The 72,089-nt window shown below is 37.9% G+C and overlaps 1 protein-coding gene across 3 annotated transcripts; it reads left to right on the top strand.

Annotated features, from left to right (window-relative positions):
* The first annotated feature begins 24,007 nt into the window (after window positions 1-24,007).
* On the top strand, window positions 24,008-59,975 carry LOC117295358 (zinc finger protein 608-like). Of its 3 annotated transcripts, none has more exons than XM_033777962.1 (7): window positions 24,008-24,526; window positions 44,025-45,120; window positions 51,413-51,542; window positions 51,982-52,069; window positions 52,809-56,788; window positions 57,172-57,241; window positions 57,757-59,975. In XM_033777962.1, exons 2-7 carry the CDS (start codon window positions 44,239-44,241, stop codon window positions 57,761-57,763), a joined length of 5,157 nt encoding a protein of 1,718 aa, XP_033633853.1. In that variant the 5' UTR covers window positions 24,008-24,526; window positions 44,025-44,238; the 3' UTR covers window positions 57,764-59,975. The 3 variants fall into 3 exon arrangements, with proteins under 3 accessions (XP_033633853.1, XP_033633855.1, XP_033633854.1); XM_033777963.1 differs by lacking the exon at window positions 24,008-24,526 and adding an exon at window positions 39,709-40,009; XM_033777964.1 differs by lacking the exon at window positions 57,757-59,975 and having other exon boundaries at window positions 57,172-57,245.
* The last annotated feature ends 12,114 nt before the right edge of the window (window positions 59,976-72,089 follow it).

Consider the following 72,089-nt stretch of genomic DNA (forward strand, 5'->3'; position numbering starts at 1 on the left):
GCAAGAATATGACAAGAGTATAAGTGCCATGTCTATCAAACCATATGCATATGGTCAAAATTCCAGTTGAACCTAGTTAACTGGGGTCAACTGGTTCAACTGGATAGTGATCAAACTCGTCCATTTTCCATATTAACCAACTGGTTTGGACTAAGTTTAACTGTGTTCAACTAGGTTGAAATTATAAACCAGTTGGTCTCTGTCCATTTTCCATATTAAACCAACTGGTTTTAACTGTGTTTAAAGCCATTGGACCCTTTCGGTAAATAGTATTGTCCAAGGTCCACACTTCGTGTATCACAACTTCTATATCAAATAACAAACCTGTGAAAATTTAAGCTCAATCGGTCATTGGAGTCGGGAGAAAATAACGGGAAAATCCACCCTTGTATTCGCGCCTTTGGCCGTGTCATGAAATGTGTTTAAAATAAATCCGTAATTCTCGCTATCGAGAATTTATATTGTTTTACTGTTTTCTCAAAAAGTGAAGCATTTCATGGAATAATATTTCAAGAGAAGTCTTTCACCACTACCTTCTGTAAACCTTCTGTAAGTTATTTGTAAATCTGTGAACTGGTTTCAACTAGTTCCAGTTAAACCCAGTTTAACTAGGTTCAACTGGAATTTCGACCTGGGTGACCATGATTAAATATTTAGAATACTTATTGCCAGCCAACCTTACTAGTTATTCTCACTGACGTGTTAGGGGGGGGGGGGGTGGCTGGAAGAGACATGAGATAATCCAGACTCCTGGTGGTTATGGAAGGTCAATTGTAACTTTGATTATAAGAAGGTTGGTTTTGAGTTCTTTTCTCTTTTGTTGAATCCAAACTTTCAGGAAGGAAGGAAGGCATGGGTCTTATTTCATAAAACCTGTAAGCATTACTGCTAAGCACAGAAAAATAATGCTTTAATAACTTTATGAATTGGGACGCTGGTGAATACTTGATCATAGGAAGTTTATGGAAGTGAAGAAATTACTGCATAATAATTTTACTTGTTGCTGATCTTTCTCTTCACCAGTATTGTATTTGCGTTGACTTTCGGGTTGAGTTCAAACTTACTAGGTCTTGTCTTCCATTGACCCCACCCATCTGTTTGTTATTACTCGTTGAGTATACAGATATGATATGGTTTGAATGTATTCATATTTTTGTTGCAAATTATCATAATTCAGGGCCCAGATTGATCACCATGGATGATATATTGCAGTTGTCCTAGTTTTTCTTGTTGAGATAATACACTGATATTCTGTTCCATGTGTTTCAGACATGATATGTATATTGGTTGAGTGGTGTAATCATATACAATGCATGCATCTAGCAGCTGGTCAAAGAGCATTGTTATTTCCATTCTTTTATGTTGCATAGGAAGGGAGGGTTCACACAAGGTGTGCAATGTTGTCCTTTCAGGAAGCAAGGTTGCTGTAAAGCATTCTTATTGCTGTGCTGCTGTGCTAACTTGTTTAATATGTCTGTCCGTTTGTGGTCGTTGTTTTGATTGTCATTTCCATTCTTTGATGTTGCATAGGAAAGGAGGGTTCATACTCAAGAGAGTTTCCTGTGACTGTGAGCATTCAGAGAAAACTCAACATCTCTGTAACATTTTACTAAAGCTGCATTTTGAATGCGTTCCGGTCCTACTATTTTGTTGTGCTTGTCATCGAAAAAGTCTCAACATGACGCACATTTATTTGTATGTTAACATCAGAAAGTCTTTTGGGGTCACAATGTTCTCATCTCTTAGTCTTTTTGCACAGGGCTGCATGTATGATTTCGCTTTTCCCCTTACACACGTGTTTTGTTGTCCTTTGTGGAAGCTAAGAAAGGTTTGCTTTAAAGCATTCTTATTGCTGTGCGCTAGTGCTATGCTAACTTGTTTCATGTTTGTCAGTCTGTAGTCGTTGTTTTGATTGTGAGAAAGAGTTTCAATAGGGGATTTTAAAAACAGCTTCAGGTAAATGTCACTAGGGTCGCTATTATTCCACTAACTACGTCGATATTTTGGCTTTGTGAACAACTGGGTCATATCCTGTTGAAATCCTTGCCGTAACTTGATCTCCAAAACACTTTTGGACATTTCTTGTAGACTGTCTGTACCAAGCTGGTTTGTTTGTCGCTGAATCAATCAAATCCAGACAAAATGAGAAGAGAATTCTTGTTTAGCCATGGAGAAAGACTTTGCTAGGGTCAATACATCAGGGCATTAAGTTTTTTTTTTATACTCTTCAAAAACAATTTCATAATGATGATGAGGAAGATTTCTTGTCTCCTCTTCTGCTTCCTTGTTATGAGCCAGTAATCATCACATATATCCTCCTCCTTTCACTTCGCAAATAAATAAATTAAGAGAGTGATGAAGCACTTAAGTAATTAAAGTCTACGGGATGTGAAACCCTGCACTCATGATAGCACAAGACACCGTCCGTGATGACTGTCAGAGGATGAAAGAGTTATCACAAGTAACTCACCCTAATTCAATTCTCTTTAAGAGCCGATCTCCATCATTACCAACGGACCCAAAATAAAAACTCTTTTTATCGGAAAGCCTATATCCTGATGAATTAGTCCGACTGACATGTTGTTATTTTTTTTTCAAGACTTATTATCGAGACTTGGTTATCAACTTCCAATCAGTGTTGTTCCTCATTTTCATGAGATTTAAAGTACAGTGTACTAACTGAAATTAGCCAATAGTTTTTTTTGTTATCTTTGTTAAAGTTGATACACAGACATAAACAGTTTTTAAAAAGTATTCCTGAATTGCGCGACTCTGTATGTAAGTTGTCATTGCTTGACTTCTCTGTAGGAATGTTGTCTTAAGCCCGGTTCATACTTCTTGCGAATGCGAATGCGAAGCGAATCTTGACGTCACAAATTCGCAACGAACAATTCGCAGCAGTTCAGCTCTGCTCTACTCCCTTGCGAATAATTGCTGCGAAAGGAGGGTGTGACGTCAAATTCACGTCAAATTCGCTTCGCGTTCGCATGAAGTATGAACTGGGCTTTATGCTTTCATTTCTTATTTATTTATTTATTTATTTATTTGTTTGTTGTCCTCTCCCCCTTTCAGGATTAGTGGAGGAAAAGATTTTTGTTTGTTTATGAAATAGAACAGTCAATTATCATATAAAAGAGGCAACTTTGATGACCAACTTAGCTCAAATTTTCACAGCCTTGTTATTTTATGCTTATGTTGGGCTACACCAAGTGAGAAGACTGGTCTTTGACAATTACCAAACGTGTACCTTCCCTTTAAAAGTATAAACGGGTACCCTTCCTTTAAGAAAGATTGATGAAATTTCATGACCAGGGGATAGGACTTACAAATTGAAGCAGCACAGAGAACGAATCTTGGGTAAATATTCATAAGCATGCCCCTTGGAGTCATAAGCATGTACTCCAAGTCAGCTTTTGAATACTAATCTGATAATTTGGAATTCTCGTCATTTCTTGGTTATTTTGTGTTCTCTTTAACTTTAAAGAGAGTAAAAGACGAATGGAAAAAGTGTTCCTAACTTCTTTTTTTCCACTTTGTAGAGGTGGTGCAGTCACCTTTAAGGGAGGGTATACAATATGTAATCACTCTTAAAATTAATGACAAAATGTAAACCTTTTGATTGAAGTACACAACAGTTTTTGATAGTATAAATAAGGCCTCTTGAGAAACTAATTACTTCACTTCAAAGTAATGATGTTATGCAAAAAGATGACAGTTTTTATGCCCTAAAATCTTGAATCTGAGAATCGTACTTAAACGCTTCTCAGATTGTGTTTTCCAATTGCAAATTATTTTTCCTGCAAAGCCGAACCGCTCCAGATTTTCGGCAACACGACCACCTTATGAAAGAAATTTTCACAGGTTAGTTTTATTGTATCTATCTATATTTATAAAAGATTAAAACAATCAGACAGTTCCCAAAACGTGTACTTTCCCTTTAACGACTACCCAGAAACAATAATGAGACATCTCAGTGACACAGGATGACAATGTTATCCAGAATGACTTGTGATAATTCAATTGTGTTTTTTGTCTCTTCTTTCCCACCACGCGTTGGCCATCCGGTGCAGGATATACACTCACCAGAGTCCTCTTATTTGTTAGCCATTGTTAACACTTACCTGGAGAGGATTCTAAACACCAGGTGTCTTTCAATAAGTCCAAATAAATTGTAAAACATGTTTAGCGTCCCCGCAAGCTTCCTTTTTAGAGGCTGCCTTCTCTTCTTTTTTTCTTTTTATTTTTTTAATGAAAAAAATGTGATATATTTTAACAATCTCAGATTTAAGAAAAATTGCTAAGTAGCCCAGCTGGTTGTCTTTATGAATTGTGGGACGACCATTTTTAAGAAAGAGAAAAAGAGGTCCTCTTTGCTTTTTCGTCTTCAACAAGGCAGGATGCTAAACATGTTTTTATTTTTTATTTGGCCTAATGTGTAGATCATCCCAGCTAAGCTTGATGTCTGCTTGTTTCACAATTTTCTCACCGGAAACTGGATAACAATCCTGGTGTTTCTTACGATACTACGGAGTTTGTTCCTCACTTTTAACTCACATTGTTGCATTTTTTGGTTAAATTTAATTTTTTTTTTTTCTAAGCTGTGCAGATTGTCACATAGGAATATCTAAGGTAAATTGTAGGGTAGCAATACAACCTGGAATATACCACAAAATTGAATACATTAATGCCATATTTGCATTTTTTTTTTTATTTACTTAAAGAGGTTGTTAATTGCTAACCAATTTTTAATCACCATATTGAGCCATGATTGTCCCTTGGGCTTGTTGAACAATCGACAAACACAAACAGTGAAGATTTTGTTTCTGTTGTCTGCTCTTTGAAGAGCTCTGCGGAGAGCTCTCTGATCACCATATGGGCAATAATGGTTACAGACTCTACAGACTGGAGAGCACCTTTTGCATTCATAATCACTTGATTATTTAGGTACTAGCTTTTGTTGATTAGCATCGCACCCGGCCCTTCATGGCTGAATAGATTATGCAGAATCTAATGCAGGTTCTGACCACCAGCTCTTCATTTTGCTCCTCAAACAAAAATACCCGATGGTTGCATAAATACCCAGATCATTGTTGATTTTTTTATTTAACAGAAAAAATAGTTCACCTCATATAATTTATTTATTTATTTATTTATTTCAACAAAACCTCAAAATTGGAGAAGATGTACATACATTATATTTACAATAAAAGGTACAAATGGTATTAACATTGTGACAAAAGTGATATTTTGATTGCATTTGTAACAGAGAAAAGCTCAAATTTGCTTTGAATAACTAAATTGTTGGTTAAGTCATCATTATCAGCAGAGATATTTACTATTAGAGAGTTTTTTTTAGGTAATTTGTTGGGAGATTGGATGGGCAATTGAGGGAAGCTTTTGAAAAGCATAATCAAAAGACAGAAATTATTGTATTGAAATATAAATTTATATATAATTCTCAAAAGAACTTAATCTACCCAGCAAGTAGATATGATATATACACACTTATGACTGCAAACGAAACATTGATACCTCACCATGCAACGCCTTAAGTCCGAGAAGGTTTTCAAATCAGTTTCATTCAGAGTGGATTTATTTTATATATAAAAAAAATAATAATCAAATCATGATGTGGTGATGTGGTTAAACTTCTAGTGTATTCCAAGTCCAATTCCAATCCCATGATTTATTCCGATTCAACCTCAATCTGACAGACCCCCTTTATAAGCCATTCCTGTATCAAAATTGTAAATCACCGAATACAGTCCGGAAGCAAAGTCAAAACAGAATTGATGGGGAAAAAATCAAGCCTGATCACTTCGGATCCAAAGCATAAGCCCTAGTCTCGCAAATATCATTAGAGCAGCATGCAGTCCTGAAGCAAAGGTTAGTTATTAGGAGAGAGAGAGAGAGAGCAAGACAAAAAAAAATGCCAGCCCGTTTTAGCTGCAGTGGATAGAGTAGATGCTATTGATAAGGCGATTGTGCACGCATGATGGTCAGCTGAAGAGATCATTATCCACCTAGCATAGGATCTTATTATCTACTTATAAAGCGGCAGTTTTTTTATTTTTGATGTACACGTTTCTAATGACACGTACGGAGCGTGATTCACTCACTAGATACCGGGCTAACTGAACAATTGAAGTCTTCAGTCTTCACCACGTCAATGTTTAGCATAGCGCAGGGGTGTCCTTGCCTCTAGATGTCTGTGGTCACACTGCAAGCTGTTCATATTTTTTTAAAGAAGTAATCGGTAATTGTATGTGTTGAAGAAAACTTAAATTTGTTTTTGCCAGTCAATTTGAGTCAAAATATCTCCCCCACGTTAATCTGTGTATTTTGTTCCTTTAAAAGGCAAGATACATACACCTTATATTTCCTCCTTTGTTTATCTGTGATGTGATGATTTATTTGCCATTATCTTCAGTGAGTAAAGTTCTTTGTAAACAACCTTTTGGTTATATTCATAATAACTATTATTAAAAGATACACAAGCAATAGCTACTTCTCAATATATATTTTTTTTCTTAAATCTTAAATCTCATATAGTCCTGGTTAAACAAATATTTTGAAAATTATTTTAAAAAAATAGTCTGTATGAATTGAGTCACTGCTTTGACTACACATCACTGTTGGTTTCAGATAGAAATATTCATATTTTTTAATGAACCAGTTGGTTATTATTACATGTTGGTTATTATTGAGACTTAAAATAAACAAAATTTCAAATCAATTTCAGATTATACTTTTCCGATTGTCGCCAGATATTAACATTACGTGTAATACCCTCTAAAGGTCCAATATTTTGTAATAATGAGCACGGTTTCCATGCAGATGGCGAGCATTGTTCCGTGACAAACGGCTCGTTCCAAACCAAATAAAGGTTTACAATATGAACAGCCTTAACGCTTATTGTGCCGAGGTCGAGCGCTCCATTGTGTGGTTAAAAAAAAAACAGCTGAAGACTGCCGGCACAAAACTCTCACAAGAGTAACCCTTTTTCCCACTTTAAGTGGCTTCCGCTTGCATTTATATCACATTATATATATTTTTGTGTTTATCTGTGGTGTTTGCTGGCAGTGGGCGTGTAGCAAGTGCACAAGGGGGGAAATTATTGGTTTACAGTTATATGCCAGAGTGCGTCACAAGTATTGACGTTGTGTTGTTACAAAAGCAACCTTTTAAAGTCCTCGCTGTGTTCATCCGATGACCTTCTCAAGCATGTTTTTGTAAAACATTTATTTGCGTCTGGATTATTTAGTGCAAATCCTGTACCAAAATATATCAAGTTTTCACTTTAAAATGTGGCTTTTGAAAAAATGAAGGCACTTTAAAGGCAGTGGACAGTATTGGTAATTGTCAAAGACCTGTCTTCTCACTTGGTGTATCTCAACATATGCATAAAATAACAAACCTGTGAAAGTTTGAGCTCAATCGGTCATCGAACTTGCGAGATAATAATGAAAGAAAAAACCACCCTTGTCACCTGAAGTTGTGTGCGTTTAGATGGTTGATTTTGAGACCTCAAGTTCTAACTCTGAGGTCTCAAAATCAAATTCGTGGAAAATTACTTCTCTCTCAAAAACTATGGCACTTCAGAGGGAGCCATTTCTCACAATGCTTTATACCATCAACCTCTACCCATTACTCATATTCAAGAAAGGTTTTATGCTAATAATTATTTCGAGTAATTACCGATAGTGTCCACTGCCTTTAATACATGTGGTCTATCAGCAGTGTTGTGTTTTTGTTTACAGGACATTTAACACAGTAACTGGGATTGTTTAATGATTGATAGATTATCGAAGTAAATTGGTCAACTAAATACATCTGACCTTAAAGTCTGTTTATTTCGCTGTAGTGGAACACTGACCTTAAAATGTGTTTATTATGGTGTAGTGGAAGACTGGTAGGCTTTTGAAGATTTAACTCATTATATTTTATTAAAAGCCTGGTATCATTTAGGTTGAAGGTGAACTGTGACTAATAAGAATATCTGATTCTACGAATTTTAATGAATTTGGGTACTTTTTCAAAATGTCCATAGATTTACATTAAACTTACAGGGTTTGAAGATAATGATAGTGGAAAGCTTCCCTTCAAATATTACTTACTGAGGTGCTGTAGTTTGAGAGAAATGAGTAAAACAATGTCACGAAAATACGTTTGTAAATGCTTAAAATAATTTTGGTCTCATGAGACCAAAATTATTTTCATTACATTGTTTTACTCATTTCCCAAAAACTACAGCACCTCAGCACGTAATATTTTCAGGGAAGCTTTCTACTATCATTATCTTCAAACTGTGTAAGTTTAGTGTAAATCTGTGGACATTGTGTTTTTTGTCCTACAAAAAGTACATACACCCTTTAAAGCAACTGTTTCCAACATTTTGTAAATCAATGATTGCCATCAAACTTTAATTTGACAGTTTTAGTTAAAAGGGTTTTTGACTTGTCAATAACATGGTGCTTAATGGTTTGATTAGCTTTCCATTTTGTAATCATTGCCCTTATTTTAATATTTACAGCAATTACTGTTGCACTACCAACCCACACAATTTACCAACAGAGTACAATGACTTTAAAGACACTGGACACTATTGGTAATTGTCAAAGACCCGTCTTCTCATTAGGTGTATATCAACATATGCGTAAAATAACAAACCTGTGAAAATTTGAGCTCAATTGGTCGTCGAAGTTGCGAGATAATAATGAAAGAAAAAACACCCTTGTCACACGAAGTTGTGTGAGTTTAGATGGTTGATTTCGAGACCTCAAATTCTAAATCTGAGGTCTCGAAATCAAATTCGTGAAAAATTACTTCTTTTTCGAAAACTTGGTCACTTCAGAGGGAGCCGTTTCTCACAATGTTTTATACTACCAACCTCTCCTCATTACTCGTCACCAAGTAAGGTTTTATGCCAATAATTATTTTGAGTAATTACCAATAGTGTCCACTGCCTTTAAGTGTTGTAATAAAAAGGTGCCTTTTGTGAATGAGTGAAAATTAACATAAAAGGGCAACACTTTTTTTCTAAATAGAGTATTACACGATTCATGTGACAGGCCATGTGACAGCTGCTCCCCTGTGACACTCTACTCCAGTCAGAAGATATTAGCTCGATTTCCCCCCAACTGAATTTCCAGCGAGTGAATTCATTACGTGAAATGTTGATCAGCGTTTGACGACAGTGTGTGGCATGGTCTCCATCTCCGCATGATAGGAAGGGAAAGAAATGCGTGTTGAGATCGTATATATGCAGTCAGATAGACAGCGCTTGATCCCGAGTCTGTGAGAAAATATCTCCCAATTATTAAAGATGCTGTTTTAAAGATGCACACTTCAGAAAACCTGCCAGTTTTTCAAGATGTATACATATATTTTTTAATAAAAAGAACACTTTTGAATTATTGAAGATGGTTGTTGAGGCAGATTTATCAAACAAACTACCCTTGTTATTAAAGGTGCATTTTCACATTATTCCTTTTTTCTTTCTTACTTTATAACACCTCATCTATAATGATTCAAATTTAGCATGTTCACAGATTATTTGTTCACATGCTGAGTAACACTTACCTGAGCAAATACTACCAATAATTATCAGAGATTTATGTTTAGCATTGTTGCTTGTGGAGGTGTGTTTTGTGATGTCAGTGTTTAAGAAGTTGTTACAAATATTCCAACTGCTTTGATCTATATTACTGATCATTTGAAAGTATGGTGCATTCGCCTCCCAGAAACTATAGTTGCACTTTTTTCCTTTTGGATGACCATCTCTTCTGAGCTTTAGGCACTTGTCAACTGTTTTTGAATTCACAACCTTCATCCTTTATGTCCATGCCCTTGGGGACTTTATGGCTAAAAGTCTTCGGATGCAATTGGAAAACAGCCAAAGTGTGATATTTTCTCAATTTGGGACTCACTCCGTTCTAATAATTGCTGAGCAATTTCATTTGTGAAGCAGAAATTTATACAACAAATCAAGCACTTCTTTTTAGTCACTGTTTTGCATCTTTTGGGAATTGTCAACTCTCAGCCTGCCCAATATTATGATAGAACTTTCAACTTGCGATCTTCATTGTCAATTTATCAATATCTGGATTACACACAAAATGTAATCTTGGAAGATTAATCTTTAAGACGGATCCATCATTTATAGAATGTTAGGAATGTTGAAGTAGGAGTGGATTCCTGTCTAGCCATAGATTGATATGTGGCAGTGATGGGCTCTCTCGTGGTCAAGACATGGCTGGGGTTGTTCGGCTCGACTGGCTCCTTAGTCAGGATTTTCAGCTCCAATTTCCTTTTGAAATGTCTACAATGTTGGGTGATTGCAAAACGTGTATTTTCATATAAAATGAATACCTGTCTGATTCTCATGAGACAAATTAAGTCTGCTCTTTTTTCTTTACATGTATTTGAATTTGTCAAGAAAGGTACTTAACAATATTTGGTGCAAAGTTTTTCTCACTGTTTGTCAATAATTTTATTTATTTCCCTCCTTTATTTAAAACGCCCCTTATATGATGTGGATGAATTACATGTAGTTTGCTGTATTTAACTATTTTTGACCTGCTCGTGTTAAATGCTATGTTGCACTTTTCTGCAAAAAGAAACACTTTTAAGCATCGAAAAATTGAATATTATCCTTTTTTCCCTGCAAAAGAATTGTTATGGCTACTTAGCAAAATATGATCAACCTACTAGATGAGTTTAATGATAAAAGAGGCACATTTTTGTTTGGAAATAATTTTGTACATTGCATATTTTTCAATAAAACTGAGAATGTTACTGTTAGAGAGAACTCCTGTACACTCCACTCAGCTCATTGGGCACATCACGGCCATTAAATCCCCGACCTCAAGCCAATTAAACCCACCACGGTTAAATTGATTGAAGCGTTAAATTGACTTTTTTTTTGTCAAAGGAAAGTGATATTTTTCATTATGCGCTGATCAGAGATAAAAACTCATAATATTTAATGAAAAATTGATGAGTAGAAATTCCTTTCAATATCATAAATTTTGCAGGTAATGACAAACTTAAAGAGGCTCAACTCCATTTAGTAATTACAGATTCATAAATGCATACATGTAAAAGCGCTGTCATTAACAAAACAGCGTCAGATGCTCTTTAGCACATGTAATTGTCAGCGCTCTTTAATTAAAAATGTATGGTCTGTCAATCACCTTATTAGAAAAGCAATTATCTATACATCCTAAAAAAGTATAAAGCGTTATTCTTTAATGACTGTATTTTAAAAACATGGGTAAAGAGCGATGTAATCCTCTGCTCAGTGGAAGTGGATTTCAGTTTAAAAGCTTTATGATGCAAATTGTGGAGCAAAATAATTGTTTTCATTTAAATTTTAGCAGAGCAAATATGTTTCTAAATGTCAAGAATCTAGAATATGTCGACCTGGGTGATTTTCAGCAGCACTAATTCCCACAAAACATATTTTAGTCACATGGTTGTTACCTGTCAATCTCTTCAGTTAAACTTCTGGGAACTTTTCAGGGCTGAAAGTTAACACTGAACCTGAGGCAAGTGATTTTAGCGTCTGGGCAGTAAGCTTACGACCGGTACTGGGGCGGATTGCAATAAACGGTCTTAGTCAGCAGTATAAGACCAGTCAGTTATAGCAGGCTATCTGCCTTAGACGGTCTTAGCTTAGTCAGTCATTATGCCTGTTGCAATAAGCCGGTCTTAAATAAGTCGGTGAAAAGTAATGAAATACGAACAAATGTCCCATAATACTTAGCACTCTGCAGGCACTGGCGGTATGGCTTTGTTCTTATTGCTTTGGTTTAAATCATCGGATATCAAATCTGTGAGTTGTATCATTTTTACTTTTGGGAACACACATTTACGATACAGTCAACTTGATCATCATCATAATGCCTCCCATGGGTGTAATCTATTTAAAAATAAAATACAATCTCATCCTAGAGCTCTTTTTATCAAATCATCTACAACTAACAAATGCAGCGCCATCTTTAAAAACCAAAACAAAGACAGATTATAGCCAGCTCAGAGCAGGCTTAAGATTTAAGACTGGCTATAATTATAGACCGCGTTATTGCAATCGGTCTATAATTAAAGACTGTCTAAGCGCGTCTCAAGTTAGCCGGCTATAGCGCATAGACTGGTTTAAGACCGCTTGGTGCAATCCGCCCCCGGTCTTGTGTTTTTTAATAATAACACCTTACTGCATTTTTAATTTTAACTGATAAATACAAATAATATCTTTCAACTCTGAAATAGTATTGAAGTGTTAACCACAAGAAATTATAGATAAATATTCTCTAACTGCTTGTTCCAAAAACATCTCAAATATGAAACTGTATAAACCGCGTTCTTCTCATTTTGATTGGGTCTTGCAACAAATTCTCTGGTCCAGTAAAAGGTTTGAGCTAACCCCGACAGTCTTGTGGAATCTTCCCACAGATTCGAGCCCTGCTTTTGTATACTGTTGTATATATCGGAAGGACTTAATAAATAGTAGAAATATTAAGAAAAACAGTAACGACTTGAAGAATGGAGAAAGTTTTACTGCAATCAAGGAAAATAAAAGCTGTGTCTAATCTGTCTTGATAAAACCCAATGTCCTGTTGGAATTTGTCGGCGGTAAATATATTACCAATGTAAAAACCTGACAACCACATCCTTATTATCATGAGGATTATTTTCCTCTAAAGGTTGTTTTTTTAACGGGTTGAGTTTAAAAACAGATTTTTTATTTATTTTAGTGGTCTGTGGGATCTGTATTTTAGTTTCCTTTTCTTCTCACTTGAAATGTCTTTGCGAAAGTCATCGTTGTCAATACATGTACTTCGGTAAATAAATTCCGTTGATTATTTGCTGTATTCCTAAACAAATGATTAACTACCCATTGCTCATCCTTCATAACATGACATTTTAAACCTAGTTTATTTTTCACAATAATCCTTGGTTTAGTTTCCTTTTCTTCTCACTCAAACTATTTTCGTATAAATCATCACCAGCAGTCAAAATACATAACGCAAACCTGTTTGCTGTCTTTAAACAAACCAAACATTGTTACATGAAACCTTCACAACATTCCATTTAAAACCCATTTTACTTTTTTTCGCAAGAATCCTTGGTTTAGTTAGGAATACTTAACTTCCCAGCCAGACCTATCCACCTATTCACCCCAAGAAAAAAAAGCTTACAGAAACTACACCTATAAATAACACTTTCTTGTCTGACCCTGTCAGTTATGGATTGACCCCTGGGGGTCAGCAGGGGATGTTACCATTCCTTCAATTGCTTGGTATTGAATACAATGTCAGTCAATGCAGACACTTTTGTTATGTGAGCCAGTAAGTGTAGTGAGTCAAAACACCTTTCAGACACCCCCCCCCCCCCTTGCAACCACCAAACAGCATGCTGTGCTCGCAGCTGTAGAACAGGCGTGAAAGTCTCCTGTACCTCTTTTGGGGATATTTCCTCTATTGAAACGGAGTATTGACTGCTCCAATCTGTTTACCAACTATCGGAACCAGCAGCGTAAATACTGAAATGGTAGGTGGCCTCATGCATCAACTCCACAGGGTCCTTTTCCCCAAAATCTGTGCCAGAATTAAATTCTCACCAGAGTTCTGAATATGACGCCAAATCCAAAACTTTGTCAAGTTTCTCTGATTCGGTTTCCTACATGCAATGAGATGTTGTTCGAGGCCATTTGTTTTTATGGATGTGGTTTTTGAAAACGCTCAATTCCACACACCCACTTCTTTTTATTGGTTTCTGAGGTGATCATTTATATCCAAGGATGAAGTTTTCTTCTCATAAGACCACAATGATTAAAGGCAGTGGACACTATTGGTAATTACTCAAAATAATTGTTAGCATAAAACCTTTCTTGGTAACGAGCAATGGGGAGAGGTTGATGGTATAAAACACTGTGAGAAACGGCTCCCTCTGAAGTGCCATAGTTTTCGAGAAAGAAGTAACTTTCCACGAATTTGATTTCGAGACCTCAAGTTTAGAACTTGAGGTCTCGAAATCAACCATCTAAGCGCACACAACTTCGTGTGACTAGGGTGTTTTCTTCTTTCATTATTATCTCGCAACTTTGATGACCGATTGAGCTCAAATTTTCACAGGTTTGTTATTTTATGAATATGTTGAGATACACCAACTATGAAGGCTAGTCTTTGACAATGACCAATAGTGTACACTGCCTTTAAATACCAAGCATCAATGAATAACAGATATTCATATTACTGAAAGAAAAAGTAAAAAATGTTTATCTTTCTTTCTTGTGGTCGAACTCTTTGATGTGGTAAAAAGGATTAAATTTGGCTCTGAAAAGACACCAGCTCTTTCCAGAGCGGACACTCAAAAGAGATTTACACAATGGTTGTTCCCACAATATTACTTGTTAGTTACTTCTTATTTTCCATACCATGCAAAGCTTCAAGCATCACTGTTTTTTATAGATCATATCCCTTTATTAGTTGTTGTATTCTATGTACAATTATTGGAACAATTAGGAAACCAACATTCTGTAACAATAACTTGCTTTTAAATCCTTCAGAATGGCTTAACTTTCACTCACTCCCACCCGCTGCTTTCTTCTCTTATTTAATTTTTTGTCCAACTCAACTCCATTCATCTTGTTATCCATGTTTTGATATCCACACACAAACCTGTGTCTGTTTATTCAAAAAACATTTGTCATGTGAAGGATAAGATTTATTTTGTTCACAAGAGGCACAAGGTCAGTAGAGATTACTGAGGTCTACGCCCCATTCCACTCCCCCAAATCCTGGAGGTCCTGACTGGTGGCAGAGTGCATAATCCAGAAGGAAAAGGCTGTTGTGTGGTAAGGTATGACACACAACCTGTCCTGGTATGAGTCTCGCTGATTGAATTTGACGTGTTGGGTTCCTTGGGTGTAGACTACCACCCCATGCACTGGTTTTCCCAGATCACTGTCATGATTAAATTGAAAGCGTTTTTAATTTTGGCTTGCATTATGGATACGCTAAATTCTTCATTTTAAGAGATGGATTAATTGATTTGATACATTCCAACTGATTGATTTTAGGAAATGTCTTAACCATAAAGACAGAAAAAGAAAGTAATTTCATCTTCTGACAAAACACCTTCTAATATTGGTTGAGCCTAAACTCAAGATAGCTACATCATGAAATGGGTCAACGAGAAACTTGAAGACCTAGAGTTGCCAATTATAAAGAAATAACTCCACAAATAGCTTTAAAGATGTTTTAGGGGATCAGTAATGAACACCATTGACGTCAAACAACCATACATCATTTTGTAGTAATTCAGTGTGGTTTCTGTTCACACAAAAGCATAGCTGATGATATTTCCTACAGCAGAGTCAGTGATGGTGCAATATACAATTTTGGCCAGTATCTGTCTAAGCCGAGTACACTTTGGCTAAATTCTGTGCTTAGGAACTTTGTGTCCTTTTTTTTGACTGAACTGAAACGCTAACCATAAATATTTCATGATCAGCATAAGTTAAGTGGATACAAGTTTCCTATAATTTATGTTACAATTAGTCCAGTGACCAGTTTCTGCATCACGGAACATTGAACTGCCCATATTTGTGGTTGGTGGTATATTTCCTTTAAAGCCTTGTGGATGTACCAGTACGGCAGACATACCTTTGGCCACACTCAATCACCATACATGCCTGCTCTCTGACCTTGCGCTCATTGCAATACCATATTTATTTAATAGGTGCTACACTTTCCTATGTCAGCATGAATCAAGCTGGTTAGATAGATTATTATCTCGCTTAAAGGGGAAAAACATTGGTGCCAATATTAGAATCACAAAATCTATGTGTACTACTTCCTCCATTCTACCATAGAGCTAGGACCCAGCTCTACGGTCCTAGCTCGATGATTCTACCAAGTCATCTAACTGCAGTTGAATAGTTGTGAAAAAGCATGGGAAACTTAAAGACAGTGGACACTTTTGGTAATTCCTCAAAATAATTATTGCATTAAATCTATTCTTGGTGACGAGTAATGGGGAGAGGTTGATGGTATAAAACATTGCGAGAAACGGCTCCCTCTGAAGTGCCATAGTTTTTTTTTTTTTTAGAAAGAAGTAATTTTCCACGAATTTGATTTCGAGACCTCAGATTTAGAACTTGAGGTCTCAAAATCAACCATCTAAACGTACACAACTTCGTGTGACAAGGGTGTTTTTTTTCTCCATTAATATCTCGCAACTTCGACAACCGATTCGCAACTTCGACGACCAGGTTTGTTATGTTATGCTTATGTTGAGATACACCAACTGTGAAGGCTAGTCTTTGACAATTAACAAAAGTGTCCACTGCCTTTAATAAGAACAACACGAAAACTGATTGAAATGCTTTGTTGCTGAATAAATTATGGTATCCCAGGTCAAAATTCCAGTTGAACCTAGTTAACTGGGGTCAACTGGTTCAACTGGATAGTGATCAAACTCGTCCATTTTCCATATTAACAAACTGGTTTGGACTAGGTTTAACTGTGTTCAACTAGGTTTAAATTATAAACCAGTTGGTCTCTGTCCATTTTCCATATTAAACCAACTGGTTTTAACTGTGTTTAACTAGTTTATCAACTGGTTTCAACTAGTTCCAGTTAAACCCAGTTTAACTAGGTTCAACTGGAATTTCGACCTGGGATGTTTACCAAAATAGTATATGACTGGTGTCAAAAAGTGTGGTGTCGACAAACCAAAAGGTTGAATAATTTTGATACAACTTGTGCTCCAGTCTTGAATTTAATTGTATGCCACACCGACAGCAATGTTGGTATGCCCTTTAAAGTCAGTCTACATATTTTCTGCTTGAAATCTATATTGGCCCTTATCACAAAGGAATTTGTTGGGTCAAAAATGATATGGAAAGTCTGTGAGGTTCCCAGAGTATCTAAGAAAGAGACTGAGAGATACTCCGAAGTGCAGGGCTGGAATTTCAAGGGGCGAGGACATTTATTGGAAATAGTACATCCATCAGAAACTGATTATAGTAAATGGGGCATAAGAAGGGTGAATAGGGTCATTCTCAGAGTACATCAAGATCTAGGAAGGAAGTCAACCACGATCGCTGTCAATCATCAGCTCCTTCATGTTGTTCTAATTCTTTCTTTATCACAAATGAGAGATGTTTAGAGTTGGAATTAAAATGGTCAACATTTATTAAGTTTATTGTTTTAGAAAAAAATAAAATATATATATTGATTTAGTTTTCATTGACCTAATAAATTTACTAGACAGCAAGTTACAAATTTAATCTTGTAATATTTGCCTCATTTCATTGGGCATACCATGGAACTCCATGCTCATACATTTATATTAGGTAATAAGCATAAAAAAAGCTAGTTTATATTTAAAGCCATTATACACTTTCGGAACAGAAAAAAAATAAAAGTTCACAGATTTACAAATTACTTACAGGGTTTAAAGAAGGTAATGGTAAAAGACTTCTCTTTAAACATTATTCCATGAAATGCTTTACTTTTTGAGAAAGCATTGAAACAATTATCAATTGTCGACATTGAGAATTACGCATTTATAGTAAACACATGTCATGACATGGCGAAACGTGTGAAAACAAGAGTGGGTTTTCCCGCTATTTTCTCCCGACTCCGATGACCGATTGAGCCTAAATTTTCACAGGTTTGTTGTTTTATATATAAGTTGTGATACACGAAGTGTGGGCCTTTGGACAATATTGTTTACCGAAAGTGACCAATGGCTTTAAAGCGGATGGGAGTCAAAGTAAATTTACAAGTTGACATTGTTTTCCAATTGTGGCGCAAAAATAAATTGCTTCACTTTCGCAATTTGCATGATGTTGAACCAAGCTCTAGAAGAATAAAAAGGACGTCTTCTTCAAATTAATTTTCTTTTGGTTTTTACAAACATAATACTCTTTACTGAAGGAAGGAAACTACAGTTCCCCTTCTTTAATGGCTATACCATACAAAACTCTTTTATCTGGTTAGAGGTTATTTCAACAAATTAACTCACCATAAATATTTCCCAATCGATCTTTGTCCTGTGAAACATGATGTGGTTGTTTGTTTAATGATGATGGAAAATGTAATAGCAACCATTCTTGATAAGGAACCAGAAATAACTTTAAAGTTCATGTAGAAATTCAGCTTATTGCATTCGCTTAATATTATTACATACATCTGGGCCCAATTTCATAGAGCTGCTTAAGAGCAAAATTTTGCTTAAGCAAAAAAATACTTGCTTAGTAAAATCAGATTACCTGCCAAGACTCCACTCAATTGTTATGTTTAGTAAACAACAGCTAAATACCAGTCACAAGCAATGTATATGGCATGGAATTTGGGCTAGTAACAATAACATGTGTAAAATAAGCGAGCTATTTTCGTGCTTAGGCAATTTGTTTGCTTAAGCAGCTCTATGAAATTGGCCCCTGGTAATGAAACCCACATGATGGTAGAAATCTATTTCAATACCTCCATGATGAAACCAAATGCCTTGTAAGTGAACTTGATCACTGTAGTAACCTGTAAACAAGGGTGCTTGCTATGTAAACCAGAATCACAGGGGTTGACCCCTACACTCTTCAAGGATTATGTGTTCTGGGTTGTTCCTAAGGCCACATACAAAAATTAAAAATTGTTGATTGTCCCCGCCCGACCGTGCAAACCCCCCCCCCCCCCCCCCCCGAACCCATTTTATTTATTTTATTTTATTTATTTATTTTTTTTTTTTTTTGCCCCCATCAAAATGCACAGGTTTGAAAAGATGTTTAAAGAAGGTTTTTATTCATGTTGGCAAAGCAAGAACAATTCTTCAAATATTTACTTGGGCTACACTGTGCTTAGTTGTTTGAAAAAGTTTACAGAAAATGTCATCTAGGAGTTAAATTTGTTTGACAAAACTATTGAAAAAAATCAAAAACACAAAAACCCTCTGTTTTAAAGTGATTGTGATGATTTCTTTATTCTTGATTTCATATTTGGCATGTCAACAAAAACAAACCTCCCTCCCTTCCCCATCCGCAAAAAAAGAACGATCACCATTTTTATTTATTTATGTGGCCTAATGCAAACTACTAATCCTAGTTCGAGGGGACCTATGGCTTAAAGGAACACGTTGCCTTGGATCGGTCTTTGAAATGCGTTTGTAACCGTTTTTTATAAAATGCATATGTGTAGAAAGATGTTGTAAAAGTAGAATAAAATGATCCAGACAAACATGCCTCGAAATTGCACAGTTTGCCTTTTACCTCGACGACTAACACGGTCGGCCATTTATGGACTCCCATAAATGGCCGACCGTGTTAGTTCGCACAGTAAAAGGAAAACCACGTAATTTCGAGGCAAACTTGTGTGGATCATTGTATTCTACTTTTAAAACATCTTTCCAACTATATGCAATTTATAAAAAAGCGGTTACAAACACTTTTTATAGACCAACTCGTCCGATGCAAGGCAACGTTTTCCTTTAATGTCCCTTCAAAGGACAAAACAGCTACGGTAAAGTATATTGCTGAAGGACACAAGTGCCATGACCAGGGCTTGAACCAGAACCCTGCTGATCGGAAACACCCGAACTTGTGTTCAAAAGCAACTTCTTAACCAATTCAGTCACAGTTTAAAAATCAACACATGTTAGTCATTACCCAATATCTGACATGTTTTGGTGGGTTTTTTTTTCCTTTTTTTTTTTTTCCTTATAACCAAAAACGTTTTGTGCAAATTAAACTTTTGCACAATATTCTTAACCCCACAAATCTATCACAAAGTGCTGAAAGTCATAAACATCAGCGGACTTTGAACAGGAAATTAATTTTTCTCATTTCTATCAACATGGGATTCAATATGCCATCACATGAGGTTTAGTCTCTCGATAAGTGTTTGAATCACGCAGGAATTCAAGGAATATATCGTTTTCAATGACTACTGGCTATTGGCCAATGCTTTAAAGGAACGTTACAGAATTGGTAAGAAACAAAAATCGTGAAGATCACAGATTTACATAAAACTTACACAGTCTAATGATGATGATAGTTGAAAACATCCCTTGCAATATTTTTGTCTGAAATGTCATATTTGATGAGAGATAAATAATCTAACTTTGCGTTTGGAGGTTATCGCTCAGTGAGCGTTTTATTTATTTTTATTTTGGCATCGATGCAATGCAAAATTTGTAATCGGTTTTTCACTATTCTCTCGTGACCCAGACGGCCGATCGATCTTAAACTTCTACAGGTTTGTCAGTTTATGTATGTATGGTGGATTACATAAAGTGCTTACACTGCAAGCAACTGTTTTGTTAGCAAAAACCAATTCAGTAATGTTCCTTTAAAGAAAATCATTTGATGTTGGAGGGAATGACCAGATCGTTCAGTAGATATCCTTTTTAAATAACGACTCATTTATTTTTACCCCCATCAATAGATTATTCACAAAAGTACAAATGTAAAAAATCATAGTGGATTATTAAATGATATTAATGACAAAAGGTGTTTTAACAAATCAAGTAATTAAGAAAGTCTCTGTTCATGTCAAAGTGATCAATCATGTCACTATTAACAGGACGAATCAACTGTTTACAATTACGATCTTGTACTTAAATTTTTAATGACAATTGTTCTAAGCTTTCCTTTACCAGCCATACACTGAGTCTAGATCCACTTTATTACATTTCAAACGAGCTTCCCGTTAAATGAATTTAAAGGAAGTAACATTGTGTGAAAGACGGAAATACAATCAAACATCTGGATTTAATGTTGTGGTACTGACCCTAACCGCATACCAATCTCTCTCAACAAAAATCTCCCGACAGATATTGAAGAGGAAAGATGTCAGAAGAGATTTAAGTTGTTCAGGAGGAAGATAGTTCGGGTGTTTAGTGCTTGATCAGGGTTTAACTTAAAGGGCAAGATATTCCTGCTTCTTTCGTCTGATTTCAGATTTTTTTCATTTTTTGCCCTTGGGAAAATCAGAAAAACTGTGATCAAAATGGTCTGAAAAGTTAATTAAAGCGTATACCACATGTACTTGTAGGTCAGCCGGTGTACAAAATGCAATGTTTCTACTTTTCTCCGAGGATCTCATGCCTGTTTAAATGTTTAAAGGCAGTGGACACTATTGGTAATTACTCAAAATAATTATTAGCATAAAACCGTGACGAGTAATGGGGAGAGGTTGTTAGTATAAAACATTGTGAGAAACGGCTCCCTCTGAAATGCCATAGTTTTCGAGAAAGAAGTAATTTTCCACGGATTTTGATTTCGAGACCTCAGATTGAGAACTTGAGGTCCCGAAATCAACCATCTGAACGCACACAACTTCGTATGACAAGGGTTTTTTTTTTTTCTTTCATTGTTATCTCACAACTTCGATGACCGATTGAGCTCAAACTTTCACAGGTTTGTTATTTTATGCATATGTTGAGATACACCAACTGCGAAGGCTAGTCTTTGACAATTACATTACCAGTAGTGTCCACTGCCTTTAAATGATTTAAAGTAGGAAGTTGGTATTGAGTGGAATGCTACATTTCAATTTGTTGCCAATTTTACAGACAATAGATTTGTTTTAAGGCTGGTAGAAGGATCTGAATTTCTTTTTAAACTTCTACAATTATTGGAGTGGTTATATATTTCCTGTTTGCAACAAGAAATATTTGTTATTCCAAGAGTAATACTAATAGTTTAAGATTTATATTGCCCCCTCCCCTCCATACAATTGAAAGTGACTGGTCAGTTACAAATTCTCTTATGTGGAAGAGATCAGATTTAAGAAAGCAATGCAAACAACTTACAATTGACGTATAAATAATAATATATATGTGTCAATTGTAATGAACTCTGCTTGTAACTAGAGAGAGTCTAAACTAGTTCAAATATAGAAATATTTCCCTGGTGTATTCTTCAATACACCAGATTTCAGATTATAAACTAATATTTTATAACCTTGGCAAAATTTACTTAAAATGTGAAGCGGAACATTCGTGGTTGCCAGTTATGATTACTACTAATTGGGCACTGGTTACAAGGGGGGGCTTTTTGACATTAGCTCCGATCTTTGCCTTCAGCAAATTTGTAACATTTGGCCGAAGTTGTTAACTCTGCTTCCTGAAATCTGAACTGTGTTACGTAAGAGAATTTTTTATTGACTGGATGTTACTTTAATTTAAGAATCCAACTTGTAGCCTATAATATTACCATTCAATTTAATTGTGATAATTACCCTATTTCCTTGTCCATAAAGAATTCCATCAATCTTTCAATATCTCAGCTGGGAGTGATTCACTTCCTGGATAAATAAAAAAAAAATCAGCTGTTTTTGTTGATGTTATCTTTTTTTTTCCTGGATAAAGTTGTTGAGAGGTTGCAGAAACCTCTAATTCAATTATGATGATGGGTTCTTCTGGTCGAGATTGAGGGGGACTTTTTTTGCGAAGGAAGCATTTTAAAATATTTATGTTTTTGTTATCCCCTGATGTCATTTAGAAGTTATTTTATCAAATCATGTGAGGTTCATGTATGTTATTGTTTAGATATTGTTTCTGTGATTAACTTATCTGTGATGTGATACTATATTTTAAAGGTGAGGTCATACTTTGGTAATGACCCCAGAAAAAAAAAACCAGTGGAGTTATTTTTTCAGTAGTATGCATCTTGCCAAATTATTCTGTCTGATGTGTCCTCATTGCTTAGAAATTAATAAAAGCATGTCGTCAAATTTAAATCTCAAAAGATTGATGCAGTTGACTTGGGGAAATTTCAATGGTGTCCATTTAAATGCTGCCCTCAATACAGCCAGAGATGCGGTTGATACCCATTGTCACTTTACTTCACTCCGATGGAATTGACATTTTTATTTTTTTATATTTTTTGGGGGCAGTTTTCTCAATTAATAGTCAGCACTGTTTTTATTAAACTTTAACTTTCACATGTGACTATATTTTATGGTATCTTTCTAGATCATTTTGCCTGTAAATCAGAATTACATTGAACAAAAAAAACGATGACTACCTTTAAACAAATTTATGCTAGGATAGGAAATATTCTAGATAAATAAATGGAACACTTAGTGGGACAATTTATTTTCACGCTCGGATGCCGTACAAGGAAATGAAATAGTTTATTTCAAATTGACATTAGGATTGATGTCAAATGAACAGTTACATTTTCCTTTGTTAGCTTTTTGTTTCGTGGAGGGCAGCAGCTGTTTTAATTTTGTAAATAAACAAAGGAAATTAACTTCACTGCAGCGGAGCGAGTTCTTAATTGGTCTTAATGTTTCAACTAGCTTGCTCTAGTCATCGTCAGGTAGAATACTATAGTGAGACAAGTTCTCAAAAGAACATAATATACGGCATGGTGTTTATACCGCAAACCGAAGATAAATTGATACCTCACCATGCAACGCCTCAAATCCCATAAACAAAGGAAATGGTGTAAAATTTGTTCATTGTGTGATAATAAACCTGTGAAATTATTGTAATTACAAAGTGACAAACAGTGCTTTTAATTGCACAAAGATAGGCAGTAGTTTTAATCATCAAGGTTTTTAACACAACTGAATTGCAACAGCAGTAGTCAGTGTAGCATGGCTTGTTATTACAAGCTGAAGCACTTTGCACTGCTGTCTTGCAGCACAGAAATGACCTGGGTTGGGTCCAGCGTGTAACAATCATTGTTGATCAGGCAAGACTTAGGGTGTCACATACCCTACTTTGTGTTGGTGTGAATGGCCATTATGTGGACAATAGTGTAAGAAGCTCCTTTGCATGGGGCCCTACCCTGTCTACTTTGCATTCACACACACTGTATGCTTTAGTAGTGCAACACAACCCCATATCGAGAGCTCTAAGCCGAGGTTGTGATTGGCCAGCTAGCCATGCAAAGCTGGGTTGTGATTGGTGGATACAGGGCCTGGGATGTAGGCAGTGTATAGCCACACAGTGCAGAGTGCCTCTCTCTAGAGTGATTATGTGCAGTGCATGTGTTTGCTATGCCCATTGTGAGAAAGGCTTCTCTACTCTGTACACATGGTACACTGTGAAGCACATCAGCCAGTGAGGGATTATACAGTAACCTGCGTAGTGTGTTGCATCGCATATGGACTGAATTCGATTCACATTGTGTGATACCGTAGAGATCTTTGTATTATGCACAGGTAGCGAATGACTAAGGGAGCTAGTAGCTAGGCCGGGCTGCGGAGTGAGTTGAAGCAGAGAGTTATCACCCAGTCTCTAGTTAACAATGCCAACGTACTGATCATGTGGATAAGCTTTACAATCAGATCGCCAGTTGAAGAGGAATGACTTTCTAAATTCTCTTGTTGAAGTCTTTCTCGGCACATCTGAATCTCATGGAATATTACAACCGTGGATTTTATAGTTGCGTGGCGCACTGCCTGGCAGTGAGTTGGCCCTTTATTTCAAGGGGAGTGGAACATAACCCAGACAGGACTAACAGCGTGTAGGCCAGTGTTTTTTGTCATGAACCACTGACCCCCTGCATGTAAGTATTATTGTTTTGATGGACAGGAGCCAGTGGCTGGCAGTGCAGTCACTGTGCCTTGAACTCCGAGAGACTTCTGGCTCTGGGGGAGCTGTGTACAGTACACTAAACAAAGGGTCTCTCTGTACATGATCTTGTGTGACTGGCAGCAGGGCACGGTATGAACACACGGGGCAAAGATTTGCTGTTTTCTTTAGCTCCTGGAGTGTGCTAGCACCATATAATCTTTGTCTTCATTCATATAAATAGTCTTCTCTTTTTCTTTTTTCTTTAGAGCAGGAGGTGTACGTGGAGTGGTGTCCTTTGTTGAAAGAGATGATGCAAATCATTTAAACTTAATAGTGTGAATTTTCTTGAGACTTTGTTTATCACCTCATGAAATTTTTTGTCACAGCTTGATTTGTTGAGTGACGAATCGTCACTGATTCGGGCATGTGATTTTTTTTTGGTTTTTTTTTTATAGAAACTGCTATGCTGCCGGTTACCTTTGTTCTGTATTTTGTCATTTTAACTCCCAGTAATTTTGTATTTTGAATCTGACTCTGTAATATAATTTGTTTTATATTTTTCATTTTAGTTGATTTCGAATGAAGAAATGTTTCCCAAATGTTGACAATATAAAACATTGTACTTATCCGCTTCCTACTGTACAGACAAACACACTTCACTGCTTATTATAAACGCCAATCAAGCGCGCACTTCCCTCTCCAATTTATTAACAAAACCGACACGGTCTACATGACAACATTTTTAACACTCTTTTTAATTTCCCTTTTAATAAAAATGAAGCCAGTCACATATTTCATGTTATTCATGCTTCGGTACAGGCGAGAGAGAATCCTCTATCTAAAAAAAATCATTGTCGATAGCCTTGACGGGCAATAGGGAATTGAAATTGTCCGGTAACTTGATCACCTATTGATATTTATTTTTCCTTCAGTTTACTTTCTTTGTTTTCATTCCTAAAAAATCTTGTTTTAAAAACAAAACATTTGGTATACTGTCAATGAAAAAATGTAACAACTCGGATTTTATGAGATAAAAAAAATTAGCTGTTGCAAACGATTACCAACCAAAAGAACTGATAGTATAAATGCAAAAGCAAAACAGATTTTATGTTAACTTCTAACAGTATCAAACGTCTTTTGTTGATTCGGAGGTTCGTTTGTTACCCAATAAACCACACTGCGCCTGAAATCAATCACATTTTACTAACAGGTTTTAGACCACTGAGGTAGAATGGTAAAACCCTGCGCTAATACTGTAAATCAATCATGCTTTCAGCAAGAGCACAAGGACTACCAGTTAGGCTTAGATCATTGTGAAACTGGATTAAGTGTCCTACATTTATTAGATTCTAAAAGATAAAAACATTAGTTAAAACATATAGGAGAAGGTTTTAAGGGTCAAAGGTTAAGATACCATCCCTCTTTATCATCTTAATCTGCATTCCCAAATCCATCCAAACACATTTTTTACACCAACCATAAAAAAAACCTGTTTCTTTTTAGGTGTCAGTCAAAGCATTCAAAATTGTTCAGACCAAACAAAGCTTACTGCTTTGTGAGAACTCCCCCACAACAAAATGGTACTTATCCAAAAGTCTTGTTCAAATTAGTAACAGTAACAATGTACTGTACATGACTATTAAAAAAGGAAAGGGGAAAAACAGCATTAATTCATGTGTATTTTTCCCACCAATAGTTTGTTTTCTCGGTTGAATCTAGTAAATCTAACTTCAGAAACATCAACATTTTTACAGTTTTTAATTTTTAAGAGTGGGCAGGAAAAATCAGAAATTGACCTGACCTATATTTGTTCTAATCTCATCATTATTGCTTGATATCCCCTGTCACTATAAATTACCTGAGCTGTGTTTAAACAAGATGTAACCATGGCTTGTTTCCCCACAGTGAAAGGGGGGAGGAACAACCCACCCCCCTTCCCCCAAATGTGGACTTGACCTTAAGCTATGCTAAAGTTTGAATCTTCATAATTAAATTAGCACCACTATTTGGATTTTTACAAATTGGAACTCCTTCTCTGGGTCTTAGAAGTGAAGTCGTTGCGGGAGATCATTTTGTTGTTTTGTTACTGTGTAGCAGCTTGCAGTAAAAGGTCATTTTCTTTATTACCCTTGGGGCTGTTGGGTACGGTCACTTCCTGCTTAAGAATCCAGGCGCTCTGCCGTACTTTGCGCAAAGAGACGTCCCCCAATTTAATCTGACCACTCAGGCATGGTTCACAAATCATTTGTCATAATTTCTGTCAGTTGTAAAAAAAAATACCCTCTCTTTGTGAATGGAGTCGTACTTAATATGTGTTTCTTGTGAGGGTTGTGGGTTGAACCGTAACTGAACAATTGATTGTAGAGAGGGAATACATTAAGGATTTACTGGTGCTTTTTATTGTTTTGTTAGGAAGGAATTCAATTGTTGATTTGGAATAACTGGATTGCCTGTGAATAAAGTCAATCTCTTAAATTTGTTTCGGCGGTTGAAGCTTTCATGGAATGAGTTCAGTGGAAATAGTTTGTTTTTCAGTCTGTTTTGTTAACCTCCGTGAGGGAAGGTTAACTGACTGACAAGGAAGTTAAGGTGAAATGATTACGATCAGAATCCGCTTGAGCATTTCAGAATATATAATGTGGTTGACACCCATGTTGTACTTTAACTTAAAAGGGTTTTAAATCATGTGGCTGATCTACAAAGTTCAAAGAAACCTTCAGATATACCGTTACATGTTGCTGCACCTAATTTGACTGCATTAGCGCTGGTGCCGTGGTTGGGCAGGCGTAGAACGGTCTGGCAGATCTCTTCAGCATATCTCTGTCGTTCAGATCGGTAGACACAAATTATTGCAATTGATTAGCTCATTTACTGAGCTGTCTGGCGGGAAAAGTACATGTAATACTGGAGTTCCACACTGGAGTAATTGGCCCTCCTGCAATACATTGTGTCTGCATGTTTACTTATCATTGAATAGACCATGCCCCATTTATGTCCAATCCTCTTACCCAAGCGAAAATGTGTAACTTTGGCCAGATGGAAAAAAGGTTATGTCTCCCATTTTTCAAAAGTGTACTTGATCAACTTTTTTTTTTTTTTCAGTGCATAATTGAGGAGGTGGAATATTATAAATGTGGGCCAGATTTATTAAAGGTTACGTGTGGGTTCAAATCCCCAGCCGTGACACTTTTGTCCTTAAGCAAGACACTTTACCATTGCTTCGTCCTTCGGATGGGACGTAAAGACGTTGGTCCCATGTGTTGTGTTACGCATGTAAAAGAACCCAGTGCACTTATCGAAAAGAGAAGGGGTTCGCCCCGGTGTTCCTGGTTGTGGCTGCTTCATGCGCCATAGCACCTTGTAAACCCTTATAAGTGCTACATAGTTGGGTCTCAGAATCCATCACTGCAATAACCTATCTTTCTGAAAGTTTGTATATACTCAGCACCTTGAGTACCTTGTTTGGTAAATACGTGCGCTGCATAAGACTTCGATATTGTTATTATTACGTTTCTCATGTGTTGTTGATGGGGTTGCCAACTTTGTATTTGATTGAGTGAGAAAATGCAGTTCTTCAGCATTTCGCATGAAGTATGATTATGAACCAGGCTTAGCATACTTAACTTTGTTCATTTCAATTTTTCAACCTATGGTTGAAATAGCCTTGCTACATGTATATGAGTGAAAATTCACTAAACTGCACTAATTAGCTAGAATGCCCTTTTAGCATTGTAGCACATAAACTAAACATCATGTCAAGATAACTAAAGCATCCATTTGAAGTACCCACCTAGAGGTACCTACAGTAGCAACAACTTTGTCATAGTTGCTTTGCAAGATTTTCAGAATGTTGGTAAAAGGCCGATTTGTGGACGGAAACTCGTTCAATAAAAAAACTACATTTTTGTTTCAGTTGCCAATTAAAGACATTAGTTAGCAAAGCCATCACTGCATGTTACATGATGATAGAATGGAGAAATGCCCTGCTGATAACAACAATAGCTTCAATGATTTATGTCTGGTAAAAGCACACCAGGGTCATTAGTGAGCCATTTCGGACATAACTATTTTCCCTCCAATTTTAAGGTATTTTCTTGATACTAGTTTCTATCAACTAGTAAAATAGGAAACCAGAAAGTTTAACATTTTTCCCAAGGTTGTTTAGCCCAGCACTAAGTGCAATTGTTTTCATAATCTCAGATGCGCCGGTTTAAGTGTGACAAAGTGCTAAAAACAGCGATGCATATATCCGTCCGCAACTTTGTTATGTCCGAAATAATACATTTCTCTTTATAACATGTACCCCTAGTAAAGAAATCATTCAAGTTAATAGATGTAACAAGTGGTATTGACTTGTCAATTAATTAAAATCTTCACCTGAAACAGTTACCCCTAAACTCCACGAGGGAGGTGGATTAAGAACTTTCCGTCCACATGAGTTATGTCCGAAATAGAAGTTATGTCCGAAACGTGTCCAATGGAAGAATAAACATTTTGGGGCAAGTTATAACATTGAAACTATGACACTTCTTATTTTGTGTATTGAAGAATGATAATTAAAAACATATAGAACCATTAGTAAGTTTATAAGCGTTTTACTCCAAAATATACTGAAAAACCCATTTCCGACATAACTGTTATGTCCAGAATTCACTTAATGCTTTTTTTTTTTATGACTTAAACTTATTTTGTATGTGGGTGGGGCGAATATTTAATGTACTTCATCAATTCAACTAACTAAAAACATAAATTGGCATTTGTGAAATAAATAATACTTCAGTTGAGCAAAAACTACAAAATGATCACCACATTTGAAGTCTCTCTCCCAAAAGGCCCAAGCTTTCAATGTGGGAAGTTAAGAATGATGATGTAAAGAACCTTTATTCTTGAGTCTCAAATAATGTGTAGTGAATTTATTTGCACCAATTATCCCAAAGTAATGCTGAAATTTGAAGTGTTTTGTTCAAAACTAACTTTTCCTTGTGTGGACATATTGCTGTTTCGGACATAACTAAAGACAGTGGACATACAAATGGTGGGCCATGGCTCTACTCTACATGTAGGTAATGAAAAAGATAAATTGTTAAAACTTCCACAGGAGTATTGTCTCTGGGTGGGTTTGGCTTACATTTCTGTAAGAGTACGCATCAAACCTGTATTTGATGATGTACACAGTATACATAGACTACATGACAGTATACTACAACAAGCACTACTTCTGCACGCACATAGCACACGGTATACCACACTTCTGCTGCAGTGAATAGGTAAGTGATAATTGTGTTGTCTTAAAACAATCATAAGACCTGAATTTAAACTATTTTCCAGAGATTCCTTGCATGTTTTTGTAGGCTTAGGAAACAAAGAGCAGATGTAAATTTTGTTGCAAAAGGAACCAGGTAAGATCTGTAGAGACTGTTTCTGTATCTGAGAGTGTGACTTAAATTGCTTATTAATTGTAATTAAAATTAAGGTCGTATTGTTATTGCTTTCCTCTTAAACCAAAGATTCTTTCATTATTTTCAAACTCAGGTTGTCAAAAAAAGTTTACTTTGTTTGGCCAACTGGAGAGAACAAGGAGTGGAAGTCATCATGGGCATCCCTAAACATGGTGATCTCAATTCCAATCCCTATAATAATGACTCAAAGGGGCGCACGCAAGTGGAGTGATGATGATGTGTCACAAATTTAACAAAAGCTGGCGTTATTGTAAAGCATGGGTATTTACCTGTCATCCAGATCAACCAAAATGAAAGACAACTGTGTCCAAGTTAAATTTGTTTGTTTTTTATATGATGTTATTGGCAGTTACTTGGTGTTAAAATTTCTTTTGAGTTTAAATTGGTTGTTTCAGTTCTCTTCAAACACGTCACCTACTTTTTACTTTGAAGATGGTTTTGACATGGTTTCACTGAAAAGGCCTTTAACTTGCTACATTCCGTAATCTGTATAGGTCAGGCAGCTTAATGTTATTTGGAGAATATCTTGTTAGTAGACCATCTGCTGTCTTCCAGTAGTAGATTCGTATTGAACAAACTGCAATGCTACAATAAGAGTTATCCAAATAACTTCCCCGAGTACTCACAAAAATGGACATTGGACATAGTTATGTCCGAAATATGATAAGTTTCAAAGTTATGTCTATAATATAATGGTATGACTGAAAGAAAGAGATCCCACATCATGATTTACAATTATTTATGTACCAAGCCATCAGTTAAATACAAAAAAAGGTGTCTCGTAGTGTCTTGTCCATGTAAAACTATGTAATGTCTACAAAGAGTTATTTCCGAAATGTCCACATTGTCCAAAGATATGTCCGAAATTGTGCACCCAAAGAAATATGTATCTTTTAAACCAAATACACTCTAAACTTCAATGATTGTATGAATGATCAGTAGGTTAGTATGTGTAAACACAAGTATTGATATGAGACTAGGACAATTTGTTGTTCAGTTACACTTCAAAACATGTGCGCTTGTCATGAAAAAAACACTCTGAAATTCACGCAGATAGCCATAATTTTTTCTAAAACAGCCATATGGTACGTATTTCGGCAAAAGTGTTGCAGAGCATATTTGTAACAAGGTGTTAAAAACATTAGCAGTTAACATTAAAGAGGTTTTTCAAAATGGTCATATTGTTTTGTATATTTACTGCTCACTGTTTACAAGTTGTTGAGCTTAAAGTATTGTTTGTTAAATATTTGAAATAGTTGTTTGTAGCCCTGACATTATCAAATTAATAAATTAGAACAATTGGACTATTTGACTGAGTTGGAATGATTATTCTGAATCTATTTTGAATTTTTGACCCAAATTGAACGTAATCATGGCGGCTTAGTGAATTTTCACCCATATGTCCTAACTTAGCGCGACTTCAAGGGATTTGTGTTTTATCTAAGTTATATAATAGTTTTTGAGTTATGCTGGTATCCTTGTTGTCTACACTTACTAAAGGGAACTATATGACTTTTGTGTTTTTTGAGTCATAAAGTAAACTTGATTCCTAACAAATGTTTACATTCCTAAGGCAACCTATTGACAAACAAACACTCCTACAATATAAGAATTTCCAACAAAATACAATGATCAACATTTTAAACCTGCAATGAGGCATTGTTTGATTCTAGTCTAGACTGATGAACTTTTTAAAATAAACTGCAAAATTAATCAAATTACCTCATTTGCAGAATAACATGAATGATTACACATTCACTGGGCTTCCTTCCTTCCTTCCTGCGGGTTCAATGTCAAAATGCAAGTCATTATGAATGAATAATTATCATTAGCGTCAAAACGTTTTATTTTATAGAAGCACTGTTGTATCCATGAGTTATTTTAATTCAGAGGATGATAAATGACCTGTTAAATAACAACACATCAGTTGTGACACTTACATTAAAGGGAAGGTATATGTTTGGTAATTGTCAAAGACCAGTCTTCTCACTTAGTGTATCCCATCATAACCATAAAGTAACAAGCCTGTGAAAATTTGGACTCAATTGGTCATCGAAGTTATGAGAAATTGATGAAAGAAAAAAACACCCTTGTTGGACAAATTTGTGTGCTTTCAGACAAGAATAATTAGTGAGAAATTACCTCTTTCTCAAAAACTACGTTACTTCAGAGGGAGTCGTTTTCCACAATGTATTATACTATACTTCAGAGGGAGTCATTTTCCACAATGTTTTATACTATCAACAGCTCTCCAATGCTTGTTACCAAGTCAGTTTTTAAGTTAATATTTGTTTTGAGTAATTACCAAACGTGTACCTTCCCTTTAACCCTCATTGATTTATGGATATCAAGCCCTTGGTATCTTCCTTTGCATTTATAATTACACAATCATAGTATACTGGTAGAGCTTACCGGGTTATGTATTTGCTGTAATTCTGATATTGTGTATGCCATATGCTTTAATTTGGTGCTTACACCCTTTTATCAAAATGCTGGTCAAACTTACTGATTATTAACTGAGGGGAGCTGTTTTATGAGACACACTTGCTTGTTGGGAACTCTACTCTAAAATGAGATATTGTTCTTTCTCTCAGTAATGTAAGAGATGTTCCATCCTGCACGGTGAGGATAATAGAGGACTATTAATTTTATGAGTTTTTTCCGACGATTCATGTTGCAGTTTTTTTATAAGAACTGCTTATCTTTGGTTTTTAATCCAACATGTTCAAACAAACTGAATATTTATATAATTAATTGAGTTAATTCAAACACTGCAACTCGCCATATGGAATGGTTTCCACCAGTATTTATAGAGAACAAGCCATGTTAAAAGCATCATCATTAAACTTGATAAACATGTGGTATGTTTTTGTTTCTCCTGGAGGTAGCTGGAGGTAGAAATGTCATGCCACATTTTCTAGACAAGTAAGAAGTCTCTCTTCCTCCATGCTATAATAACGAGACAGTCAGCCCCAAGTGGTTTTGATTAGTGGGGTGGTCAAGAAGTGGCAAATGGCTTTTCCTTATAGTCTCTGATTGGCCTTGATGATAGACGATAAATCATATTAGGAATAATGTGCGGTATGTAAGTCTTGAAGCTTTTAATGCTCGGAGGAACGGTTGGAGTTGATGGTTTGCAAAATTATTCCTTGTGGATGTGTGACATGGACAGATGAGTATTTCTGTAAGATCATATATCATCGACGACGCTAGGGACTGTTTTTATGTCAATTTCATTCCAGAAGAGATTAAATGCTCATTCATTCACTGAGCAGTAGACAATAGTTCATCATTCATATTGTTTTCATAATTGCTGTTTTACTGTTTAAACCATTCATTGCGATGCATTGTTTGGTCTGTTTGAGTGCATTTTCCCCAAATTTGTATATCAAATATTAAGGGGTGTGTCAACCTCTAGCCTTATCCACAACCTCAATCTTTGTAAATCTTGGTCGTGCGCATCACAAAGAACCAAGTTTGGTTTAATGTTCGCCAGCATAAATCAACCTGGAAATCAGCAGTTGGAAGTTAACGTATCAGGGGACGGAAATATATCTCTCTCGCCCTTGTGTCTGTTCAATTCTTTAACCTAGCATCTATCCCTGAAGAGCCTTTTCTTCAAATATCTTATATTTATATCGTGTCAGGCCATTAACTATTTTTTGCATATTTATATCACATAACATTCTCTTCTGAGATATCATTTATACAATATTCTTATTTATACATCTTTAATGCTTTGTACGGTTCATTATATTTGCAACATAATCTAAACCTGATCAAACTTTCATAACGTGGTGTGACAAACTGCATCATTAATTAATCATTCATGTAGCATAGTACATTGCATTGGACGTTTAGCACAAACACTCTGTTTCCCCGGGCAATGCAACAATGAAAAGCAACATGACGGAAGAAAACACATCTGTTTATGAGGAATGTGGATTGATTTTTGATTTATTTAGAACAAATTTGGTTGTCAATACATTCTATAAATCGTCTATACACTCTGCTCAGTATGTTTTCTGTGTTGATCATTGCAATGATTATGGTATTAAAGGCATTACTTTTGGTAGTTACTCCACACGTTAATGATCATAAAAAAACTTACTCTGTGAAGTGCATTGGAGGGATGTTGATATTAATATAAAAAAAACATTGTTAGAAACGTTCCCCCTGTGTAGTATAGCAGTTTTAGAGAAAACAGGAAAAGTGTTGTTAAGCAGAAGATTGGATCAACTTGTGAATGTCTTCCAAAATAAAAAGCCTTTAAATAAAAAAAAAAGGTTTCAAAGTTATGAAGCCATATCACTTTGCGCAATATTTATGAATCATCAATGAAGATTGCATGATTGACAAATGTAAGCCAATATTAATAGGTAGACCCATGTGCCTCCTAAATACAGAAGAAATAGGATTGATGGAATGTCATTTTGAGTTGACCAATTTTAATCAAATCTACTGTCAAAAATATTTCCCTTTCCAGTATAAATCAGAATATAGGTCAGTAATTCTAAAATGAAATTTCAGTCTTGAAATGCTTGGGGCGTTGACACTGACTGATCCAAAACTTCACTCGACAATTTCAACACATATCATGTATTTTCTGAAACAAGACTCTTTGAAGTGCATAAACAACAAGCCACATGACTTTTTTGTTGGTACCCAGCAGTCTAAGACCTTTAATGGTGTCCTCCCGATGAAGCCTGGAGATTGCGGGCTCTTGTTTCTTTATTCGATCGGCAGTCTTGACAATGTGCACTGGGGCTGGATCTATTCATGGCATACTAGTGTAGGATTATAGGCCAATGATAGAAGCATTATTTACCCTGTTGAGTAGAATACATTGAGGAGGTAGGCACTTACAAGACACTGACTCATCTCATGTTAAAGCCACCCTGTAGTTACTTTAAGACATGTCTGTTTTCAGATCAATACTTGAGATTAGGTACACACCCAGTCAATTCTCTATTGTGTGGTTGAATCATGATGAGAAGAAAAGTATACTCATATATGTTGTTTGTATGTTTTGTGAATTAGCAGCCGAGGCTCAATCTTTTTTTTTAAATTAATTATGTCACCCTAAGCCTCCCCTGCCTGCCATCATGGTTTTTGGTGAAAAGTGACAAATGTTGTCATTTTAGGTTTTCTGTTGTGGTTTGTCCATTGGGGTAAGTGAGCACAGGAAATGATGATTGTTCTAAGAGTAAGATACATTTTCAGCCAAGAAATGATGATTGTTCGTGGAGTAAAAGACCTGTTATGCCAAGAAAGTATGATTATTCGTAGAGTAAGGGACGTTTTCAGCCAACGAATTATGATAATTGGTAGAGTAAAAGACCTATTCAGCCAACGAATTATGATTGTTCTTTGAGAGTAAAAGACCTTTGTGGAATCCACATTACCGCTAATGACTGCATAGGATTGTTATCTTTATGGTCTATGTCACAAATGGCGCTATACAACGATATCTTTAATCAAGCATCCACTGCCATTAATTGCAAAAACTGCCGACAGACCATCGATTGTAATCTCGATTCTTAGTTGATACACGATCCTCTGCCTCATCGACCATCACCACCCAGTGGCTGACGATGATTATCCTAGTGTACTGCTTGACTATAATCTAGAAGCAGTCAGCAACTGGGGATTCCAATCCCGGAATCTTCCAACATCATGTACATGCATTAATCAGTATATGCCCTTTATGCTAGCCATACTAATTATTTATTAAGTCTCCCTGTAAAGTACACCATTGGTTGAGTGTCAACATGCATGAATTATTCATTAGAAGCAACCCAATCTTGTCTGCAAACATACCTGTGAATGAGTTTCATTATTTCTCATATTCTTTCCAGGATATTATGCATACTGCTTCGACATTAGATCATATTTTAAAGCAAATTGTCCTCCTGATGTGATATCTTTTTTTTTTTTTTTTTTTTATTAATGCCAACTGACTTATTTGAATTCAGCTACTCTGATTTTGCAGATTAAATTATCAGTTTTTTACAAAAATAAATAAAAATTAGTATAAATAGCAAATTTACCTCTTTATAGCTTGAATTGAAGAACTAAATGCAGAGCATGTGATTTTGGTTAATGTCTTTATTATTACAAAGCTTAAATGTACAACTCATCGATGGTATTATGAGAGCATTATGAGATAATTTACTGTTATTATTTTCCTCAAGGGGAAACAAAATTTTATTTCTGTATGGACAGGGCACATTTGTAGGCCTTGATTTTTCTGGGGCAAAGTAAATGGACAATTGAAGGATGCAAGTCACTATATATGATTGTAGGTTAATAAATGTGTTTATGACTCGATAACTGTTTCTGATAATTCAAGCCTCAACTCTTGGTCGAATTTCTTTGTAACCTTCATAATTATCCTCGCAGATACTGAAATTATTAATGGTCATTCAGTTTCCAGTTTTTGTCACATTTTTAACAGTTCTCATATCTCAAGTTCCTTCTTAAATTTTGTGCCCTCAGAAGTTCACTTGGTTGAGCATACCAAGACATAATTAAGTCTGGCAGGTTATCGGGTTATCTCTGGGATCAAGATTGGAACTAGATGGAAAATGGAGCACTGCCATGTTACTTATAGTTCTACCATAAAGCTAGCTCTATGGTTCTACATTGGAAAACAAACTACAGTTGGCTAGGGCTGCGGGGACTCTTAAGGATTTGATTTTGTCTTGGAAGCAGCAACTTTGCTTAGTGGATTTGGGTTTTTCTTGGAAGCTGGAGTAACTTTGCCTAGTGGACTTGCTTAGTGTCTAACAATAGCCTAAGCATGTATGCTTTTTATTTAGAGTTGAAGAAGACTTAAGTGATTGGTAGATGGAAGAACCAATGAAAAAAAAATGCATTGAAAAGTTTTACCATCAAATTGATTCTGAACTGCAAAATATGTACCAATTTCAGACTTTTTTCTCCAGTTTTAACTAGAAAGTAGTTTCTTTTTCAAGTGTTTCATTTTCATTTTCAATTCAAAGGAAATTTGGTATAAAGCTTGTCAACACTCACACTCCAAAATGTAGCTTGGCATACCTTGCAGGATAAATACTGTAGCACTTAGAAATGTAGTATTAAGTGCAGTGTAAATGTTAAGTACTGTAATGAGAAGATGACTTACAGATTAGTGCAATGTGTGGTTGGAAATTAACACATGCATCTGTAGTTTAGGCTCCATTTCAGTAGGGCACTAGTCCTTAGATGGAATTTATGGACATGTAATGCCACAGAAGGAAGTGAGACTCAAGAGTTCTGAGAACTCTCAACAAGGAGCCAGGGCAATAATCCATGTTGCCTCACTTCCCTTGACATTGAATGTGTGCATTATTCTTTGGCTGTAAACCAGCATTTCCTGTCACAGTCAGTGAGCTTAAATTACAGCACCAAGTCACCCACAGTCAGTGAGCTTAAATTACAGCATCAAGTCACCCACCTTTTGTTATACAGGAAAGGACCTTCCTCAACTTTGGGGATGGTTTGTCCATTTTGTCAACACCTACCAGTTGGTAATCTTGTGGTTGAGGGATAAGGGTTTAGTGGTTATCAATTAGCTATTGTCAACAGGCTAATCCTTAAACAGGACCCCACCTCTGTATAATCTTGCAGAATTGTTAACTTTATCACCTCATATCTGAAGGCCCCATACTTTGTGAAAATTGAAGATATTGAAAACTAAAATGTCCACAAGGGAAACTGACTCTGGGTAATTTTGGTTGAACAAAGGTAAATTGACTAGAACCGGACTTGGTCTTGTGACTTTCAGATTAACAAATTGCCAGTGCTCATTACTGAGCTATCTATCTATCTTGTCCTTATGTTAGCGGTCTCCTTTTCTGCTGAGCTCAACCTAAAATGCACATCTCTTAAGCTTTCTAAATGACAGTTAATGAAAAAGTTTTAAAATATCGTCGTTGGATGAACCTATTACTTATTGCATTCTGTCTTGATCATTTAGCTAAAAAATTGTTTAATTGAATTGTTTAAAGCCTCAATAGGAAATTTTGTAAACGTATTTTTGTTGTTGTCATTTAGCCTTTGGTTGATGAAGACTCGGCTAGATTCCAAACGTGAAACCATTAGAACTTTTCACAACTTTTAAACATAGAGTAAGGACCATTCACCTGTTTACCAACTTTGCAAATTCTTAGTTTTGTTGATGCATGGTGAAGCATTTGAATCCTAAGAATGTGTTTGTGGCACTGCAGTTTTATGGTGTGCCCCCGCCCCCCCCCCTTCCTCTTCCATTCATCTCCCCCAATAAGCCACAACAGGCTGTTTACAAAGTTTCCATAAAGCCACTGAGAGGTGGTAATTGTCCACAAGTGAATGGCCAGGTTTTCCAGGGGGGATTGGAAGGAGAACAATTAAATTGGTAGACATTCCTTCCTGTTGGGGCTGGTGTGATCTACAACAAGGTCACTCACACCACACTCTAGCACCAAAGCAAGCAGACAACATGGGAAATCTATATAGGAAGGCTTTTTGTATTCATCTTATGAATAATCATAAGGCTGTGGTTAAGTCCCGCCCCTTTCGCTTGTCTGCCTTGTTTTGATTGGTCGGCAGTGACAAGTGGCCAGGTGCATACAGCCGGCCCAGGGGGGATGCGCTTTGAGTATGTTATCGTCACTGGCTATTTGTAGTCATTGATCACTTCTCTAAACACTAGGATATTAAAAAAAAGTTGGTTGATAAAAGAGGAGGCGAATGTTTGTAGCCAGGAAGCCAGGTGGTTTCTTTGTGGAAAAGATGGGGCATGTGATGGTTAAGAGCTACTCATCATTTTGGACTCGGAGGATTAAAAGAGAATATGCAGCCACTATTGAGGAAGCTGTGATCAATTATAGCAACGCATCATTCATTATTGGAAAATGAGGAGTTATTCAGACAGAGGTTTCAAGCAGATTGGTTAACAATTACAACTTGTTGATGAGTTTATGTGGGAAGGTACACAATTGGTTTTTGTTTCAAAGTGCGGTTTGTCGTTTGTTTGGTTTTAATTAACCATGAAGTCACCTAACCTTTGTGTGGTTTTTGTTTCATTATATCTTAGAATAGAGAGGAAACAGTTTGTCACTCCATATCGTTCACATTACAATGTTATGTTGGCGATGGATTTTTCAATAAAGTAAAGAACAAATTTTGTTAGGTTGCTGAATATATTCAGACAATGTTATTGATCTCCGTAAAGAAACTGTTATCTTTTCTGAGAAAAACATACAACAGTGCTTTTGAAAAAGCTTTACAATTCATCATCACTAAGTGATTTGGTTTCTGATATCACACTTTGCTTAGTAGTAAAGATCAGTCTTGGCATTTTGTGAAATCGAGATCCAGATTTCCCTTGAAATTACGTTGTGATTTCTCTATATAAAGAGAAAATAGTCTGGTCCTAGATCATGTTTTTACAAACAGACTTTGCAGCATCGGCAGTACAAGTATTATCAATGTCTACAGGGTACTTGTCATTTGCCACTCAAGCATCACAAAGAGCCAAAGGTGTACGTTGATGGCCATTGTGTGATAGGAAGCCTTTTAGATCAATGTGGTACAGTGACAAATAACACAACCAAGAATGCATTCAGAGAATGAATGACTCGCAATGTTTGATCACAGTTATACAAAAACAAAGTAGGCAAACCTCCCTGGGGTAAACAGATTGTTTTGTTAACACCCAGTGGTGGTCACATGGTCAGGTCGATCAGGTTAAGCAGCAGACTGTACTTCTGATAGTAGTAGTCTGGAATGCTGTGTCCTTTTTAACTGGGGTTTAAAGTTGGTGGTGTGAGTTGTAAATAAGCCAGCAGGGTCATGGAATGAGTCAATAATGGAAGGGCTATGGCCGAGTTGCGCTTCAAGCTTTTCGTTTTGTTCCAACTGGATTAAATATGCTGAATATTATGCTGTGAGTTTGACTTTGGTGAACTGAAAGAGTGTAATGGAGACTTGTGGCATGCCTTTTGTTGAAGCATAGAGCAAGGGTTGAAGTTAGGGTAGGTAGATGAAATGTGGCTAGCTTTGCGGTGGGTTGAATTGTTGCCAATGGGTTGGATGTTGGGGATGTATTGTATAGCTCATCAATAACATGTTATTTGTTTGGGAATTGGCCTTTGTGTCTGGAGCATCTGAGTGCATAAGTTGTTCTTTTATGAAGCTATGTTATTAACCTATGTACAGCATTATGGTGGTAACATTATACCAATGTTTGTGACTATGACTGCATTGTGTGATTTGTACTCCCGCTGATATTATTACCATGATGGTGCTAGCTAGGAAGGGAACTTTGTACTCGATGAACAACCTGTCCCAAGCCTCCAAGGGAAAATTGCCTTGAACTATTGTGGTATGAACAAACACAGTGGAGGATCGTGCCTTTTCCATTGCTGCTCCAAGGATATGGAATTATTTATGAAGTATGTTTGTATCAACACTAACCACTGTTTCCTCTCGATCAACTTGTTCACAGTGCAGTTTTGTTTGCACAAGTACAAAATAATAAGTTCTGCTTTCGATTCCAACACATGATCTCAAGAGGTGATCAAAGTGACAATTTAAAAAAAAGACTAGATGGGCACTTTGAGTGACCAAACATACATGAAAAACAAACATGTAGAATTTTAAGCTCAGTCATCAGAGTAACAAGAACGCAGTGAAAAAAAAACGTTTTCAATTATCAGATTTCAGACTTGCGAGATCGGAAAACTATTGCATTTCAGTCAAAGGAAGTTCCACCAAACCAATTTTTATATGATGTTAGTCGGTGAGCTTTCTTTGTTCAATCCTAGTTATAGTTAAGTAATGTTTTTCCCACCCTAAACCTTGGAAATACTCAAAAATTAAATCCTGAAGTATTTACAGAGTGTTTTGTAACACCTACCGTTTATTGGAGGCTTTTATTCAATCCTGAAGAATGTCAAGGTGAGTGGTTATTCTCCAGCCTAGACAGGAAGTAAGCCACTTCATTATGTCACTTCATGCATTCAGTGCACATTCCATTCAAATGGAAACACAAGTAATTCCCTTAACAGCCTATTGGTGGTGTCACCTTGCCGTATTGTTTGGTAATGCATGTACTAAGGTCATTGCCAAGTGAATGGGTATTTTCTTTTTGTACACCTCTAAAAGAAACAAAGAAGTGCGTGTTTTCACCATGAGATGTATTCCACTTTGTTAAAAATTTGATTTCAAGTATAGCAGTTAATCATAATGTCATGGAGCAATAGCAACATCACGTAATGTTTAACAACATGTATTGTTCATCTGTTTTGTTGATTTTGGCAAGGCTAGGTGCTTACCTTCTTTTGTGTTGGAACTTTGCTGGAATGAAACGTCGGACAACTTTGTACTTTTCAGAGTATGAAGTATTGGAATTATGAATGTCTAGACTACTTATTTAGGATTTATTTTCTCAATAAAGAGAGGGGTGGGGGTGTTTGGTTGTCCTTCCATTTCATGTGAGAATCAACAGCTATTTCCTGTTTCAAAATTTTGTCTTGCAACACATTCAATTACCACAGTTATCAATAGGCTAGTTTTCAAAAGTGCACGTAACATTGAATCAATTAGAGGTAACTTATACATTATGCATGCCGATTGTGGCTTTTCTTTTATTTCCAAGCGGAACTGCTGTGTATTCAATCAATTGTTATATCACTTGTTGTTATAAATTTATTTGACTGTTGTTGTTTTTTTGCTCACTCTGTCGATGGTGAATCAATTTCAAGTGCTGTTTTTATGATTTGTTTATGGTTTTTTTTAATTGAGTGCTACACATGAACGCATAATTCAAACAAACAATATTGTAACAATACAACCCTTTCAATTCGTCGTAAATATCTTAAACCTGTTCAAGGCTCAATGTTGAACCGTTTCAATAATAGCGTTGATGAAAGGATTTAGTTCAGACTTTTGGAATACAGGGTTAATTCTAAAACCCATTGGGCATAGCAAACTTGTTGACCAAACACACCCACCTAATTATTCATTCAAACAACCTGCAATCTTATCATCAGAGATTAAACTCAAATCCTGATACAGCTTTTTGGCCTCAAGTTTTTTATGAGGATCTTACAACACCTCTGTTTAAAAAAAAACATTTGGGATTTGATTATTTTCCTTTTGGGTGGCCTGACATTTTCTGTTGCATTGTTCAAGGTGTCAATAACACTGAAGCTGTATTTCTGTTTGATATTTGATCAGATTAAAAACTCCTATTGTATTTGCTGTTCAGATGGTCAGCCATAAGGTTTTTGAAGTGGTAACCCAGTTGTGTACAAAACTGAAGTAGCCTTGATTGTTAAGGATCTATGATAATTGTTCCCTGTGTGCCTTTTTTTATCAATATTGGTGATGAATCATCCACAGTGAGTACAGTGCCTCGAGGGGTTCCTGGCCTGGGTCAGTTGGTTGGGTTGGAACATGGAGGAAGAAAAGTAGAGGAATAATAGAAAATTGGTTGACGCTGGTGTTTGATGAACGGCTCACTTGGAATAGGGTTTAGTGTTGTGTCAACACTGTGTTGTCTGGTGGGAAGTGTACCTGATGGTAGTGCCTATATTGACCAATCAGAGATGGTGTTAGTTGAGGAAATGGAGCGGCAATTAGTGAGTGGCCATTCAGATGATTCCTACTATATAGATAATACTCAAAAAGTGTCATACACAGACGAAATGTATCCAACCAATTTGATTATTTCCAGTTTTTGGTTGGCAGGTTCTGACACGAAGTCCGAGTGAATGATTCTTTTAGGAGGACAATTCACCATGTTACCCAGACAACGACATAATATTGGAGATACTGTGCCATATACATGGAAATAAAATAAAAATCATTTTGTCTTCTTCAGAGGATAATACCACTGGTTTACATTCCTTGCTTTCATCATTATGATGTTCCAGTCGGGGAAACCTATTCTCATATTCAGTGTCACAGCTCGTTAAACAGCAGTTGAGCACCACACCCATTAAACCTAAACCTAGGAATCTTTCCATTCAATTAATGTGGATACTGAAACCTCGCCATCGTGGGAAATCTTACTTTCTCTAAATCAAGCTTTAAAGGAACAATCAAACTTTTGTAAACAACCTGCTGTCTTGTTGCAATTTTAAAGGTCCAAGTTTGCCTCTCCGATGTATGCATATTTAAAAGACCTGCTACGGAGGCAATTGTCTGCCTACAAATTGTCATCACCCTTGTAATGTTCCGCCAGTGTAAGGGTTAAGCTGGTGGCAATAACATTTTTCACTCGATAGCAGAGTTTTTTGTCAACTTGGACATATTAACTTCTCTGATTAACATTGTTGAAATCAAGTCATGGTAGTTCCGAGCACATGAACTGTATAGTGTACTACAATTAAATGTTGCTTACTGAGGGTAGTGAGTTGAGTAATTTTAAAATCTCATCACAGAAATTGTCAGTTATCTATTTTAAAAAAAGTTTTTTTTCTGAGGCTGATTGATAAAGGCATCAACAACTTTTCACTGATTACGCATGTAGTATGTATACTAGCTGTTTTGGAACGCAATAAATTATTCATAATGACTTTCACACCATGACTGTTGGACATGCACAGCTATAGCTGTTACTTTCAAGCTCGTCTTTGGCAATATATTCTGTCTTTGTGTGTTGAGCCTGATTGCTTTGTAGTATTTAAACACTCAGTTTCCCTTAGCTCAAATTTCATTGCGTTGTAAATCCCCAACTGTTACCAGAACTGGTCCGAGAGTCTCCGGTATGGTCAGGAATCACATCATGCCTTTTGCTTGTCTTGTCAATACGAGGTTACCTCGTATTGACAAGACTAGCAACCCAGGTTTTCTTCTATTAACTTGTGACTTTCATTTCCTTTTGAAGTTAATGAAGGTTGTCAGATTGTGAGATGAAGATGGATGTTTGCGGTGAAGCAAGCGAGAAAGAGACCCAGGGAGAATTGTAAGAATAAACCACTGAATCACTCATGTCTTAGTCCGATGCTTAACTTCGTTCTCCTGTTTATTTATTATCTACAGATTGTGGAGATCTCACATCACCAGCAATGCAAGATTCTTGGCGTAAACTTGTTGACAGCCTGTAACCTTTGACCTGTGTGCCGTGACCTGCTGACCTTTTTTGGCTGTTATTATCTCATCCTGGCAGGGGAGGAAAGTTTGAGTTTGTGTGTGCCTCTCCTCAGTTTAAGGGGCCTTGTAGGGGCAGCCTGCGTGCCTTTAATGTCGCGCCAAGATGGACACTAGCATCATCAGCCCCGACCCAGCAACCAAAGAGGAGGTTACACCACAGTACGATAGCAGTGAAGAATGGGAGATTGGGCTTGGCAACCTGATCATTGACCTGGACGCTGACCTAGAGAAGGACCGGCAGGATGTCCCTTCAGCAGACTCCAGTCCAATGAGAATTGGCAAGATGAAAATTAAACGCAAAGTCAGTAGCTCTAAGGGTGATACGGCCGCCGCGTCACCCCGTAAAGATCAAGCTGCGAACAACATCGATGAATCTACCCTTCCAACGGCCACGACGACAGTGCCAGCGCACCAAGCATCACCTGAGAGACCAGTATTAAAACAGGACGTAGTTGCTAAATCACGAATGGTGGTCCAACATAAGAAAGACTTGAACCTTAAACAAGATAAGACATTTATAAACCCAACAGGGAACAATGCTTCCAAAGGGCCTGTTATAGTGTCCCTGACGTCAGCGACAACGCCAACAACGTTGAATACACCTAACCCCACCGTTCTATTAAACACTTCCATCGCCTCTTCCACATCGGCCACACCTCTTCCTCCGCCATTACAGCAGCAACCAAAACATGCAGAGAACCAAAATCATAGTATTGCACACAGCGTGGCCATTGCTGGCAGTCCTATGAAGATGTTGACCATCAATGCTGTCAAACTCCCCGAGATCAAGGACTCTGACAAGAAACCGAGTAAAATGGAGAGTCGAGGAGCGGAAGAGGAGGTGAAAGTGAAAGAGGAAGTGAACGTCGTCGTGAACAAGAAGAAGGAAGAGAAAGAGGTCAAAGTGGAGACAAATAGTAAGAAGGAAGGATCGCACAGTGGTGGAGCAAAGAAACATGGAGGGAAGAAAGGCAAAAACGAGAAGGTGAGGAATATATTAATAAAAATTGTTCATTATTTTGCTGTATATGTGACTTTTTAAAGGTGGAATTCGGAAGAGAAAAAAAGTCTGGGGTAACTTTCGTGAGCAAATTGTACATTGTTTCGATTAAATCAAAATTAAGAAACTGGGTGGTCATCATCCACAGATTTATGATCGATTTCTTTGTACATTGTTCTATCAATGCCCTATCATAAAGCAGGACCAGATGGAGTAGCTGTTGAAAAGTTCTGGGTAGATAAAACAGCTGTCTTGTGTAGTCTTTGCTCTGTGGTTTTATTGACATGCGGTGAGTTTGTGGCACATGATTCACTCGGCTTCAAATGTGTTAAAGTTCTGCAAATCATTCCTCAAATCCTCTGGTTTTTCATGCCAGGATTTGCCTCCGGATTTACCTGTCCATTTCGTCAGATGTTGTTCCGTGGGAAACATGGAGCTCTATAACTACAAAAGTAGCCCATTTGCTGGGTAGTCTCTTGTACTTTTACAGCTGTCCATTTTGCTATCAGTTTGGTTCACATCAAGGGCAGATCAGAACATCTTGGAGCTGACATGACAAAGCTACTTGTGCTTGTTGTCATGGGAGATTAATCATAGAAGCCATAGCGGTTTGAATTTACAACAAATGCTAAAACTCAGTAATGAACGCAGACCCTTTTCAGCCAAGCAGAATTACTGTTATAAAGCCACTCTTGCCTATTTATCGTATTTTGATGTGTTTTAGCTATGGTTGATCAGACTGTTCTTGCATCATATATGAAAGAAACACTCTGGTTGGCTGGTGCAGAAAACTGAGAAGTACTTCAGTGTAATACAAGCTTGAATAATTTAAAGTCCTTGACAGCTTATAGACTGAGTGCTTGTACACAGCTTGCAGCTGTGCAAAGGTCAGAGTGTACAGGTTAAGGTCCAAGGCAATTTTGTTCTGGTCAAATTGGATCTTGCATTTTCCCTTGATCATCCCAATAATTTGTCAAATTCATCAAATATTAAAAAACTATTTCTTGGAAGTTAATATACCAAGCAAGACAATAAATTGGTACCAGTCACATTGATGTAAATTTAATTAAGGGTCATTTCCGGTTGGCTACTGGCTACCGTTTTTTGCAAAGTTGGGCAGAGTTGGATTTGGTGGCTGCGGCTACAGCTATTGCTACTAGGGGTGTTGTCTTTGCTTCACTACATGTTGTCATGGCGTTCAAGCCACAGCTGCAGGATCAGATACAGCTCATGTTCCTGAAAGTCATTATCTTTATGAAATCTGGCCCCAGGGCACTACCAGAGTTAAATGCAGACATTTTTATTAACCCCCACTTTCTGGGTATGTTTGATTCATATAAGGTAATTTTTTCTACCTAAAGTGTAGTTGGCCTTCAATGGGTGTGTTCACTCTTGGTAATTGCCGTAAAATGATTTGCCAATTATAAGCTTAACATTTAATTGGTTGAAAGACACGCACTGGGACCAAACATCCTGAGAGGCGAGTCCACCTGGTGCATGTGTCGACTGAAAACACACCGAGACATTGCCGTCTACCTGAACTAGCCTCACAAACTTTGATTTAAGAAAACTATTATTTTATTATTTATTGCAACTTCAGCCATGGTGCTAGTAAATTGAGTAGTTTCCAAGTGAACAGTGATTTATTCCTAATTGGACAGTAACCTATTCTTACTTGGACAGGTTGATCAGTTTGTAATTCGACCATAACCAAAATGATCATTCAAAGTGTTTATTTTTCTTTTTTGAACACATTTTTGTAATCAAGTTTCCTTTGACATAGGATTGAAGGTGAATGTTTAACTTCATTCCTTTCTTGGAAACTACTCAAGTCAAGTGTTAAAATAAGAAGAAAAGAGTGGCAAGTTGTGTAATTTAATTGGGCAGTGGGCAGTTCCTAATTGGTTATCAGCCAGTTCCTAATTGGACAGTCTGTGATCATTGAGCTTGGTGATTGAGTGTAGTGACCCTGGGGCTAAACTGTTTAGCCTTGTTAGGCGGCACCCTTCATGTCACTAGAGATATGTATCGGTGATTGATATGCAAGAGCACCAGACTATTATGTTGCCTTATGAATGAGGTACTCAAAGTCAGGCGCCTCGACTGTATAATCATTTTCTGTAAAAACAATTGTAAAAAATATTCTGTTTGTAAATGTTTTGATTCAAGATTCACTATAATTTAGGGTATTAGAAGTCACTATCGCTAATAACCTCTGTGTTTTATACATTTACCGGTTCCTCGGGGACAGAGTTGGAAAAAAAAAGCAAATCATTTTTTTTTCCTTCAAATGATAAATTTTGAAAATATTTATGAAAGGAATTATGATTAGGTTAGCAGCTAGCACCATCATCAAGAAGACTTACGTGCCATAAATGTTCATTTCTGGATCTTTTTGGAGGTGTAATGTTCAAAATCTGGACAAGATTGAAGGAACAAAGAGTAATTACAGCATTTGCATCCCTGTTTCCTCTCTTAAGATACTGTACTTATTCCTCATATTTAACAGCAGCCTTTTGTTTGCTGTTCAGTCATGCCTTTTTTCCTGTATTGATTTTGCCTCTGTGTTTATTGATTAAGTCTCATGGCTGATTATACCCCAGATGAATCACACATCGTGTCCAGTTGGCTTTACATGGTAGGCATTAAGGAAGGTTGATCCATTGTTCACCACTAACCAGACTTGTTTTGCCCTGGGTGGAAACCCAAGTCCCACAGGACCCCCTGTATACTCTGAAAATGAACAAAGCAAGTGATCTAGCATTGCTTCAAGTCTGGATGTTTCAAGGGAAATTATTTTCTAAACGGCGCTCTTGACAAGATGCCTAAAGTAGTTTCTTTGTTGCTGGAAATATTGTTTGCCTCGTTGGGATTTCTCAAGCTTGAAACAACGATCTTGTTTCACTGTTTTTAAGGAAGTGAAAATGGCTCACTGTCTGATGGAATGATCCATTGGAGAAACCAAAAAAGGTTACAACAACATGTCAGTGTTTGAGCTCTTAAGTCTCCAAAGTAAGACTATCCATGGGCTATCTAAAAAGATAATCTATAAACAGTTTGGGTTATTACCAATTCCGTAAACACATCCAAACTTTCAAAAACAAGATACATGTAGTCTTTATCTTTAAAATCCACTTCCTTCTCTCATAGAGTAAAGACAGAGATGCTTCTTCTAAAAAAAAAGAGTTATCCCTCGAAAGTATGAACTCATTGTTTTTGGCTGTGATGAAAAAAAACCTCAAAGATTATGAAAGCCCTGTAAATTCACGTAGGGGTTGGGGGAGAAAATTCTGCCAATAGAGCACTGTAATAATAAACGTGATACTCTTAATGCAAATTTAAATTCATGTGGAGGAGCTAGGGGAGGTCCATTAGCCATAGGTCGATGCCCGGTCTAAATTTACCGTCTCATTCTCTGTCCAGAAAGGTCACTTTATGCAGGAACAAAATCCCTTTGCATTTAACTCTTCACCCTTTTCTATTCACACCGGAGAGTTATTTCTTCATTTCGGTCCCTTCCTGCCTGCATCCAAACAGCATGAGTCTGTTACCTTTTGTCACACTCTGTCATAAATCTAATTTCTGGCGTCCCAGGTATGCCACCCCTATTCTGACAGAGTGGTTCCTTCCGTATCTATCATCACCTCATCCGATCCCTATTGAGTAGACTGGTTCAGTTCTGAAAGGGGGGATGAAGGTAGTATGTTGCATTAGCTTTGGGGGGGAGGAGGCAAACAGGCATTTAAATTGTTCCCAGGAAACTAGATTGGAATGAAAGGGCAGTGTGGTGATTGTGCCCGAATGTAGTGTTTATATCAATTGCCAAGTGCCGATCGGCCTAAAGCAAGGAGATATTCTGTACTTTGAGGGTTTTTTATTTTCTCATTTCCATCCCATTGTATTCTTTTCCTTAATCGGTTTTAGTCAAGAGGCATAAACCCAGCAGATGTTTTCAAGGGATGATGTTCGGCGTCAATTTATTGGCTGTCTGATTTTGATGTATTAGAGGGAAAAAAACTGGTAATGATGTACTATTGGCTGGAAATACCTGTGATAGAAAATTCCTTCACATATTTCTTTCAACTTTGGACGATTAGGTGTTCCACTTGAGATCTCAGTGGGTGTTGGCCGACATTCCTGCTGGCAAGGATGGCTCTGTGCTGAGGTACATGGGGGCATTCTGGGCCTCCATTGTCCGCTAAGGGGGGCCAACCTAAAAGCAGTCAGACGTTCAGTAAACATGGGAGGTTACAATTCATCAAGTTTTAATCTCATGTATGATATATTAACGACCAAAGATATGGACTTAAAGGAGTGAGCAATGGGCTTTTTGTTTCGGAGAGGGGGGGAGGGGGAGGGGGTTAAAGTTCAACAGAAGGATAAATATTGGTACAACCACCTATGGGCTAGGCTGTAAAGTGTGATAGAGTAGACTGGTGTCAATTTTATCACTCTGTTATTATCCTTTTTCACAGCATGTTGATGATAAGGTCTATTTTGGATAGTTTGGATCTTCTGTGAACTGTCCTTGCAATGTAGAGACTAAACTAATATGACTGGAAAACAAACCCTGATATAAACGCTGTCAGTCTCTCTTTTCATAAAGATGTTATGCAGAAAATACTGCTTGGAAATACTGCTTGACAAATTTATTTGTTAAGCAAAAATTAAGTGGGGCACCAGTCACAACAATGTAAACTTAATTTAATTTGGGCTGGTAACCTTTACTTTTTGTGCTTTGCAATTTTTTGTATGCAAGGCTTTATGAAGTTTAGCCCGGCAGTCATGTATCTTGTAGTTTCTAAGGACGAATCCTTGGTCAAAATGGGAGTAATTGTTCCCAATCAACCAAGCTGTTTCTTTACTTGCCAATGGACCCAAATACACACATGACAGCCTAACACCATCACCCCTTGAGGCTGTACATGCCCTTAGCCACTTCCCACCAATTATAGTGTGGGGTATTTCCTTTGGGGGAGGGGGGGCTGTAGGGCTATGGCCATCAACTCTGTCATTCTCTATTTTTTCATCGCCTGCAGCTTTTTCAAAAAATGAAAATGACTGCTTATATGAGCGGAACGTGGCCTGTAATCCTAGTCAGATAATATTCCACTGTTTTTTCTGAATTAGTGGGAAGTCGTTTAAACATGCGAAGCGAAGAACGTTCTAAATTTGAAGTGGAAATTTCTCGCCTGTTTTTCTTTTCCGGGATAACCTGTGATATTTTCACATTATAGTCCCTTGACCATAGCAGATTGTTACTTAGTCCAAGTAATGATCTCTTCGCCTGATGTTTGAAGCTTAACTTCCCGCAGATGTTCCACTGATGAAATTAATAAATTCTGACAACATTGGTTTTCCTGTAAAACCACTCAATCCACAACAGTCACATTCTTAAGACATTCCCATGGATGTGCTCAACACTAACATTTTTTTCCCGGAGCTTGAAAGCTCAATTCCCTCTGCTGCATAGTGCGTAATTGCAATCATGGACTCCTTTAGGGCAGCCCAAGGTTTGTTGTGACAGCGCTAGTGGAGACTCTTGATGGAAATATTTGTTGGCTAAGCAGAGTCGGGTGGGAGGAGTGGAAGAGTGAGGATATCAGAGCTGTGAGGTCATAGGTCAAATTGTCAATCTGGAATGCATTTAGGATTATTACGATTGAATTGAATGTGTGTTGCACTTAGGAGTTGTTGTTTCTTGAATCTGGACTGTTGTTCTAGTTTTTTTTAATGACTTTTGTTCTAGGTTTTTCTTTCTTGCATACTTTTGTTTTTTATAATTGGCAACTAAAATCAGCTAATGACAGTTAATGTTACACAGATAGGGGTCTACTCTTTGGTATTTTCTTTTGCAGATGTGTGTTCTTTTCTACCTCCATGGTTCTTTACAGTTTAAACATACTGTATTGTTTGGAGATAGCTGACAAACCTCAACTTGAAATTCATATACATTTTGTTGTTGTAAATTCAATATTTCAGGCAAGACTTTTGAAAATAAACTTGTAATTTGTTTAGAGTCGAAATTGAGTCATACTTTATTAAACACATTACTTCAATATTCAATGTAAACACAGCTGTCTGTACAGACCAAGAGAAATTGTAAACTGGCTCTAAACAGCCACAAGAGGGCAGCAAGCAAGTTTAACAGAGGGCATTTCTCAGATTTCATACCTGATTAATGTTCTCTTTATCATGTTTGAGGGTACAGCAACATGATGTATTTGACCTTTTCTTCTAACCTTTTCCCATTGTTTTCTGTTTCTATTCTTGACAGGCGACCACTCACTCGGTTGCCGTAGACACCTGTGACATGTCCACACTCACTGACCCTGATTGTCTAGGGCCTTGTGAACCAGGAACTTCAGTCAACCTGGAGGGCATTGTGTGGCATGAAACTGACCAGGGTAAGGTCCTTCTTCCTCTAAATACTTACTTCCTTGGGTCGTTAGGGGGTCAATATGCTGGGGGTTTGTTTCTCGTTGTTCTTTCAAGAAGCGATCTCCATACAAAGAATTTTGATTAGGGAAGTAACATTTGCAAATTGTGTCTGTCACATGTTATATCTTAAACAGTCTTTAGAGATGATCACGATTATGGTCAATTTAAGTTTCCATAAAATGTTTGTAGGGACAAGAAGCTGATTTCCAGTATTTCATGTTTAAAATAAAAGTAATTTCAATCTCAACAGACTCCCATGACTGGTGCTTTGTAACATAGACCAATCTAACTCACAAGATTCTGAACTTTTTGATGAAAACTAACGGACTGTAATAAGTCTTTGCTCTGATAAATTGTACACTTTCCATTAACCCTCCTGCAAACTATTTGCTTTTGTCTATGTAGGTGTACTGGTGGTGAATGTTACTTGGAGAAACAAGACCTATGTTGGGACACTACTTGACTGCACAAAGCATGACTGGGCACCACCAAGGTATGTAAACCCCTCCTTTTCATCTGTTAAAGGCAGTGGACACTATTGGTAATTACTCAAAATAATTATTAGCATAAAACCTTACTTGGTAACGAGTAATGGGGAGAGGTTGATGGTATAAAACATTGTGAGAAATGGCTCCCTCTGAAGTGCCATAGTTTTGGAGAAAAAAGTAATTTTCCACGAATTTGATTTCGAGACCTCAGATTTAGAACTTGAGGTCTCGAAATCAACCATCTAAACGCACACAACTTTGTGTAACAAGGGTGTTTTTTCTTTCATTATAATCTCGCAACTTCGATGACCGATTGAGCTCAATTTTCACAGGTTAGTTATTTTATGCATGTGTTGAGATACACCAACTGTGAAGACTAGTCTTTGACAATTACCAACAGTGTCCACTGCCTTTAAAAGATTTGCAATATTTAAACAGAAATTACAATTTGAGCCAGGGATTTTTCTTTTCCATGGGGGGAAGCAATTGTTACTGATTATAAGTTTTTTGTTTGTTTTTTAGAATTTCACAAAAAAATATGAGAGGATAGACTAGGTCACGTACTTGTCCTGAACTTAAACCAAGGATAATTGCTTTTTGTTGCCAGGTAATTTTTTTATCCGAGTAAGGACTATTGTTAAAATGTACATTTATATAGCATAATCTTGACTACAAATTGTAACCTTGTAAAATATTGCCAAGGTTTTTACTATTTTTGTTTCTTTTTATTTTTTTCCGGTTTAGGTTCTGCGATTCACCCACCAGCGATATGGAAAATAGGAACGCAAAAACACCAGGGAGACCCAAGCGAGGGCGTAGCAGCTCTTCCACAACAAATAGTGACCTCAGCAACTTCACAGAGACACGTTCTTCCATTCACAGTAAACTTCGCAACTCTACCACAATCAAAGGGCGACGGGGCAGCGGTGCATCCAATGGCAGTCGCACGCCCCCGAACGCCATCGATCGGAACCAGGGTAAACGGAAAATCCGCCCCACGGACATTGACTTGAGCTCCGGGGAAGATAGTAATAAAGCGGCCAAGAGGATGAAAACGGCCAGGAATACACCGACACCAAATTCATCTGAGGGTGCAACTTCACCTGTTTTTATTGAGTGCCCAGAACCAAACTGCAATAAAAAGTACAAACATATAAATGGATTAAGATACCACCAGACACATGCCCACCAAGATAATCCGAGACCGGAAGCGATAACTCCGGATGAGTCAGACAATCCAGAATCAACCAAAGCTGTGACTGACGAAGTCCCTGATTTGAACCTCTCCAAGGAAGAGAAGACTCAAATGGCTTCAGAGCTTCCTCAAGGAGCTTTACCTAGTACTCCCTGTCCACCCAAGGTGGCGGCCAGTACAGCGGACAAATCCAAAGACACCAAAACATCTCCCTCGACGTCGACAACTCCTACTGAGAAGAGGGAAGAAAGTTTACCGCCTTGTTCACCGACAGGAAGTACATCAACTGACTCGTCGTGCAAAGACTCTATTACTAAAGACAGCACTGTCAAAGGAAAAGTGGATGTAGCCCGCAGCCCTAAAGGTGGGCAGCATAAAATTCCAGCCGAAAAGTCAAGTCCAAGTAAGCTCCTTCATGGTGTGAGCAAAAGCAAAGACTCTGTTAGTGCCGTCAAAACAAAGACTGATTCTCACTCAAACGATAAGTCCAACAACAAGCACAAGAAAGCAGTTACGAGTCTAGCTGCGACTAGCAATCAGAAGGATATGTCAGTGTTTGATTTTAACTCTACGGCTGAGGCTGATGATCATTCTAAAAAGATGAATGCAAACATTGCTGAGAAACCAACTGGTGTGAGTGTTATACGATCTAATCCAGAGCAAATTACGATCAAGACTGAGCCTCTCAGTCCACCAGCTGTGGGGGTTCCTAAAACTCCAGATATGCTTAAGATGCCTACGACGCCTCAGCATAGTGACGATGCGCAGAAACATTCTAAGAGTAAAGAAAAGGAGAAGGCAAAAGGAGGCTCGGAAAAGAAAAAGTCAAAACAGGACAAAACAGTCCAGAAGCCCAAATCGGCCCGGCCGATTGCCCCTGCTCCGCCCCATCCCCAACCACCACAACTCATTGCAATACCAGCCATTGTCGCCACAAGCAGTACAACAACTCCAACGCCTTTGACGATACCGTCAGTGACAACCAAACCTACAGGGTCATCACCTAGTACTGGCCCAGCACTCAAACCAATCCAACCAAAGCCTTCCGTGGCAGACAACTCCACTGTGAATACATCCATAGCGAATCTTAAAGATAAGAAATCCAAACCGAAGAAAAAATCAAAGACTGATAAAGAGAAACATACATCAGGTACTACCCCAAAGGAAGGGACCAAAGTAGACTCTAAAGATAACGTTAAACCAAAAGAGGCAAAGCCAAAGGATTCTCCGCCAACCAGTCGGCCAGATCAACTCACTGAAGCATCGATAGCAGCAGCATTGTTAGAGAATAACATTCTCAAACAGGCTCTTACAGCGTCAGGTATTGGTCCAGAGGATGCTGGTAGGAACTCTCCATATGTTGCTGGGAGTAGTTCTGACAATCAGGCCAAAGGGACTGACCAACCACCCAAAGAGACCCCAAAGGAGCTTCATTCACTAATCCCTAGCAGGCTGATGGCTAATCCCACCATGCCAGAAATGCCAAAGCTTATCCCTACGAGTAGTATATTGAACTCGGCCAATAGACCACCACACCATGGACCAATGCAGCCTCAGCAACAACAGCAACCACCACCTCCCCCTCCCACAAAACCAATCATCCCATCCTCCCCAGAGGCCATGAAAACTGAATTTCAAGGACTCCCACCAACTACCCAAACCAAGTCCAACACCTTGCCCTCAGAACACCCTGTGCCGACCTTGACTGTGCCACAAAGTACCGAGGACGGTCGAGCAGGAAGTCCAGCCTACTCTGATATCTCAGATGCAAACGACGATCCCCCGATTGTCGCAGCTAAACCAAGAGAGGACAGAGATCCTTATGCTTTTCACGACACTCCGATATCAAGGGCGCAGCAGGCTAACAAGCCAGTCCCAGAGGATCTACGTAGGGTTGAGCGAGAACAACTAGCTGTACCGATGTTCTCACCACTAACGGAGGTAGCACGAGAACGCGGTGTTAGCAATGAATCATTGGCAAAGTCACTAGACACGATGAGATCAACTCCTACTCAATCAATTAAATTAGAGACTACTCGCGAACCCATCAAGGAAGGGCCTGAAGCTAAGAAGGCAAGGAAAGACACTCAAAGTCCATCAACTGACTCAACCTACAGGCCCCAAGCTCAACCAGGAACTGTGTTTGGAGGACAGTATTCCTTTGTACCTGGATATGTAGCAATGGACCCTTCTTATCATCAAAGACTAATATCCACTGATCCCCATTATAGACAACAACATGAGCAGTTCATTGGTGAGCAACGCAAACGTGCCGAGGCAGAAAGGATAGAACGAGAGAAGCGGGAACAGGAGACGAGCAAAGACAAACCTGCTGAGAGCTTAGAACCCAGACCAATCCCAAAGATCAAAACAGAACCAGTGACCCCCACTAAAAGGGACCCTATATGTGAATCGAAGGGAATGAGACCTGAAAAGGATCATCACCATCTAAAGAGAAAGGGGGAAGTTTCTGCTGAAGCAATTCGTGGTAAACAATTAGACTTTAATAAACCAGGATCTGAGAGTCCCGACTTGAATGCCACAAATGGTGCCTCCAAAAGTACAGAGGGGCGGACCCTACAGGAACAGCAGAGGGAAGAGATGAGGTTGTACTCCTTGTATGATACTAAACAGAGGGAGTTGCAAAGGCAGGAAGAAGAGCAACGGAAAGTCAAAGAGCAAGAGGGGAGGCATAGGTCAGAGTCTAGTGAGTCACGGAAAGAGAATCGACGAACGCCTGATCGTGAGCATTCCAGGAGAGCAAGTGTTTCTCCACGGCGTGACGCCTCTAAGGAGCAAGGTTCTTCTGCAACATCTTCGAAAGTACCCACTGATGAGAAGAAGCATAGAGAATCTCCACTCGGTAAGAGTCAGTCTCCTCATGACAAGTCTAGGGGTCCTGGCCCTCCTTCTAGAAGAGTACTTGAGACTTACCCAGCTTACCTTCATCAGCAGGGGTACGTCCACACAGCCTTTGGACCAATGCCATTTGATCCCAACCACCCAGCCTATCAGGCCGTGAATCCAATGGTGGCATACCCTACTTATATCCCACATGAGTTACACTACCCACCGCCTGCTGGCCCTCGTGTTATCAGCCCCATTTGGAAGTCATCTGAAGAACGGGGTCGTTATGAACTTGAACGCGAGTCCAGGCCAACGTCTCCTCCTTCAAGCTCTGGTAGTAAAAGCCGAGACTCCTCGCGAGAGCGACCAACCAAAGCCCTAGACGTTCTACAACAGCACGCAAACCAGTATTTCAGCTCGCACAAAAATGAGCGACCAACAAGATCACCAGAACCTGAGAGGGAACGGAGACCGTCGACATCTCCGCATCGAGCAGCTTCTCCAGCTGGGAGGAAGACCCCAGCGACACCCACGACGAGAGCCGAGTCTCCACGATATGATGCCACAAGGAGACACGGTCCACCTTTTCCACCTGGTCATCTACTACATCAACATATGCACACACACCAGCATACACACCTAGGCATGGGATATCCAGTATTACAGCCCTATGATCATTATGGTAAGCACTACTATTTCTCACTAATTTATCTTTGAAGTAAAGTTAACTTGGCTCAGATACTTTAAGAATCCATCTTATTTGTCTTATAATGATGTTACTGCTTAAATTTGAATTCCTTATATTGGGAAGATGGCAACTGTAACAGAGGCCCTCGTAGATCGATCTCCATACCAACAATCACTTTTGAACGAAATTTCAAAGTTTACACTGATTTTAAAACTTTCATTTAATATGAACAATTCTACTTTCATAGTTTTCCCAGGTGTGTTTTGAGATTGCTGTAAGTTTTCTTGTTATAGCCGCACCTACATATTCCTATAAACCTTGTACTGCAGCCCATTGTCATAGTTCTTAAAGTTCTTCTCCATTTTTTTCTTCTTCAGTTCTTGCAAGTCACCAGCAAGCAGCAGCAGCTGCAGCAGCGTCGGGTGTGAATCCTTACGCAGTAAGAAGGTAAGCCAGTTATTCTTTCATTATTGGTGCTGTACCTGGGGTGGATTTCACAAAGAGTTGAGACTAGTCTTATATCGAGCTAGGAGCCCTAACTTAGGACTAGCCATAAGTTTTTAATAGCTCCTAGGACTAGTCATAAGTTAGGACTAGTCCTAACTCTTTGTGAAGTCATAGGTGTCATAAGTAGGGTTAACCCATGTGACATGCCTGTAAGGCAAAATTAACCAAATCATTTTATGGGAAGGTTGGAATTTGCCATACAGCTAAAATGGCAGCATGCTTGAATTGCCTTAAAGCAGGTACACACATGAACTACGTCTGCATTCTCCACACTCTTTTTCTGCTGGTTTGTCACTCCACTATGACACTGCTGGTGCAGCCAAAACAGAATTCACTGCAGCCATGGTGTATTTTTATACATTGACAAGCTTTTTTATTTGTTTGACTGCCAAAACTTGCCCCATATGTATCAAATTCTAACACGAGAGTATCCTTTCTTTTTCTCTGTATTGCAGGGAATAAACGCTACCTTTCCAAAGTGACTGTGCATCGTGAAACCCACTTCATGTTTTCTGCATTGTATCAAAACCAAAGAGTCTGCGCCCCATGTATGTATCTCTGCCCAGATTGACTGTGCTGCTGATCAAGCTGCTGATCAAGCTGCTGATCAATGGATACTTCCTTTTGTGATAGAACATTAGGCACCAGACTGTATTGAGTCAGGTCAATGACATCGGTAATAAAGAGAGAATGTGTGCTGGATTATCAACATGGAGATGGAATAAACAGACACCTTGGTCACAACATGAATCTTGAAGTTGCGATATTCCACTACGAATGATTCATCAACTTATCGTTGGAGGATTTAAGTTCTTTTTTTCGTCGTCATGGTGGGAGAGAAGACGACTGTTGGAGTTACAGACTAAATCTTGTATATATATATAGAACGATTAGTGTGGATTGTTTAGCACTATTGTTGCCTTGCAACTGGAGAAGGACCTGCAAAGGCTTGTGAATATTTGACAGGCAGGACATTTTTTTATACTTTTAAAAATACAATTAAAAAAACAAGCATTTGATGATAATGAGTTTTGATGGAATCAGAGTTTGTTGGTTTTTAACAGTGAAGCTGTACAGTCGGGCACTTACATGTGTTTAATCTTCACTTAAATCTTCACTTAAAAATATGGGCTGCGGGCAGTGTTGTTCAGTTTGCTGGCACCAGACTTAAGATGGATGTATCACCCACATTAAGACTAGTTGAAACTTGATCTGCTTCTGTTCTTTATGGCTTCTGAACATTCAACCGATCAACTGGCTTACATACTAAGAAGTCATGTGAATTATTTTGCCATATACCATGAACAAAGATATCGTTTCGAGAAAAAACTGGTAGTCTCTGATCTTAAAGTAGACTTGCAGCAGACGCAGATGCGCAAATTGTACATGAAAATGTTCTCCCTTTTTTAACAGCTCTATTTACCAAGAGCTTCAAGAGAGATTTTATACTAAAAGTACTGTCATGTACATGTGCTACTACGTTATACATAAACTTTTTTCCAAAGATGCCAAAATAGAGCTTTTAATTTGGGTGCAAAACGGCAGAACAGGAAGTTGTTTGTTCTTTTCTTTCCTTTATTTTTAAAATATTAGCTTTATAGCAAGTTTTGAATGTTAATTCGTGTTTCTTGTTGAGGATCTCTAAGAGATCTTCTTAAATTTTGTTTTTATTCAATATTTTTAAAAGTTGGCAGTGTCCAGTGCTTATTATGAGAGGAATGGGTTTTGGGATCAGATATACTTTTATAAATAAAACAAAAGTTTGGTGGCTTTTGTATTCCGGGTATTTGCATTGTTTTTACATAAACATGATTACTCACTCATCGTTTAGTAACCATTCTATGTTAAGCCTTGATTGTTTATTATGCGCAGAGTTCATTAAGCATAGAAAAATCTCGCTTAGCAAAAACAGATTACCACTCAATATGTCTTATAGTTAACACTGGTCAGATTTTGCTGAGGAAACAAATTTGCTAAAGCAATATTTGCTGGCTTCACAGCTTTTATGAAATTTTGCTTAGATGGTTGAACATGAAACTTTTGTGTGAAATCCACCAGTTTAATTTGATTATGACTCTCTGATCGCTAAAACAAAACAAATTAAGTAGTAAACTTTAGTGTACAAGTAGGTATACAAACTTATTTGGGGGAAATGTTTGTACTGAGAAGAACTGTGTGGTCTTGACGTTTCAAACAGAATACTCAGCCTGTCTTCAAAGAGTATACTGTTCAAAGCCTCAAGACCACACTGGGTCTTCTCGGAACCAACTTCTTCTCAGAACCAACACTCCTCCCAAAAGAGGACTATGTACTTATGCTGAATGGTTGAAGAATGTCTTACAAGATTGCTGAAAGATGTCTAGTGCTATTTATGCATTGAATCATTTGAGCATTGGACATTGCTAAAGAAAAGAAAAACACAGAAAAATTGGCTGTTCTTCCTAGATATATAACAGAAACCTATATTTTGATTTTTGATTTTTGTTAGATATTTTTTGATGTTTGGAGTTGATGTGTTCCTGCGGAAGACGTTTTGACCAATGATATATTAATGAGTTTATCTTTAACAATGTGCCGCGAGTTATTCAACATAAAGCACACCACTTTGTATTTTACTGTATCTTATTAAATTGTAGACATTTGCCGCCAAATTGTGACGGGAAAAAACAGTTTCTGCTTTTTGTTTGTCTGATCTTTTTTTTAATAGTTTGTGTTTTAATAGTAAACAAAAAGTAAGAGACAGGGAACTTTATCCTTAAAGGCAGTGGACACTATTGGTAATTGTCAAAGACTAGTCTTCACAGTTGGTGTATCTCAACATATGCATAAAATAACAAACCTGTGAAAATTTGAGCTCAATTGGTCATCGAACTTGCGAGATAATAATGAAAGAAAAAATACCCTAGTCGCACGAAGTTGTGTGCGTTTAGATAGTTGATTTCGAGACCTCAAGTTCTAAACTTAATATCTCAAAATCAAATTCATGGAAAATTACTTCTTTCTCGAAAACTATGGCACTTCAGAGGGAGCCATTTCTCACAATGTTTTATACCATCAACCTCTCCCCATTACTCGTCACCAAGTAAGGTTTTATGCTAATAATTATTTTGAGTAATTACCAATAGTGTCCACTGCCTTTAATTGGTGTCCAAATTAGCGTCTAAGGCTGTTGACAGCAGTCTTCAATTCGGTGATTCATCTTTAGCTACAGTCACTTTTTGGGAAATGACCAAACCTTGTTGGTAAACTAATAGCATTTTAAAAAGATGTGTTAATGGCCTCATCATTTGACACTAGCCGAGTCTTTCTCAAGAGCTAAAGGGCTAAATGGCTAAAATAAAATAAAACATTTTGGAAGGAAGTGATTTGGCTAGGAATCTCACTTCCCATAAAATTTGGTTTTGCAAACCCTGATGCTTAGAACCAATTCAATTCCCTCATTTCAGAAACTGTCTCAAATAAGTTGGTTGTTTTCTTGGTCTGGATTCCTTGAAAATGATAATACAATGAAAAAAGCTTTTGCTCAGTAAGGGGGAACATTTTTTACCGGGCAATTTCTAGATTTGTGCATGGCTTCTCTGATGCGAATATCAATTATGCAGTCACCAAATCGGCCTGGAAATTAAAAAATAGTACCAATTTCCCTCACTCATGCATGCCCTTGGCAAATGGCTGTATAACAAAAAACAGATTTACATGATCCCCTCAAAATCTGCCAAGAAAACAAAACATAGTTAGTTATATTCAAACACATCATCGGATTATAATTTTCTAGAAACATTTTCAATCAAGTTCATTATGTGTGGAGATTGTGGGTTCTTTAAGACATCTGCCAAACAAAATATAGGCCTTATTTGTTTCACCGACTGTTTTTGTAAAACAACTATAGAGGGCGCTATAACGATTGAATGGTCAGAATTCTGTGAAGGCACCCTACCCACCCTACCATACAGGGAGAAACAGAGCGCCGGGCACGCAAATAATTTATAGGCCCTCGAATAATTATTCTCTGCTACTGACAGATTTTGGAGAACAAGAACAGGGATACAGTGTAAACACTTTGCCCATCGTGGTTGTGGTTGGATACATCTGACTTGAGGTATTTTGGATGACGTCAAGAACTAAGTAATCCCTAGTTGTTACCCCCCCCCCAATCGTTTCAGCTGATTCTGATTGGAAGTCTATTACAAACAAAATAAAGGCCTATGTTCTAATGTCTTGCTTTCCAAATGTGTTGTTTTTGTTTGTTCGCTTGCTTGTTTGTCCTGACTTTCACTTTTCTTTGTACTTCTTTTGGTCATCCCCAAAGTAGGCCTACATGTCAAACAGAGGCGTTTTATCTTTGTACACACAAGTTTGTGGGATGAAAGTTTGAACAGCGCCACCTTGCGTTGTAAATATCACAGACGGGACCAAGTTATGCACCACACGTCCAGAAAGTGGTGTAGGTTCACCCAGGCGTGTGTCTGCACCCCCACTTCACCTGGGCCCAGACACCGGTCTGGCCCCGAGGCTAGGGCCGCGCTGTCCCGGTTCGGTGTCACTTCACAGGGATCGTAATCTTTCAAGCGTAACTGTAAACGATACAGTAACCAGAGCCTTTGTATCTAGGGAATAATAAATCGCCAAGATTATAACGGCACTGCAGCTTTTCTGGATTGGAAGCTGTGAGATGGAGTTAATGGTCTTAAAAACAAACCAACTTTGGTAGAGGGTAGATAATTTATCTGACTATTACATCTACTTCTGTGGTTTCTTTGCACAGTCTGACCATGGTCTGACCATGAATGAAGAAATACAGACTGAGAACTGTTCAGTATATTCATGAATAGAATAACAATGGTCACTGGTAGTCTGGTACTCAATTGGACACACGTTTCATTTACTGAAATGTATTATTGTTTCGACGATTAAGAAACAAGATGAAAGGAAAAGAATGAATAATAATGGAGCTAACCTCCAGGTACACCAGAGCATAGTCAAACCATGGAGCTTATTCTACCTCCATGGTCGAACAGAAATAAAATAAAGAAAGGTTTTGTTTATATATCTTTCAATGTGTGTGTTAAAATGTTTGTTTTGTTTGTACTTTGAGAAATTTGTCAGATATTGTATTGATTTATAACACCAGAAGTGAAAAGTTTCACCGGCATACCATTATTCGAAGCCACAGCAACGCAAGGTACATGTGTCGCCCAAAACAAACAAGACAAGAAAAAAAATAGAGGCTAACCGATGTTTCCTCAAAAATGACACCAATTACTGAAAGCCACTTAGCCTGTGATAAGAAGATAATCAGTACTCAAACACGATCCTTCAGTGATGTGGTACATTACTGTCAGGATTAGCAATGATAACATTATTGACCGTAGTCATGTATCATCGGTCAAAATCTACCGAGAGATTGTAGCTGGGAAATGAGTTGGTCTAAATGAAGTGACCGTTGGCCCCGTTGACTTCAATACGCTGAGTGACCAAAAGAATTGGATTGAAGCAACAAATTGTATATAAGTGAAGTCATTCACACTCAGTTATCACTGGCTCTGGCACCGCGAAGTGTTCATTCAAAAGCAACCATTTGCAAGGACCTTCAATCTTTTCAGAGTGTTGGCACTTGTTGCACAGAAGCAACACGGACACCGAAGAGGTCGACACATTGGGGGAAGAAAACTTTGTGTATGCAAGTTGACAATGATACATAGACTGTGAGCCACGCACCGTACGCGCCGCCCAGTACACCCTACTCATAAGTCGAAGTGACTTCGTCAATCCCGTTGATCCCACTTCTGTGGCAGCTTAAAGTGGGAAGTTTGATAATCCATCTCAACCGCCTCGGTATAAACCTCCAGAGCAAGCCTAGTCATAAATTTTACGGGGTGGAAGTCTGACTTTGGGATTTGGGGAGACATAATCTAGGCTCCGGTGATTGTGGGATTCATACGCCATGATCGGGACGGTAGTATTGGTACGGGAGGACTGCTTTATCACCGAGACCATCAGCAGCTGAAGTTCAGTGGGAGCTATCTGCACTATTACACCGGTGCTCATCTCGTCAACACTTCGGTACCATCCTCGGAGTTTACTACATAAATATTCCTCCGGTTTCTAACCTCGCCATAATGATGAAAAACTCTTCAGAAACTCCTGAACGTCGAACAGCATTTTGAAGTCTGCTTTAAAATTGTTTTATATATTGAAGACAAACTAAGACGATAATTTGGTGATAATTTGTTTAACTGATTCCAAGGAAATGGATATAATTACTGCATCTCAACCGGGCGTAGCATCAGCCAGAAGATGTCTTTGCTCGTTGCATATTTTCTTGGCGGTTCTGTGGTGAGTGAAAAGAGTCCAACCCATTTGAATATTTTCACATAATTTCACTTTTTTCTTTTCTATTTATTGTTGAGAGATTTTGCATCTTGGTGATGTCGGTTTAGGTGTATACGCTCCTACCTCCACGGTATACGGGATACCGCATTGTCTTGAGAATTCTGCCTCACCGCTGAGTGGGAGTTTCGAGACGAGATGTGGGTTATCGTTGCTAGGTGGTGTTCCTGCCGTTTCAAGTTATCTGATTTTGTCTATCCTTGGCCCTATTTTTGTGTAAAATGATGTGGGTCGTGGATACATGATATGGCTGTGGAAGTTGACTTTATACGTTTTATTGTAAATGTAAAGTCTCACTTTGCTAAAACTTTATGTTCCGCCAACCAGCAATGAAAATTGGCCAGTTTGCAGTCGCCTCCTCAAAAACTCAGAATCGCCTGAAGAATTATTTTACACGTAAAAGTTAACCCCTACCATTTGGGGCTTTATCTCTTTTGTCTGTCGTTTATGTCTTTGTCGAATATCGGTAGTTAGGTTAGATCCAAAATGACTTTTATAATTATTTTGATTTGAGGAATTTTTGTTTTGGACAAGCGGCACTGCATGGTAGATTGAGGGAATTTACTGTGGTTTTTGTTGTTAAGAGTTTCATTTAAAAACCGTATACCAAGTGCTCTGTTTCCATGTAATTTAAAGTTGTATCACTTGGTTTGTCACTGTGGTTACACGCATAAATAGTCAAGCTAAAGTTTGTTTACATCTGCTGGTCTTAATTTTATACACGCATACAAAAAAAATACACGATTAAAAAAATTAAAGAACAATTACATCATGTTTTACCAGATTATGCAAAATCGGTTGAGAAGCACATGTTTATCAATTCCTCATCAATAGCAACAGGCTATCAAAACAAACTGGCCATCATCCACAAAGAAAAGTCGAGCACAAAAAACGTCACCTTGGTTGATCGTTCCGTCTTATTGTTTTCTGTTACTGACCTCTATAGGCCACATATTTAGTTCAAACTTAGGATGACAATTGCGCAATTAACAGTACCTGATTGCACGATCGGTCGGCTAACGTTCTGTATCATTCAAAGAACCCGTGTTCATTTAGACGTGAAATACAAAAGGTCACAAGACAATAGCCTGGACGTTTAACTCCTTTTAAATAAAACCAACACAACTTAACAAGAAGAAGGGCCCGATTGTTGGAGAGCTATTTATTCGTAGTACTCGAGGATTAGTCTTTACGTGAATTGGTTTCAGGAACTTAGAATCATGTTTGTGATGACGTGTTATGATGCAATTGTCATGGACTCATCGGTATGGAGAGAGACATGAATGTAAAGATTCTTGCGACAAAAGGGATCATGGACAGGGAAAGTATTTCGTCACAAAGTTTCCATTTTGTTTTCTCTAAACACCTTTTTATCACAGTGCGTCAAAGACAGTGGACACTATTGGTAATTGTCAAAGACTAGCCTTCACAGTTGGTGTATCTCAACATATGCATACAAAAAAAACCTGTGAAAATTTGAGCTCAGTCGGTCATCGAAGTTGCGAGATAATAATGAAAGAAAAAAATACCCTTGTCACACGAAGTTGTGTGCGTTTAGATGGTTGATTTCGAGACCTCAAGTTCTAAATCTGAGGTCTCGAAATCAAATTCGTTGAAAATTACTTCTTTCTCAAAAACTATGGCGCTTTAGAGGTAGCCGTTTCTCACAATGTTTTATACCATCAACCTCTCCCCATTATACTCGTCACTAAGAAAGGTTTAATGCTAATAATTATTTTGAGTGATTAACAATAGTGTACACTGCCTTTAATGTCAAATCTTTGATGTTTGACGTAGGGAGAAACAACTTAAAACAAACTACTTCAGATCTTACTTGTTATTTCTGTGGCAATTGTAAGCAAAAATTATCTTGATCTGTCGTAGGAATGAGTTCAATTTCTACAGATTCATTCCTTTGTAACAAAGTTTTCAACCTGTAAGTTTTAAAAGCTGTTAAACATTGGTTATGTATAGACAATAACCGACGAATTAATTATTATTTGCAATAAATCAATATTGGTTTCGATAGTAATGAAACAATATTTGCTTCCACATCGCCCTTTAAAAAATAAAGCATAAAGCGGCCTGTACAACTTCTGAAAGACCTGAGGCCATTGCCACATCATCTTAAAATTTTACTTGAACTCAATTTACCTTTTGAAAGAGCCGCTTCTAAGGCTCGACATGAAAAAATTATTCCAATCTTAACTGCCTGAAACAACCCCAGGCAACAAAGGTAATGTTGAAAACCAACAGTGAAAGCTTTGGCTACAAATGTTTTGTCTGACCTACTAATTATTATTCATAGTGAGTAAATAGGAAAGGAATTTTGATAACGAAACGCTAGTCAACTACACGGGGTTAATTTACTCAAGTTGCAGAATTACTCTCTTGTATGTTTGCGGTCGGACAGTAGACCTTTGCATTGTATGTGTTTTTATCGGTTTTAGTTAGTCTCCAGGAGCCAGAAATGATATCCAGGATTCTGACTTTTCTTTTTGTCCATTACCTCAAAATGCGAGTGACTGAAAGGGAACGCAGGACTGTTTTGTTCGTTCTGTCACGCTCTCTATTCTTATTCAATTGTGGTGAGACAGTAAGTTTTTGTCTGCGATCGAATCATTCAGAAAATCTTGTCCGTTATTTTTTTGAGATACAGAACGATTAAGAAATATTTTTTAGAACTAGTGTCGTGAGGGTACACGGTGCCTTGAGTAAGGTATGACTATACACGGAATCACAAGAAATTAAAGTCGGAGATTTTGTTTCCATGTCCCGAATTGATGGCTTCAGTAGTGACTCTGGCTAGAACGCCAAAAAGTCATATTATTTCAACATTGCCGCTGCAGTTATACTGCCATAGCCATAATATTGCCAAAGTCGCTTGATTTGGAAAACAATTCGGAAGGAAAATAATTGTGGTTTTGACGTCACGACACAGACCCGAATCTTGGAAAAGTAGAGCTGATGTAAATAAAAATGAAGGAAATATTTCGACCAGACGCCTTGGTCGAATTAAGCGCGTAATTATCTCTATAATTCCCCAGCATATCATTGCAGATAACGGCAGCGATTTCGTACCATTACTAATGACCTACGAAATGATAACTCCATCATAGACAACGTAAGGCTTGAAACAATTGCTGGTAATTTTACCGTCACATTCCATGTACCTCCATTAGGCCTACCAGTGAGTAATACCTACCTATTTTCATCATACATAAAGGGACCAGCTATTTCCCCCTAAAATAACCTCTTGGGTTTAGTAATTTTAATGAGAGAAAAACAAAATGGTTGCTCCGTGGTGAAGGTCTTAAACCCTGACTCTTGGTTCTCCTTGTTTCTGTGCAGTTGGGCGGATTCTCCCACCTTGATTTGTCAGGTGACCTTTATAATGCACAGGGATACCCATGGCGGGAAAATTAGCGTATAGGTGCTGTCTTTGAAATGCTTTTTGTCTCGCCAACTCTTACAAACGTTTTAAAATCAGCGATAAGGATGCTTTGGATTTAGGCTTTTCTTAACCAAAGATGGAAATCTGTGGAAAAGGGCCACTTTGACTTAATTCACGGTAGGATATTAATTGGTTTAGACATTTGTACTCGTAGTGGCAATACTACAATTTTGGCATGTTTCTCTACTTTTTTGTTACTAATATGGGTCAAGAAGTTTTGTGAATGTTTGTTGTTGGATATAGGCCTATGAGTTGTTGGAAATATAAAATGGATTATTTTCGTAGATCATTAAGGTGGTACGAAATCGCATGCTGTTATCTGCATTGATATACTGTGGTATTATGGAGATAATAATACGCTTAATTCCACAAAGGCGTCTGGTCGAAATGTTTCCTGCGTTGTTATTTACATCAGCTTATACTTAACTTAGATAAGGGTCTGGACACAATTTCATAAAGCAAATACTGCTTAACAAATTTTTTCTAAGCAGAAATGAGCAGGATACCAGTCACAAATTGTACACGTAAAATGATAGTTTGGCTGGTTACCTTATTCTGGTAAGTATAGTTTTGGTTTGCTAAGCTACCTTTTGTGCTTAACTAACCAATTGGGCCCTGGTGGCGTATCATCACTGAGCGATCAGACGACGATGCTTGTTGAGATTTATCGGGGGGGGGGGGGAGGGGGAATGTAGCATTTTTCATGATAGTCGTGTTGGTCTCTGCGGATTTCTTCATCTGAAAAAAAGAGTCCTTGCAACTTGACAAGTAGACGGGCTCTATCATCATGTCTCTGGTCAAACCTAAATCATCCACTTACAATGCACATTCTCGCCTCGCCGGACCAAACACTACTCCTTGGGGAGCGCACCACTCAGTGAAGCCACGCATGCGCGACGGGACTTACTTGAAATATCCTTCCTCTTTGAGAAGTGGGGAAATAGACAGACTGTTTAACCAAAAGTGACAACTTCAGGGGCGCTTGGGTCCGCCCATAGCTTGAAAGGTTTCCGAAAAATCACCTTAGGAATTGTTAAGTATCTTTGTTAACTCTTTGTGTCGATGCACGCCTTGTGAATTTGCCTTAATTTCGAATGAATTAAGTTTGTGTGGCCTGAAATTAAGTGCAAACAACTTACACTTTCCCCGAGGTGATAGGGATGGATTTACATACAAAAACACGGCTGGAGAAAGGGATTTTATCCGCAGATTATAAAAGTCCTTAAAGTCTTCAGATTGAGGGTCAAAAGTCACTAATGTAGTAGAATATTTGCACTAAAAAGGGTAAACTTTGTGTCAGTTAGACTTTCGGTCGGATCTGTGTAACCTATACTACCTCAGAGGCAAATGTGATAAAGTTCGCTCATGTTTTACCAAGAAAGCTCTTAGTTTTGTAAATGTACCACCACGAGTTAATCGAGACCCCAGCTCGAGACCCTACGACTGAACTGCCGTAGAAGTTGTCTTGATGCTGCTGGATGAATGAACTTTCTTTTAAATATCTCTTGATTCTAATACAAAATTTAAAATTTAGTTCGTGGATAAATACAAGGATTTGGGATTTTGCGGTGTTTTCAGACTGTCGTTATAAGCTACCAGTCAGCCATGCCTGTGGGTTGCGCTATACTCACTCACTCTCATTGAGTTCCATTCGCTCAGACACAATCTGTATGGAGTTTTTTTTTTGTTATGAAAGTAAGCATGGTCTCTTGTTTTCGCGCAAAATAAGCTGGTCTTAACTTTAAAAAGGTAATTGGAAAACTAGGCACGTTCTTTGTGATTGAATCAGCGTACGGGTCATTTAGACTTCTGGCTGTTTAGCGTTTTGGGCCAGTGGGTTTAGAGGGTTCCGGATGGTGTCTTAGAAACCCAAGTCACTTAAATCACGCTCCGAGAGGTTCTTATAAAACACTTAAGACTTATTTACATCGATTCCCTGGGATAGGATGAGACAGTTTTTCTTTTGTAGAAATCACCATCCTATTAAAATGAGAACTTCATTCTCGGTGACTGGATTGATTTAATGGGGATTACGAAACAAGCTTAGGCCGTTGTGATCGAGCTGTGGACGGTAGACCCGTTCAACAAGTCCCCGGTTGAGGGAAAGCTATTATCATTATTGCTAGGTAACTAAACAGCATGTCTTTAAAAACAAAATTGCAGCTTGGCCCCTGGGTGAAACAAGTATTCGAGCCTGTATTCTTTCGTATCCATGAAAGCGAGCCGACTTCGGGGTGAAGGAGACAGTCGGGCGCCGGGTGGGAGCAAAGAATTGCCCCTTGATCAGAAGCGATTGATCGCCTTTATGCCTCGACTCTACGTTGGACAAAATGTAATTGTTGAAATTGACGTTGAGTTCGACTGGACCATTTAATCTTCAAGATATTAGGAGGCCTTTACAATGAATGTATTCTCATTTAAATTTGCCCTGTTTGTTGTAGGCCCTATCAACATCTAATGCACCTGTGGTGTAATTTTACTTTATTGACAAAAACAAACTCACATGTCACAATCAAAATTTAACTTGGTTTTAAAATGCAAAATAGAGAAAAAAAATTAAGTAATTTTTACCTTCAAAACGTTGTTTCTTAATCTCACACCAACTTAACAAGATAGGCCTATGGCTTTGTCTAGGGTGCCAATTAATTAAAGTTTCCAATGTATCGAACTATATAATTATAAAACCCACGCACTACCAAGAAATAAGACAAACAAAATAATGTTTGGTTTACCATTACGACTATTTTTGCATTGAAAAAAGAAAAGAAAAGTACACTGCGTGAAAAGAACAGACAGAAGAGGGTCATGCTCTGAATATAATCCTTTCTGAAGAATGTTTTCAACGAGTTTTAAATGTTGGTCTTGCACCAACTTTTCTCTAAAGAAGCATTGGTTCGGTTTGGACTCGCAAGCCTTCACATCGTCAGCCAACCTTCATACGGGATGACCCAAATGTGTTTACAAAGTCTGACAGCAGAACCGATTGTGGAACCCTTAGAAATATAAATAACCATTGTGTTCTGTGAGAGAAAATCACACAAACATTTGACCAAGGTATCATTTTAAACGCTGGAGTTGGTCAGCTGACAAAAAGTCCTCAACATGAAGGATCATGGAAGGGTTCTTTGTGGATGTGTTGTTTTTACAGACTGGAAAAAGGGAGCAATTTGCGTTTGAGTTGGAGTAACGTTGTTGCCAAATTAAAGCGGACACTATTGGTAGTTACTCAAAATAATTATCAGCATAAAACCTCACTTGGTAACGAGTAATGGGGAGAGGTTGATAGTATCAAACATTGTGAGAAACGGCTCCCTCTGAAGTGGCGTAGTTTTCGAGACAGAAGTAGTTTTCCACGAATATGATTTCGAGACCTCAAGTTTAGAATTTGAGGTCTCGAAATCATCTGAAAGCACACGCAACCTCCTGTGACAAGGGTGTTTTTTTTTTATTTCATTCTTATCTCGCAACTTCGACGACCAATTATTTTCACAGGTTTGTTATTTTAAGCATGTTTAGATACACCAAGTGAGAAGAATGGTCTTTGGCAATTACCAATAGTGTCCAGTCCAGTGTCTTTAAATCATATTATTCAGCTTGCTTGAGTGGTGAGTAACCTTATAGCTTTTTGTTAATCTTATATTGGCGTGTAGCCTAATCAGGCCAAACATTGCAAAGTGGACAGTCAACTACCCCTGGTTTTAGTTCATGTGTACACCATGTATCTAATGCGTTGATTGTCTGCATTATATTCCTGAGGGCAATAAACCAAATTGCCTGTCCTTGTTAAGGAAGTGAAGGAGGGGACAGACAGACATTTCTTTTGTGACTGACTGACAAATTACTACCAATGTTTGACTGGTTCAGACCATGGAGTTAATGGCTAACAATGTCCTCATATAGGAGCCCAAGAGCAGAATGTTTTCAAGCTGGCTCAAGTAATAAATAAAGACTTGTTGAGAAACCCAGACACGATCTGGGTCTAATTTCATGGCTCTGCTTACCGTGGAATTATGCACCTTACGGCGCCCTGGAAAGCACATTTTGAGCGCAGATTATTGCACGGTAAATATAGAACCATGATGACCTACCCTTTTATATAGGTACTTTATTTCATATATTACTGTTTTTAATGTCGCTGGTTTTCTAGGGACGTTAAAAAATAGTCTAGGCATGCTCTGCTAATCTAAAATGAAATGTTTTCACCGTTGGTCACTGGCGAAGTGGTAGGCCGAAATCAGGAACAGCAAGACAAGTGTGTTAAAAAAGCAAACGGGATGCTCTCTCTCTCTCAATCTAGACCACTCACCTATGGCCTGGTCACCCCTCCCCTCCCCAAGGTCACACCGCCCCCTCCTTATCCATGCCACTCCCCCATTGCCAGGACACCTGTGGTCCTTTCTCAATGGTCAGATCAACCGTCCCCACTGTCGGGGGATAACGTTCACGAAACTATACCTGAAGTAAACTTTAACAAAAATGAGGTTGTGAATAAATGAAACAAAACCTCACGCAAGCCGTAGCCTATCCTCAAGGGTTTGAAAATAAATCCTCAAAAAATCACAAATTTGCTGTCATTTTAATCTCAACCTTGGACTCACTATGGTTTGGAAATAATGCAGATGGCCCGTCAAACCTTCCCGAAGTGGACTGACGTCCTGCCGCGACCGGCCCGCCAGTTGAATCTTCAGTAGGCTTGAGGGGAGAACGTGGCCCAAATCCTCGCCAAGTACACCCTTGTTGCAACCCCTCGCACGTAAAGCGCTAATTTACGAGGCATGCTCCACGGAACGTTGTTTTGCCGCCATTTTATGCGATCATACTTCACTGCCACGGGCCAGAACTTTATATACAAATCATAAAAAAACGCGGCAAACACTGGTGACCGGATTGCCAATGTTTCTCCGCACCTCAAAGTTAGATTTATTTACAGTTGACGATCACTAC

Source organism: Asterias rubens, chromosome 10 (assembly GCF_902459465.1).
Source record: "Asterias rubens chromosome 10, eAstRub1.3, whole genome shotgun sequence".
Lineage (NCBI taxonomy): Eukaryota > Metazoa > Echinodermata > Asteroidea > Forcipulatida > Asteriidae > Asterias > Asterias rubens.

What these genes read in the sequence shown, in the direction of transcription:
- LOC117295358 (XM_033777962.1), top strand. Translation starts at nt 44,239, where the DNA reads ATGGACACTAGCATCATCAGCCCCGACCCAGCAACCAAAGAGGAGGTT. An exon ending in AGAAAGGCAAAAACGAGAAG is followed by an intron (nt 45,121 to 51,412) that starts GTGAGGAATATA and finishes TATTCTTGACAG; the next exon opens with GCGACCACTCACTCGGTTGC. An exon ending in CATGACTGGGCACCACCAAG is followed by an intron (nt 52,070 to 52,808) that starts GTATGTAAACCC and finishes TTTCCGGTTTAG; the next exon opens with GTTCTGCGATTCACCCACCA.